The sequence below is a fragment of the Kogia breviceps genome, chromosome 8, assembly GCF_026419965.1.
Source record: "Kogia breviceps isolate mKogBre1 chromosome 8, mKogBre1 haplotype 1, whole genome shotgun sequence".
In the NCBI taxonomy this organism is placed as follows: Eukaryota; Metazoa; Chordata; class Mammalia; order Artiodactyla; family Physeteridae; genus Kogia; species Kogia breviceps.
The window spans coordinates 42,909,119-42,970,066 of NC_081317.1; the positions used below are offsets into that span (position 1 = coordinate 42,909,119).

The following is a 60,948-nucleotide window of genomic DNA, read 5'->3' on the forward strand; positions in this document are numbered from 1 at the left end:
GGCATGATCATATCCTTTGCTCACTTTTTTTCTATTGCATTTTTAGTCTTTATATCTGTTGACCAATAGGAGCTCTTTTATACTAGGGAATTGACTCTTCCACTGTGATAGGAGTTGCGAACAATTTTTTCCAGTTTGTTGGCTTTGTTCATGTTGGGTTTTGTCACGTAGAACCTTTAAATTTGGGGGAGGGGTCAAATTTATCATTTTTTTCTTTTATGTCTTCTAATTTTTTATATAGTTAGGTCTTTCTTACTCTAAGATTATGAAACAATTCCTCCATGATTTCTTCCAGTGTTTTTATGATTTCAGTTGTTGCACTTAAATCTTTTGTCTGTTAAGAACACTTGGAATATATTCCAGCATCAGGTGTTAAGTATGGAGCCAACCTTCTTTTTGTCTCCATGACTAGTCAGTATCCCAACTCTCTATATTGCATGACTCACCTTTTCCCCACTGATCTCAGGTGCCCGTACATATTGGGTCCATTTCTGGACTTTGTATTCTATTCCATTGATCTGTTGATGTCATGTGATAGTATTATGCAGTTTTAATTATTATAGCTTTAAAATATGTTTTGACATCTGATGATGACCACCCCACACTTTCTTTGTCTCAACATTATTTTTGCTTTTCCATCTAGAATTATCTTGACTAGTTAAAAAAAATTCAGTATTTTTATTTGTATTTCATTAAATAACTTTGGGAGAACCAACATACTTTTTAAAGTCTTAGGTCTATATTCTTAGGAAGGAAAGGCTTTGATAGAGCAGGGGAAGAGAATAGACTCTCCCTTGTGCTGAATATATTCCATAGGAGAAATAAAAAGAAACACAATGGGAACTTTGTTTCAGGACAGCCTTTCCAAAAGTGTGTATCAAAGACCCTTCAGATGTTAATAGTAGAAACTTTTTTAAAAAAAGGGATTCTGTGTTCAAAATATTGATCAGCACTGTCCACTGGATTGCCCCTTGGAGATTTACTATGAGCGATAGCTGTTAAAGACTATTAAAGTCCTGCAGTGTGGAAGTCTGAGAGACTGGAGAAATCCTGCAGTAAAGATGCCTGTTGACTTCTGTCTACCATGTTACTTCCCAAACTCGTTCCAATATGGAATCATTTCTCCAAACAACACCTCTTAATATTCCACAGTATGCTCAGAAAAACTCAGTTTGGAGATCTTCGGGCCAACTGAAGATATTTAAAAGAGAATTTCTGCATGTAAAATCCAGTTCTTTGATTCTCAGCGTCAGTGAGGTGAGGATCTAGGATATTTCTTTAGAAAATTATCTTTGAACCCTCAAGTATATCCCCATAGGGACAACAGGTGATCAAAATTGTTTCTTCTTCTTCCACTATTGGATTCCTTTGTAAATTCTCTGAAATGGAACAAAATTGCACATTTTATGCCACCCTTCTGGTCCTTCATTCTTTTCTTTGGCACTTATTAAGTACCTACTATGTGCTGGGCCCTGCCTAGTCCCCTTTCACAGTGAGGAAGGACTTTTAACCAGGGCAAGGAGACCCTGCAGCTGAGCCTTCAGGCCTCTCTCTTGCCTCATCGTCACCTCCTCAGGTTCACTCTGGGGTATAGATTTCTAAGAACAATTGCCCTGAAAACCATCTTTTTCTGTAAGGGAAAATCATAATCCTGGGCCTCTGGCAGCACCATCTGCATTCCTGAAAATGACTGTGGCATAACAGAATCTGACTCCAGTCAGGATGAGGCAGCAGGCAAAAAAGAGAGAGGAATTCCTGCAAGTGGTAGGGACTCAATTTAAAACACAAAAGTTTCGGTGATATAATTTGCAAATACAAAAGGCACAAAGGTAACTTAAGAAAAGCATGGAAAAAGAGCAGGGGTTCCTATTTAAATACCATCTAAAAATCATCTTCTTTGGTGGTAATCTTTCTCTATTATGAAATGTCTTTGAAATAAGTACAGGAAAATGAGTAGAGGCAGCATCACTCAGAGGCAAAACATCTAACTTGACTAGCTGGTGACTCAGCACCAAGACTGCTCTGGGCCCTGAGATGCTGGGATAACATCCTCTGCTAAAGACATCAGATCTCACAGTGGTCAGCACTGACTGGGATGAGAGATTTGTCTGGTTTTGGTGTGGTTCCATGTTCTTGATATAAATCTACAAGTGGCCCCCTGTAGTGTACGAAAAGTGAAAAGAGGCATTCCAGGAGGCATAACAGAAGTGCCAAAGTGCATCAGGGTTTACTTTCAACCCCTAAAGCATGCCTAGGCGTGTGTGTGAGATGTCACTGCCCCCACCCCCGTGAACCGGGCTTTGCAAAGGACCGTGGCAGAAGGCAGCAAGCTAGCCCATCAGATTTGGTTGGTCAGTGTCTTTTTTTTTATTCTTCTGCCCAAATGGGTATTTGACTATATGCCTTGCTCCCACCCCATTCCACAATCAACAATAGTTTGAAGGTCCATTGATGTGGTTCCTCCTACAGAAGACACACGGCTTTTTAATATAGAATTTATGTATGATTAAAAGCTTCCATATCTAGTAAGCTCAATTCTAGAAACAGAGAGTCCAAGATGCCTTGGAACAAACGTCAAGTATGATCATAAGTGAGCCTTGCCTGTATCTGTAGGCATTTTCCTGGTGTCCTCTTCACCACCAGATATTCTGCAATTTCAGAGAAACCAATGCATTTTCCATGCTACGGTGCTATAGCAACAAAAGATGAGAAGCTGAAAGATCTACAGCTTCAGAGGTTCATGTTATGGAAAGGGGCCTTAGAGATCATTTACTGTAGTGGTTTTCACAGTGTGTTTCACAGAACCTGCAGTTCTATTTGCCACGATTCTTTCACTCTACAGTGACATAAAAACAGTTCAAACTGTCTGGAAAAATCCAGGGTTTATATCAGCATCAGGCATGCTTGGAACCAGTTGCTTAAATTATGTGTTCTTAAGTCACTCCCTCTCCGTTCCCCTTACCCTTGTCTCTTACTTCATCTTCCCTCTGTTTTAGAGCTTAATTCTCAGTCAGATGTTCTCCTATAAAGCAGCAAAGATGGTCAGCAGCAGCTCCAGAACAAAGAGCACCCTCCTTCCTGATATTTTCAGTAAAAAAAAACCTTAGAATTAAGTTTCATTGACCCTGAATAGATCATATGCTCACTTCCAAGGCAATCATACTGACTCTGCTTGGCCACATGTGGGTCCCATTCCCATCTCTAGAGCTGGGGCCTGGGATCAGCCCTGTGTGAGTCAAATAGATTGGGAGAGAGAGAGAGATCTGAGTAGTTCCCTAGAAAGGGGGTAGATTCTTTTTACAGAAGAGATTCTAGAAGATTAAAAGTAGCAGATGGCCACCAGCTCCATAATACCGTCTCAGGGTCAGCCAAAGCAGTGACGGGGAGGGGAGGGAAGTAGGTAGCTCTCTAGTCCTCTTACACCTGCTTCAAAAAGAGCATCTCTGTTTTCTTCCTCTAGCTTTATTGAAATATAATTGACATATAACATTGTGTAAATTTAAGGTGATTTGATACACTTATATTGCAAAATGATTACCACCATAGTGTTAGCTAACACCCCATCACCTCACAGAATTACCATTTCTTTTTGTGATGAGAACACTTAAGATGTGCTCTCTTAGCAACTTTCCAGTATACAATACAGTATTATTGACTATAATTAGCATGCTGTACATTAGATCCCCAGAACTTATTTATCTTATAACTGGAAGTTTGCATTCTTTAATCAACATCTCCCCCAGCTCCCTCACCCCTCAAGCCCCTGGTAACCACCATTCTAGTCTCTGTTTCTTTGAGTTCAGTTTTTTAGATCCCACCATTTATTATATGTAAATGATATCATACAGTGTTTATCTTTCTCTGACTTATTTTACTTAGCATAATGCCTTCAGGGCCCATCCATGTTGTTGCAAATAGCAGAATGTCCTTCTTTCTCACAGCTGAATAATATTCCATTGTGTGTGTGTATATATATATATATATATATACACCACTTCTTCATCCATTCATTCATTGATGGACATTTAGATTGTTTCCATATCTTGGCTTTGTGAACACTGCTGCAGTGAACAGGGGAGTGCATATGTCTCTTTAAGATCCTGTTTTCATTTCCTTTGCATAGATACCCAGAAGTGGGAATGCTGGATCATATAGTAATTTTATTTTTAATTTTTTGAGGAATCTCCATACTGTTTTCTATAGTGACTGCACCAATTTACATTCCTATCAACAGTACACGAGAGTTCCCTTTTCTCCATATCTGTTTTTTAAAAAATCTTTTTTACGCACTAGGATTCTGTGTTAGATGTAATTTGAAGAAAATGACTTGTAATTTGCTGCTAAACCAGACTGTTTAGATACCGCAATTTAATTTAAACTCCCTCAGTTTGTAAGCTGAGTCTCAGAGATATTATGTCATTTTTCTCACAGTTACACAGCTAGTTGGTGGAAAAATTGTGATGCCAATATGTCAGATTCATAGCCTACTAACATATCTGAAGACCTATTGTATAGAAGGCCTTGTTCAAGGCACTGCATAGAAATACAAAGATGAATATCTCACAGAGCTCACAATAATTTAGGGAATATATGACAAACACATATAAAGAGAATTCATAGGAAAAAATGTGTGGCAGTCTTTATTTTTCAAAAATGTTACAGCAGTATGTGTGGTCCCACATTCTCTTCCAGAATTTCTCCCCCCTCAAGGAGTGGAGTCTATTTCCCATCCTCTTGAACCTGGGCAGGCTTGTGAAGCTCCAACAAATTGAATGCGGCAGAACTTTTGAAGCTAGGTTGGAAAGGCAATACAGTTCCCACCTGGCTGTCTCTCTCTTAGGATGTTCAGCTGTGGAAATCAGCTACCTCGCTGTGAGAAAGCCCCAACCAACTCCCACAGAGAGCCCACGTGGAGAAGCCACGTGGAGAGAACTGAGCTCCCCTGCTGATGGCCAGAATCAACTGCCAGACATGAGAGTGAGTAAATCTGGCCCCTGGGTTAGTCTTTGATCTCAGGCACCAGACTCTATGGAGCAGAGAAAAGCCATCCCCCCTGTGTCCCATCCAAATTCCTGCCGCACAGAATCTGAGAGCATGATAAATGGCTGTTTTATGCCAGAGAAACTGGAGCAGAGTAATTCTGTCTGGATCTCCATAAATGGTGTAATGAACAGTAGAAGCTATTGCTGTGTATTGCCCAGATGTTTTTCTCCCACCCACTTCCTTAGGTTACAAACCAGACTCTGGTCTGGGCTGATCATAGTACTTCATTCCCTTGGACACCTTGATTAAGGCAAGGATAAGCACACGACCCAAGTAGGGCCAATCAAGGCCTTTCTGGATTGATAAATGTTCAACAAGAGAGAGAGAGGTGTCTCAGACTGCTGAGGTATTGGGCTGAGAGGGGGGTGTAAGATAAAAGATTGAGGTAGAGAGAGAATTCTAGCTGCATTAAGTCCCGATTAGGTCCTAGTTTCTGCGGCAATCCCTTCAAACTTGTGCCACCCTAGTGTTCTTCCCAACCACTCAAACCAATAATTTTCCTTTTTTGTGTATTGGATTTCCATCCCTTTCCTCCAAGAGTTCTGCCTAATTTAAAAGGCTTTGTGAAGGATAAAGCATTGGAACTGGGTCTTGGAAGGTGATAGGGTACTGAAATTCTGAAATGGAGAAGGGGCTTTAGAAGGAGGAAAATGTCCACGGAGGAGGGAAGCAGAGCAACTGAAAGTACTGACTCAGTCACCTGGTCCTGGGTCCAAATGCAGCTCCACCCCTGACCCATATAGAGAACTTGGACTTTACCTCATTCAGCTGCAGTTTCCTCCTCTGTGAAATAAAGAAAATAGCGCCTACGACATGGAGTTATTGTGAGGATTAAGTGACACTTATAACCCATATTATCCCAGTGCCTGGTGCATGTTAAGGTTTATTTGGTGGCAGCTGTGAAAGGAGAGCATGGATTGTGGATGAAGCAGCACGTGGCAGGAGTGTGGCTGAGATCAAGCTGGAGCAAGAGGCCAGAGCCGGATTGTGGAGGGGATTGCCTCACTGTGTTAGCTGGGCAAGGAGGAGCCATGGCCGTTTTCCCAGCGGAAATGGTCGGAGATGTGATTACCATATATAAGTCACATTTTGATAACAGGAATTCCATTTCATTATGGCATCATGAAGCAGTATCACTTCATGTGTACACATAATATATTTGGATTTAATTTTGAGATTGGTTCTAAAAGCATATGGACCCAGATGTCAGGTATTCCCCACCTTCTGCACCCACAAGCACAGTCACTGCTTTTACTCCTTGCAGATCTGGCCTGGATGGCTACTGGATGTTCTTCGTTTATCACCATGAAGAACTGACTCAAGCACAAGCACTGGTGAGCAAATGTAGGGTTTATTAAAGATTTTTGTAGTGAACAATATCAATGCTCTATCAGATCTCCTCAGATTCCCCTTTTACCATTTTGTGCTCTCCCCCGATCCCCACCTGCCCCTTCGGCTTCTAACAGTCAGCACTTGTGCAACTCTTTTTCCGAGAACACTGTGGGTTCTCAGATAGACCGACCTTGGGATACTGGAGCCACTTTCCCTCCACAGTGAGCCTGGAGCGCTTGGGGATTTATTCCCTTCCTCCATCCCATGCCTGACCAGTGACTGACAAGTGCAGGGGTGTGAAAACCCAGCTCCCTGCCTCTGGTGGGGACCACCCTGAGCTGAACTTACACTCTGGAGTTCCCGTGTAGGATCAGGCTGACGGACTTTGCTTGGCTCACAATGTTAGCTTGACTTTTCCCTCTTCCCTGTCTCATTTCCTTGCTTCCTTACCGGTCTCCCTTAATAAACCCCCTGCACACCATCCTAGCCTCAGGGTCTGCTTCTGGGAAGTAGTTTTCTAGGTCACGTGGAAGGAATTTACCGTGTACCTCCTCCAGCAAATAACTTCAGAATCCCCCTTAGACATTGCAGCTCTCCCACTCTGCTAAGAAATAAATTTTTCCTTCTTTCCTTTCTTGCATACAAAGCCTCGTGTTATTGGTTCATTCCTCTCTCCCTGAATCCTGCATCCTCAGTTGCAAATTCTCACCTCTATTTTGCAGAACAGGTCTACCTCAGCAACCACCCAAACTTATGTACCAAACCATCAGGGTGCAACAATATTAAAACCCTGAAATCAGCAAGACCCTCTCTCCTTAGAAAGCAATTTAGTAAACATCTTTTATCGTAAGAGCCTGCCTCTTGGGACCTCACCCTTACTCCAAGTGACTTACCAACATATCAAATACTATGCTCCCTCTGAGAGGACCCATCTTACTAGCTGGGCTAATATCAGGTTTTTTCCCATTCATTTTCTACATCTATCTGTATTGCATGTGTGTATGTACGTATGTATCTACCTATCTGAATAGAACTGTATAAAACTTTCCTTACTCGTTTGGGACAAGTATTTACAAACATTTGATTTCTTCACACTCAAAAAAATGGCAGTGGGATGATTTGAAAATTGAAAAGCCCTTTTTGGGGTGGAAGAAGAGCTTTATGAGTAGGAAAGTGTGGGCTGGGCAGAAGGGGCTGGCATGGAGCTTCCAAAGTTCCTTGGTCTCCAGACATCAAAGCTCAGATCCACCTGGCTTCCCTCACCATCCAGGCATGTTTGTTTTTACTGCCCTGTAAGTTTGCTGTAAGAAACTTGATCTACACCTCCTGCAGCATGTCTCTAAGCCCTTTCATGGGAAGCCGCTGGCTGATGGTGCAAACTAATGAGAGTTTTCCGACACAAAGCCTCCAATTGAGATTATGAAGTAATTTATTAGGCTTCTACTGCAGTTAGCACACACAGTTCCTGCTCAGAACAGACTAATTAAAAACTTCCCTACCATGTACAATTTCAGTTGTGTTGGAAAAAAAAAAAAAAAGAACAATACCTCTGTGGTAATTTTTCATAGAAGGGAAATAATGATTTCTAAAAAAAATTGTGGAAGCTTTGTGTTGCTTAAATAGACAAAATCAGCATCTGTGGGTTTTGGTGTGTAACTAACATGATTGCCTTTATGTAGAATAGATCTAATTTCCCACTTCTAACTCTGATATGATGTTTTCCCTGCGTTCAGTTGAAAAGGAAGGTAAGAGTCAATATTACCAATTGTAGGGAAGAACTGGATTTAAAACTATTTTTATTTTTTTGGGGGGGTGGTAACATATATAAACCTGATGGCCCTATTTGTTCCAAGTTCAGGAGTCTTTCTCCTTTAATAGCCAAATATCCATCTAAGCCCCTAATATTCTTTTTTTTTTTTTTTTTTTTTGGCGGTATCCGGGCCTCTCACTGTTGTGGCCTCTCCCGTTGCGGAGCACAGGCTCCGGACGCGCAGGCCCAGCGGCCATGGCTCACGGGCCTAGCTGCTCCGCGGCATGTGGGATCTTCCCGGACCAGGGCACGAACCCGTGTCTCCTGCATCGGCAGGCGGATTCTCAACCACTGCGCCACCAGGGAAGCCCCTAAGCCCCTAATATTCTATTAGGCGAGCCTCTCCAGGGTGCCCTGGAATCTATCAGGAACACTTACACATTTCAAAATTTACCCTGGTTGTTGCTTTTCACCTTGGCCTGACATCTGGCCTCGAACCATGGCTACTTTCTGTGTCAAAACTCAGACTGTTATAAGCTACTTGTTTACTGTTATTTCAAGAAAAATATTAAAGAAACATTTAACCAAGCCTTGAGCATGCCAATTCAAGTGACACTGAGTGACACTGAAACCTCTAGAGCCTTATATAGCCTCTTCTGGACCTGTTTGAGAACTGCACCTGTGCCTTAAGGGAGACTTTACAATCCACTTTTGAACCAATCAGAAATTTGGAAAAACTTCTTGTCCATATTATATCTTTCCCTTCACTTTCAGCTTTGGGGACACTCACTGACTTTTCTTAAGGAACGTGAATCTCCTTTGCCTGATAGGTAATAAACTCTTGCCTTCATTTTAGATTATTTTGGTGGTCTTTGTGTTGATTGTGTGACAGTGGACCCTGGCAGCTGTATTAATTCCCCAAATTTCAACTAAGATGGAGCTGTGAAATTTCATAAAGCTTTACTGAAGAGTAGGGTCAAAGAACACAGGGAGTTGGGGGCGCCTTAAAACCGGACACCACAAGTGTCTTGTTTTAGGTCCTTTGGCCATTCTCTTCCACAGGGATCCCCTCCCCATTATCCCTCCTCTTACCCCCAGCCCTGGGCCTTGTTGCTGGCCAGTTTGCATCCCTACAAAATGAGTGCTCTTGCCAAGTTCCTGCCTGCCCACTGCAGACCCGTACTCCACTAGCACCACTCCCAGGCCCTCCTCACCCATAGTCCATGCCAGTCTCTCAACAGCATAATCATCTCAGATGACTGTCATCAATAAAGACTACCTTTTACATTTTCATGTGGAGCAGTTTAGCTCCTCATTTTCTAAAAGCTCTTCATTGCAACTAAGGATCATAGCTTCACTTTTGCACAAAGGATCATTAAAGTTTTACAAAAACAAAGGAATGGTGCCCTTAGAGGTGAATGCAAACCTCCATCTTTAAAGGACTAGAAAAATTATTGATGGTTAAAAAAAATCTGTCTCCCTCCCTCCCTTCCCTCCCCTTGGGGGTCTAGCTGAGAGCATCTTCCTTACACTTTATAAGTCATTTGCTTCTACGGTGTGCGAGGAACAGTACCCAGAACTGAGGAGGCAGACAGACTAAGACACAATCCCTGCTCTTAAGAAGCTCATGGTGTCCTAGAGGATCTCCAGTGACAACAGTGAGATAAGAATAGCAGATGTGGTGTAAGATGCAGACATAACACAGAGCAAGAGAGTCAGGAAAGGCTTCCAGGAAGAGGCTGCACACCAGTGGGTTTTGAAGCACCAACAAGAATTTACAAGATGGATGAAATGGGAAATGCTTTCAGGCAGAGGAAACAAGGGCAATGATATGGTGGCCAGAACTATGCTGGCCATATGGGGCTTATTAAAGATGGGTAGACCTAAAGCACAGAGTAAGTGCAGGGGGAGTGGGAGAAAACACAGGGATCAGATCTCTCCTGGATTTTACTGCACAGGTGATGAGGAACGTTGGAAGCATTTTGAGCTGAGGACAGTGGGATCTGGGGTGGGGACAGGTGGAGGGTGACATGATGAGATTGGTGTTTTAGGAAGATCACTGAGGTTTTTAGCTAAAGAGCAAGATACCAGTCAGAGAAGTAGTCCAGGTGAGAGGCACTGAGACCTCACGTGAGGCTGTGGGAATGAAAGGGAAAAAGAGTTGTGAAGGCTCTCTGGTAGGTTCAATCAGTAGGATTTGTTGCTTGATTTAATGTGGAGGGTGAAGGAAAAAGGGTCCAGTGGGACAGCAATGTTTTTGATGGGTGGATGGCAGCACCGCCAGCTAAAACCTGGAGTACAAAGAGGGAAACTGGTTGTTGGTAGGGGAAGGGATGGAGGATGGGGTGACGCTGAGAAGGAGGGGGTGGTGGTTGTCAAGTGATGAATTCTGGTTTGGGAACATCATGAATCTGGTTTCTTGCCAGACTTCTGAAGATGACTGGTTAGTTAGTTGGACACACGGATCTGAAATTCAGCACTGATATACGGACAGATGATGTAGACTTTAGGTGGTAATTATAACCATGAAAGGACATTTTATACTCCAGGGAGAAGTGTAGAGTGAGAAGGGAAAGGAAAAAGGGTTGACTATGGAATCCTGGGATATGTCGCTTCCATTTTTATAATTTTTAGGGAGCCTCTGCCTCTATATTTATTTGGAACATTTGGCAAATATTATAATAGGTAATCCATCTGTAAGCAAGATATTTTTCAGATAAGTGAAATCAACTTGAGATACCAAGTAAGCACATATTAGTGCACAATAAGTATTTCTTGAATGCATGAGCATGAATATTCATTTTGCTCAGTTTTGCAGTAAGCACTGTGAATATCACAAATATGTATGCTGCAGCAGGTTAAAAAGAGAAGGGCAGCACATACTCTAACCATAGCAACAAGGTTGGGGATAGCATCATCCAGAAGGTTATAGTTCTGTTAAGAATGTTTGCTCCCATGAGCCCTCCAACTAAGCAGCAATGATACCACTTCATTGTGATAGTGGGAAAAAAATGACCTTGATGATGTGATGCAAGGGTTAATGGGGGCAGCACGGTATGCATTTCTTAATTTCTTGATAACGAAAAGAGTAATAAGCTACAGCCTCCTCTGGGTCTCTTGACAAAGACCAAGTCCTACTTTTCCACATTTCTGTACATTGACCCCAACAATCTCTAATGCACCTGATGTCCCACGGAAACTTGCATTTTTGCATTTAACCAAAACAAAGACCTAGAATTCATGCCAAATCCTAGAGGATGAAATAGAACAACATTTCCACTTGCTGTCATGAAAATATGCAATGGCCAGCTAGTTTGGCTCCAGTGGCTTTGAAGATCAAAGTTTGGAGAGGTCCTTGTGAAGGCATTTCCAGGCGAGATGGGAGTTTTCCAGTCTCTCTAATACCTGACCTATGGTCCCACAATCTCACAGCATTTCTGATTTAAAATGGCTTTGTTGCTAGAGGGAAATGTCTTTCCATCTCAGAGTTCAGCCAACAGACAGAGATGACCCTTTGCAAAGAAAGTCGTCTAAACCTGTACTTCTTCAGAAAAGGGAGTGACATAGTGAGGTCACAATTGCTTTGTAAAACTTACCACTATTTCCCCAGGCAGTTCTAGTGTGATATGTAAAGTCCACTTCATTTTATCCTTTGGACATCTGTGAGGCTCTGACTGCCCATGAGATAGTAGCACAACAGTACATGCCATACTCGCCAGAATTCTTGTGGGTAGATTACTAAACAGCCTCCAGACACTGGAGCCCATGGAGTTTTAGGTTTGGACTCATCCTTGGTTGGACAAACCTTAAAAGATCATTTAGTGCAACCCCTTAGGCCAGCAGTTCTTTATGAAGCGATTACTTGTAAATTACTTGTTTTCACAGAAGTATTGCATTATCAATAAAGTATGAAAGTTTTTTTAAAGACTTCCTTTTTTTTTCTTCGTAAATTAGAACAGATTCAAGATTATCCTACAATAATGTCTGTCACACTATGTTCTGATAGGCTTTTTGGGCAGGGGAGGAAGGGGTCCTATCCTGCAGTTATTCTAATAGAAACTGAGCATAGCTTACAACCCACTCTTTCTACATCATCTCTCTTAGTAGTGTACGGGGCGCTAAAACTTCATCCAGTTTGTGTTGCTTCAGAAAGTTTGAGAGGCTAAGCTTCAAACCCACGTCAGCACCTCAGGGTGTGCTTGGATACCTCCAGCAGCGGGGAACTTACTACCTTCCCAGACAGCTCACTCTACTAGCAGACATCTGTCATTGTTCCAGTGTTCTCTGTGCCTCCATCAACCATGGTTCTGCCCACCTGAGCTATAAAGAGTAATTCCAAGTCTACTCCTGGGTGGTTGTCTTCAATATCTTAGGAGGCCACTTTCCTGTCTCATTTTCAGTATTTTCTTGGGTACAACTTTGCCTGTTCTTTAGATGCTCTTTGATGAGCTGGTTTCAAATTCCCACCTCTCCTGTGTGCCTCCATCCAAGTGCAGATCAGTTTGGCTATGTCTCTCTTAGTGAGTAGTGTCCAGAATTGAACACTCTGCCTCTCACAAGCCCATAATTTCTTATCTCACTCAAGTAAGAGAGGATAATACTGTCTTCCCTAAGAAACAGCTTGAGTCCTGACCATAAAATGTGTTAATTCTGTGGTTTTGTCCTTTGATAAGGAGGAGCATTAATAGGAAACTGAGACCTACCCCCTCCAGCCCTCCACACTCACTTCCAGAGGTACCTTCCCACCCATCCTCTTCCCTTTGACCACCACTCATCCTTCTCCTTCAGGCCAGAACTGCTGGTCCAAGGGGTTGGACTAGATGATCTCTAGGTGTCCAACCAAGGGTTCAGACTACTTCTGAAGCCTAATGTGAGAGCTTATATTTAGGAGCTCTGAGAAGTATGAAACTCCTGATAGTAAGGTTCACTTGGGTAATATTCCATTTCTTTCAAATGAGGGAGGTACTGCCCCCACCAAGTGGACCTTTAAAATGTGTGTGAGCCCTTCTAGTTGTCACAGTATTGGGAGGCAAGTGTCACTCGTATTAGAGCCATGGATGTGAAATGTTTTGTAATGCTTGGGACAGTCTCACACAAGGAAGAATTGTCCCTTCACAAATTCCCAGAGTGCCCCCGATACATGAAAATGGAGGGAGCGTAGGACTAAATGAGAAGACCAGGTTCCAGTCCTGTTCTTGCTCTTACTTGTCTCATTTTTCTCATTTGTAAAATGGGTGGAAACACAAAGCTGTTATGAAGACTAAGTCTCAAGCATTTTGTCAGAGTGTCCTTTATGACACTTGACTATTTAAAATTCATCCTCCTCTCAGCCCGCGTGGTTTGGGTGGGCCTGACCCCATACCAGCTGGGAGTGGTGGGATGATGTGACCTAGGGTTACCAGTCAGCTAATTCTGTTCTCATGGCTCAGTGATTGGTTCATGGGGGGGTACCCAATCATCACTCAGGCCACTGGTAATCAGGCCCTGATTTTCATTAAAACTTGTGGGAGAAGAGAAGCTGTGTTCTCTGGTCAAATTGGCCCTTGGAGGATGTGAGCCTGAAACTGTGAGTGGTTACATGGATGGAACCTGAATGCGATGCCAGCCCAGCATAAGGAAAGCCAAGAGATTGAGTGAAATGACTCGTGTGCATTATTCAAGCCCCTGGATAAAGCTAAACCTGGGGGTTTTTTGTATGTTTTTTTAACATCTTTATTGGAGTATAACTGCTTTACAATGGTGTGTTACTTTCTGCTTTATAACAAAGTGAATCAGCTATACATATACATATATCCCCATATCTCCTCCCTCTTGCATCTCCCTCCCACCCTCCCTAACCTACCCCTCTAGGTGGTCACAAAGCACTAAGCTGATCTCCCTGTGCTATGTGGTAGCTTTCCACTAGCTATTTTACATTTGGTAGTTAAACGTGGGTTTTAAAGATAACCGTAGCCACTTTAATTATGTGAGAAATACATTCCCTTTGTTAGTTAAGCCAGATCGAGACACTTACAACAAAAACAATCCTGACTTACTCAGCACTCACTTCTATCTGCCTTGAATTACGGTTACTAGTATCTCCTCCACTTGACTCCAAGCTCCTTGAAGGTAGTTATCTTTGAACCCTCCAAACTATCCCAACACTAGATGTTAGTGTAGCATAAAGAAGCAACCCCCCCCAAATATTTGATGTATGAGTAAAATGAAATAAAAATGGTATATATGAAAGAGTTTTGTTAACTCTCAAGTGTCTTACAAATGAATAGCATATTATGTATATCAAATTTCTCATGAATGTTTCCTCCTAAAACCTTTGTCTAGTGAGATGTTCTAGAGCAATAAGATTAGTATGCAAGCAATGGTATTGCTCACCCAGTTTGTTTTCACATTTGTCTCCATTTCAACATTGTCCTGAACAATCTTTTCTCGCTATTGTGTCCCTAATAGTCTCCCTTGTTAGACCAGGTTTCTCCAGTGCAAAGATCTTTTCTGCTTTGTGTTTGTGTCCTCAGTGCCTGTGGGTGATGCTCAGTTGTTTGGATGTGCTCCTGCCTCTCCTTAGCTCTCTTACTACTGTGGGCTTTCGAGGTCCCAGAAAGTGCATCCCTGTGGCCTAATGGTATCCTGGAGGACTTGTGGCATGTCCTTAACTTTCATTCATTCAGAAGACGTTCATGTGCTGGGCATGGTCTCTGGGGATTCATGCTCCTGTGGCACTCCCAGACAAGTACATAGGCAATTACAATGCAGTCTGGTAAGCGCTAAGATTGGGGAAGCGTGGAGGGTTATGGGAGTAAACAGGAAGTTCCTAGGCTGATGGCAATCAGGGAAACATTCCTGGAAGAAGTGGCATCAAAGCTGAGTCCTAAAGGGTGAGTAGGAATTAGCCAGACAATGAGTCTCCCAGTCAAAGGGAATGGCAAGGACCACAGGGTCAGTGGGCAGGGGAGCCATATGTGTTGGAGAGCTGGACATGGTGCAGACTGGCTGCAGTGCACTTCTAGATGTGGTGCCACTTCAAGGGCTTTGCTCCTGTTTCTTCTGGGTCAGGGTCCCCTTTCCACACAGCCCAACCAGGCCACGCCCTTCTTTGCCTTATTTGGTGGTCTTGGCTATACGTGTTAACTTCAAATGATGTCAGGATGCCAGGTGATGGTATGCCCAGTTCAACTGGGCAGAGGGCCCGGCTGGAGTTCTTCCTTTCATTTTCATTGATTAACTTTGCCGGAGGAATTCAAGCCTCATCAGAGTGTATGCTGGCCTGCCTAGCTTAGAATTAGGTGCCTGATGATTGCAACCACCTCAAAGATGATTCTGGGTGTTTTTATGAAAAAGAGACCTAGGGCTTAAGGAAAGTAAAGTCTGGGGTGGGAGGGGTAGAGACGAGAAGTGATGTGTGTTGGTGGAGGATGGGCCTGCCACTGACGCATTCAGTGATAAGAGTCTTATTCCCACACTGGACAGCTTCGGAAATCTGCTGAGAGCATCAGTCAGGTGGGAAGGCCCTTGGTAGCCCGTGAACTTGTATGATTTATATTTCTCCAGAGATGGATGTTGAAATTGAGGCTCACAGCAAAATGCAATCACTACTCTTTGCTGTTTGATGGCAAGCCATTTCCCCACCTTCTACGTGGGGGCACCCTTTCCGAGTTCTGCTGGGACTTAAGGCTCTGTTTTTAAATCTTTCCACCGGAATACTCCTCATGACAGAGGAAAATGGTGAGGGGCCCCAAGGGTCTGGGGGACAAAGCCCAAGTAGCTTGCCACAAGTGTAAATTTCTTAAAGATTTTTTCTTTAAATTTTATGCCAATTCATATTCCTCCTCCATAACAAATGCATGTTTTCTTTAATATAAACAGTCTCAAAGTATTTACCATTGAGTAAAATTGGCACTTCAGAGAATGTGCTGTGTTTAAGTGGCTTCTTGTGACACTGGGCAAGCTGCCTGTACACAATCCCCACTTTGAGAAACAGGCTCTTAGGTTATAACAGATATGGGTTATTAGATGTGTAACCTTGGGCAAATCACTTTGCCTCTCCAAGCCTCAGTGTTTTTTTTTTTCCATCTAAAATATGAAAACAATGAAACCTACATGTCAGGGTTAGTGTGAGGATTAAATAAAATAAAATACATGAGTTGGCTGGCCCATAGTAGATACTCAAGAAATGTTAACAGTTCTCCTGTTATTAGGAAGATCTGTCAGCTTTATATTTCCAGAATTCTGTGATCCTGACTCAGCTGACTGAGAAGGTGACCTCATGGGACATTTTCCACCAGAGGGGTTTTGAGGAGAAACAGTATATGTCACTGCTGGATGACACAGCTGATGACATTAGCAACTGAACATAAACTGTATGAAGAGAAGAGATGTGATGTGGTTTTAGGGCTTATCATAGTCTGTTTATCCATTTCTAGGTCTTTCTGAAATGGGAACATTGGCAACTGGGTGACATTTACAGTCCCATCTACTTCCTGGGCCGGCCCTCACATGCAGCTGCAGGTGAGTCATTGGCCAAGAGAGAAAGTCAGAGCCTGACAGCTGTTCCCTCCCCCAGGCTCACTTTTCAGTCCTGTTGCTGAACAAGATTTAGGCCATGGTCACTGCCTAGACTAATGAGTCTATCTCAGGGTAAATAACAGCAATCTTAGGACGTCTGCTCCTAAATTCTGAAATGACAATGGAATGCTCGGATCCCAATTAAAAAGAAAATATCCCCTATGATTCCAATCGTTAGTGTAAAAACTTAACTTTAATTTTGAATATCCAGCCACTTCCTGGAAGAAGCCTTCTGGTAGTATAATAGGTATTTCTCAGACTCACCAGGCAGGGACCAGTGGGAGATGGAGGGCAGGTGGACACACAGGTAAGGAGGGTAAAAGCCAGCATGGAAGTAGGTACGGGCATGCAGGGGAGGGAGCTATGTTGTCTGGAGGCTTCAGGAAATCTTGGCAGCAGAGGTGACATCTGAGCTTGAGATTCAGATTCAGAAGACCAGGTGGGGCTTAGGCATGACTTTTAAAATAATGTCTCTAGAGATTCTGAGGCACAAGTCAGGGTGAATCTCCTGGTAGGTGTCTGTACTTCGATTTTAAAACATTTCCCCTCCTGGGTTGTGAGCCCCTTAATGGTAGGGCCCTGCGCTCTCTCTGCTCAGCATCATCACTGCAGACATCTGGAGGCTGACCCCGAGTCCGGGGCTGCATCTTCCCCGAGGTGCCTCCCGTGCTGTGATGAGGAGCCCAACACGTCAGAATTCAGAAGAGCTCTGTGCCATGTATTCTAAAAGTTAAAAACTCACCGAATACAAATACCTATTTTACTGCCTCAATGCCATACCACTATGCTTCTTCTGAAAAAACGCTATGACTCCTTTTCTTTCCAAATGTATTCCCTTGCCCCAGACTTGGGTCTAGTGGGCATTTCCTCCTTCTCTTCTCTTCCTGAAGCTCAAGGATCTGGAAGAGGCTGGGAACCTGAACTTCTAGGTGGTGGAAACACTGTGGCCTCCCAGTGTGATCTCTTGGAATTAATGCATGGTTAAAAACATGATTTGTGTTTAGCATCTTTTGCAAATTAGGCCATGGTCCTAAATGGGAATCCTCTGGATTGTGAGCAAGTGGGCGGGAGTTATTCTGGTAGGTGCTGATGTGACTTTATTCTTCTAGAAATTTTGGGTTTTTTCCCCAAATAAACAGTTTTACAGTGTTGATATGAAAAAAAAAAAAAACTGAATCTCTTTTCAGATTTATATTTCATCTGTGTTTATTGTTGTTTCCCTGGTTTTCAAAAAAACCTAAACCTTGAGTCACTTTTCAAATGCAGCACATAAGTTTGTTTACTTGTGAATACAAGGGACTCTCTCCCCTGTAGATCCCCCAAATAACTTCTGGAAAGATGAAACGGGGTGGGGGAATTCCCTGGTGGTCCAGTGGTTAAGACCTCACCTTCCAATGCAGGAGGTGTGAGTTCTATCCCTGGTCAGGGAGCTAAGATCCCACATGCCTCACTGCTAAAAAACTCAAACATAAAACAGAAGCAATATTGTAACAAATTCAATAAAGACTAAAAAAAAAAGGTCCACATCAAAAAATAATAATAATAATTTAAGTAAATAAATAAATTTTTTAAATTAAAAAAAAAGAGAAAGGGGTGGATTTGGGGTGATGCTCAGTATAAAAAGAGAACCCAGAATACTGGTGTGCTCAGAACTGAACTGAGGTGAAGCAGCCACCCAGCTTCAGGCTGGGGCATGCTTTACTCATTACTTCCAGCACACAGGTTAAGTAAGTGAAAATAAGTGTCCAAGATTTCTGAACCTGAAGTCTTATTTATACCGTGACTGCTCTGGTTCTAAGTACCAGACTTGCTCTGGTTCACAACACTTGATGAACTAATGAATGTGGGAATGAGTGAAGTGTAACATAACCTTGGCTATGTTCAGACCCCTATTGTCTGAGCCAGGGAAGACTTAAGCCCACCTGGGAATGGAAGAACCTGGTATGGGAAGCTGGTGTTGACATCAGATATCAGCAGAGGAGGCTTTTCCCTTGGCCCCAGAGGAAAGGTGCTGAGGGTAGAGGAGACACGGGGCATTCTAGGGAACACATGTCCTCTGAGGGTGTGCTCTATGCCCGCTGACCTTGGGGAAACAAGTGGACAAAACACCCCCAAGGAGGAGGGGGAGCCAAGCATTGTTCTTGGAAAGGATCCACCCTCGAGCAGTTGGCAGAGCTCCTGGCAGGCTGGAGAGCTGGGTGCCTGAGCCCCTCCCTGGCAAAGCCCAGGAAGGCACCCTCCCTCCTTGGGGGCCATGAGTGTGGCTGAAGCAGCCCAGCAGGACCCCGGTTTCTATATGCCATGTCCCATGTTTGCATGTCCATGTGTGCTGTGTAGTCTAAACCCCGTTTTTGGTTGTTTTTAAGCCTGTGCTGCAGTCTGGAAAAAAAGGAGAGCAGAAGAGCTGGGCCTCACTGCAGAAAGCTGGCTGCTCACCTCAGTACATACCCTCAGGGAGGCACGTGCTACCTGGGGGCATCCCTACTGGTCCCAGGGGCTGACCTTCGGCCAAGGATGGATGTTTTTCAGGGAGAAACTCGCTCTGCAGCTCACAGAGGCTGTACAAGAGCCCTGAACACCCACTGGTGAATTCATAGTTACAACTGTAGTATAGTAGAACTATATACTCCTGTAGAGAGCAGAGTTGCGTTCTTTTTGTAAGTCTTCCTGCACTGCCCAGAGTTGTGAGGTAGCCACTCTGGAATCACAGCATCACTGGGTGGATGCGTTGACTCCCAAGACTTACAAAGTATTGACTAGAGCTCATGGTGTATGTTCTGTGGACGTAGAGATGGTCTGGTGCCATCATGAGACAAATCTGCCAAGGCAGGGCCATGCAGCATTTCCTGGACAGGGAGGTTCCACAGGAAGATGAGTGGCTTCTACACAGCTTCTTCTCTGAGTGTAGGATTGGGCTACCTCATTCACCAAGTGGTTTCTATCAGAGAAAATGTGGGCGGCAACTGAATGGGTTTAGTCTATGGGGGTGACTCCATGGTTAATTGGGGGTTGCCATGCCAGTCATGTGTCCCCCTACCATAATCTGGGAATAATTTCTTATTTCAGAAATAAACAGTGGCTCCCTACTAGTGTCTTTACCTTGGCTTTCATGAAAACCTCCTTTGCACTTCCAAGAAGACCTCCCCAGAATATGTTGTCAAGGATGAAACTGTGACAGTGTCTCCTGGATGGCAACATGAGTCCCATCTGGTGACTAGGACCCGCCAGAGACACCTCTGACTCCTCAGAGTGTCTCTTCAAGCAGGAGTCCTCCGGCAGCCCAGGCTGTAGGAGCCAGCACCGCCCTGGCTGGAGCCTCGGGCGGCTATGTGGACCAGGTGTTTCCACAGCCAGTTGCTACGTGTGCAGAAATGGACGCCCCAATGCTCCTCTCTGTTCCGGTGACTGGAGGGCCTCATTAGCCTGTGCACACTAACGGCTTTCTTTAGGGACAATGAGGTCCTTGGGGATGTGGAGACTGGAGGGAAACTGGAAAAGCTGATGGAGTTTTCCAGGTTTCATGGAATGCCGCTTGACTTTATCCCGCCCTCCCAGTGCAATTCCAGCTGCCTTCCCTGCTACTTGGTCATCAGCTGGGCTTTTTTTCCCCTGACAACAGGACATTTTGACTTCATTATTAGGAACACAGACCCAGACAGAAGTGTCTTAAAGGGAGGAAAGTGAATACAATACAGACGGGGAGCTAAGAAAGGATAACTCAACGCCCACAAGGAGGCAGCCAACAGAATGTGCTAACTTAGATAGGGATAGTCAGCAGTTTCTGGCCCTGAAATACATCAAGCTGTCAAGAAGGCACACTGGCCTCCCACTGGGCAAGCCCCTGGGGCCCTCTCCATCTCCATCTCTGTCCCTACTGGGCACCACTTTTTCCTTTCCACCAGCCCAAGAAGTTTTTAAAGGGCCACCCTTTTAAAAAATGCTATCTCTTTTCCAAGGCTGTGTTTCTTTTATTATAGGGGTGGAGCTCATCATCTCTTCGTCGTCTGAAAAAAGAGCCCCCTTCAACCCCAGGCCTGAACACCACTTAAATCTCTTTCCTCTGACCTCAGGCATCAGGGCAGTTGGTTCTGCAAGTGTTCTTCCCAAGGGATCATGCCCAATGTCAACTTCCCCCTTGCCAATGGTGGCCCAGGGAGTGAAAGGGGAAGGGGTCACAGATTAGAATTACAATTGCTGTCTTTTAGGGTTGCTAAAAGATGGTAATTGTAATTCAAAATATTATCCTGTCCCAGTAACATAGTTTAAACATATGAGGCAGTAAGAGCAAGTACTTTTACACTGCATACTATGTGCTAGCACAAGGTGCCACTTATGTAACAACTCATTTATTTCTTATGCATCCTATTTATTCCTCAGATATGATATTATTATTATTCATTATTAATCTCCCTTTTACCGTTGAAGAAACTGAGGCAAAAAGAGATTAAACAATTTATTTGAAATCTGTGAGATCCAACAGGTAGTAACTGCTGGAGTTAGGAGTCAAATCTCGATATTCTGTGCTCTTCACCACTGTATGGCTTCACACATGAATAGTGGTTTAGTCTTCCTTCAGGCTGGGGCTGCTTCCACTTCTGCAGTGCCCTGGAGATTGGGGCAGGAGGAGAACGACATAGTTTCTGTTGAAAACTTATGCTGGCTAATTTCCCACTGTGCCTCCTGTTTTTACAAACAGGTTGGCCATGTCCTCAGTGGTGGAGTCTCTTTTCCACCCACATTGGGCTTATAATCATTTGTCCAATCTGCTAAAAAATGAAGAATGCCTTGGCATGAGCCAGTGAAGGGGTGTGTGTGTGTGTGTGTGTGTGTGTGTGTCTGTGTTGTCTGTGTGTGTGTCTGTGTGTGTGTCTGTGTGTGTATATGGTGGGGAGTTCTAGGCAGATAGGCCCCACTCTTGAGATCCACAGGAAGTATCTATTTCATGAGTATTGGATTCTATATAATACGTTGAACACATTTTGTTCAATGATGCAAACTGAAATTGGCAGTTTTGTTCTTTAAAAAAAAAAACATCATGAACAAAAACACTGTCAAAATCTTGCCTCTGCACCTATCAGAATTTGTAGGAGGAGAGCACACACAATGACTGTATGTGACACTTCTCTTGTACAAGTTTCTCTTCTGTTTTCTCTCCAGGCATCCAACAAAATTCTCTTTTCTCCATAGTATTTAAAATAGGGAAATTGGTGGTGACATTTTGCAATATGCTATGACAAATGGTGAATTGGGGAAATATGATGTAATGGAATTAGGTGAAACTGCTGAAATTCTTGTTTTTCCCCATGAAATTCAACCAATATTTTGTTTTCTGTGATTCTGCAGAAATAACATGAAACAAAATTGAACTTTCTCATCAATTGGAGAAATTGCAACTTATGTTTACCTAGTTGTTATGACATACAAAATATTTTCTCATGGCTTGGAATTAGAAAGGAATCAGAAGTTTTGACTACTTGTTGGAATTCTTAAAAAAGCCTTCGAATTGTAGGGAAATACAAGTAGTAAATAGCCACCAGGAAATCATATAGAGGGGAGTTCCCAGGGAGTGAAGGATGTGGGGAACTGGAGTGGGTATTAGTAACAAAGAGATTGGAGCCCACATGGCAATGGTGGTAATACACCAGTGAGAATAATGCGCCTCAGACATTCTTCCATGTTTTCAGGGAGGTGGAGTGATCTGAGCACAGAGAACATTTAAATGTGAGAAACATATTAACTTCAGTGCTAACCCCCTAGTGCAAGCTCAAGTTCTACACGTCCTGCTCAGCCCAACTGCCAGCGTCTCCAAAACTCCAAAAAGTTTGTCTTCACAGCCCCAGTTCTCCCCTTCTCTGGGCCCCCATCCCTGACTGAAACCAATGGCTAAGCCAGACCTATTTTTTCTTGTCTCTTCAGGAAAGGAGCAGCTGGAACCATCCTACCCTCCTCCATCCCACTTCTGTCCCACTTCAAAACCTGGAGTCACTTTAATAATTCCCTCAGTGTCCCTCTGGAGAGGAAAGTCCCTCCAGAGAGCTAGAATCTGGCCTGTCCTTCCTGTTGTGGCTGATCCCGCAGCCATGGGCATGGAAATAGGAGAAGGACCAAGTCCTGCAAAGGCTTTTGTCCAAGACACACTGGCTTAAGGAAGGAGCAGTCTTCTCATTGAGCTGAGAGCTGGACACCCCAGGGAAGTCCACAGCAAGATCCTTGGGAAATGGAAGAGGAACAGGTTTGAGAAGCTGGGTCATATTGTTGAGGGGTACTCAGTGGGAATCTTTTGTTTATCTGATTACTGAAAAAAAAGTTTCAGTCACATTCAAATTCATGCCTAGTGAGTGCTCAGATACAGACAGAAGGTCTTAAACTGGGATGCATGAAACCTCTGAAATTGTACAGAAAGTTGTGTGTATATATAAGCGTTTTCCAGAAAAGAGAATCAGTATCTTCCATTGTATTCTCAAAGGAGTCTGCAACACCTCTCCCATGCCCACTGTCACCAAAGTTAAAAACCGGTGACTTAAAGAGACAATATAATTTTTTTTTCTCAATTTTAATCTTACAGATTTTTTAACTTATTTTTTTTTATTGAGCTATAATTGACATAAAATATTAATAGAATTTTGGACTGAAAGGAATCTTGAGTGATATTTAGTTCATTTTTGCTCCTTTAAAATGTTTTCTGATACAGAAACTTGAGTCTGATTAACATGAAATGTTTCATAAATATTGAAGTCCTGTAGACCTTTCTCTTCTGAAACACCTTCCAGATGGGTCTTAGGGAAATGCTTCATGGTGATCTAGAGTAGAGCTGTGAAGGGTAGCATGATCATCCACCCATATGTGCCAGAAGGATGGATGAGGGGGTGGCAGGAGCACTCCTGTCCTCTGGTTTATCTTCACATCTCACCTGAAGCACAAAGATGGGACTTTGTGGTTTAGAACCCCAAGCTCCTCCATTTCAGAGGGAACCGATGAGATTCATTCTTATTAGAATTACCTGGCATAGTTCCACCAGATGACTTCACGATTTTCATGGCCCAATCTCCTCCAGAACATTTACACATTTATTTCTTTTACTTTTCTGGTTAAAGGAGCTCAAAGGTACATAATTCAAGATGCTCTAGTTTGAAAAAAATCCCATTTGTTCAACACAAATATTGAAAAGAGAAATCACCTTTCACTGCAGCTGGATTCATGTTTCTCACGTCCAGTGTTTTCATCCGGTGAATGGAAGTTCTTTATGAAGAGCACGGTAAGGAAACCACAGAATTCTAATTGCCACGTAAGATTTCTCTGAGGTGAGATGGGAAGCAGGAGAATAGTCAGTTGATTCTTTTAATAGGTAGGTCAGAAAGGAGGGCTTCCTATTAAGAAGTAGAGTAGAAAGAACTTAGCAACCGTTGGCTTACGTAAGGGCAGGGTTGGGGGAGAAGTTAAGGATGACTCCCAGGCTTCTGACTTGGCAACTGGGGCACACAGAAAGAAGGGTTTGGGAGAGAAATAAATGAGAGCCATTTTGGATATGTTGCATTTGGATCCAGTTGGAGAATTTGGTGTGCAGTTTGACATGAGGGTCTAAAGCTCCAAGGAGAGGGTTGGGCTAGAGATATGATTTGAAAGTCATTAGAATACCTGCAGCCTACACACCTACAGGAAGTTAGAAAAGAGGATTTCAAAAAGGAAAGCAGACAATGATGTCAAATATCTCTGAGAAGTCAAGTAGGAAAGAACCAACTGTCCACTGGCCATAACAGTGAGGAGGTCATTGGCGGCTTTAGGATAAGCATTTTCTGTGGATTTGTAGGGACAGAAGCTAAATCATATTTGTTGGGCAATAGGATGGACAGCAAAAAGTGGCAAAGCTGAATGCAGATGACCCCAGAAGTCTGGATAAAAAGAGAAAAAACATAGAGTGATAGATGGAGGAGGCATGCAGGATGGTGGGTGTTTTATTATTTCTTAGGTTTGAAGAGACTTGAACGTGATTAAGTGATAATGAGAAGAAACCAGAAGGAGGGAAAAGTTGAAGAAACAGAATAAATGAATCATTGATAGAAAAAATTTCTGGATGGAAATGGGGTAATTTCAAGAGTACTGTGGTGATACTGGCCTTGAAGCAGCCATCCTCCAAGACCTCAGGGAAAGAAGGATATGGGTACAGATAAACCTGTGAGTCAGGAGCAGGGAACTGAGGGACTTTATGCTGGGTCATCTCAATTTTATCATTTAAAGAGAGTGGGGATATTTGAGGTGAGCTAGGGAGCATGAGCAAAGTGGCAAAAACTTGAACCTACCATGGAAAAGAGGGGAGAAAGGAAACTGACTAGTGAAACAGACAAGGTTGGCTAAAAGGACTGGGGGTCCAGTTGAGACTGGACATCCTAAATGTATATCCTAATGTGTGAACCATTCTACGCATCTGTGTGTGTTTCTCTAATGCTTGGCTACCAGTGTGTAGAGCTGGAGAAGGTAGATCCATTTGGGTTAATTCAGTGTTGGGGATTTATAAGACAGGAGAAACAGCAGAACAAAAGGATGAGGAAGCTGGGTTTTCTAGGTAGAAAGTAGTTGAAGTGATGGATCATGGTGTCTGGGAAGGAGAGGGAAAAGATAAAGCAGGAAAGGACTGATGCGAAGTAAAAGACTGAGATAAAACGGAATACTCAAGTTGATGAAGATCTTGTGAAGACGACAGGTAGGGTCAGAGGAGGGCTGGAAAGAAGGTCTGGAAAGATAGGAAAGTGTGATCAGAGAATGCCTACACTAAAATGTGTTTTCCAAAACACTCTACCTCTATTTCCATGTTGTACTGTAAAATTTAAAAGTGCATTACAAATGAAAATATAAACGTCTGGTAAATTATTTGTTATTTTGTATTATCTGTGCCTTCGGCTCTCTTCCATGTGATAATTCAGTTCTCTTTTCATTGACATAGGCACATGTGGACCAAGTCTTAAGAGAATTATTTTTCTAACGCTTTGACCATTTTATATGTATATTATTACTATTATATTTTGTATTTTAAATGTATAATCTTGGGAAAGAAATCAGTGTTTTCTATTTCAGCCAGCAGCTGTTATAAGGATAAGCAAGCCTTCAATAGATCTGCTATCTCTGGCTTTGTCATTCCCCTAAATTTAAGTTGATTATAAGAAAATTTTAACCTATAAACCTCAAGAGGACAGATCACATCAATAAAGCCCACATGACAAGTGACTCATGGTAACAAAGTGGACCCATGGGATGATGGGGAATGCCAGGGAGGCTCTGCACACCGTTGTGACCTAGTTTGGAGCTGAGCTGGAAACATAGTTAGATATGCACAGGCTAGGTGGGAATTGCATGTAAATAAGGTATAGGTCGCCTCCATTCCCTCTAAGGTTGCTTGCATTGTGCTTTTGGAAGAGATGCTAAGAATTAAATGTGTACATAATTTGAACATAGTTCAGTAGGAACACAAATATATTTCATTTGTTGTGCCTCATTTTCCTAAAGTATATATTTAGCAAGTATGCAGATTAGGTTGAAAAAGCAAACAGAACTTCGGGTAATGGATTAGAATCCCATTTGCAGAATAAATTAACCTAAGAAATTTAATTAGTCAGTAGGACTAAGTGCGTCTCAAGAATCCTGTTTAATTGTTTTATAACTGGACAGAATAAAGATGGAGTTGACACATGTGTAATGGCCGCCACCAGGGTCTATGAAAAATAACAAAAGAAAAAAAAAAAAACGAGCAAGGATTTATCATTGGGTCTCCACACACAGGGTGCTCAGACCAGCTAGCAAGAAGGTTCTTGTTGCTTTGCCAAGTATATCCCTGCAAGATTAAAAATAGGGATGGTGTCCAGTCCATAGTAGGGGCTTAGTTAAATGGCAGGTCTGTTCTCATCTCTCTCCTTTTGGTGGAGGTTGTGTCACTGGTCCCCACATCTCAAGGCATTAACATCATCTAATTCCCATGCTCTTAGTCCATGCTCATCAAACCATCTGCTAATGGTAGTTTGCCTGCCTATGTAGACTTTTCTAAAAAAGAGCAACTCGCTGGCATGCTGACATGAATATTCCAGTTTGCTTAGCAGTTTTGTCTTTCCTTGTAATTAATGAAATAATATTCTAATTTATTTACCAGTCTCTTGTGAGATGGCTAATTAGAGTGAGTTGCTGCCCTTCATTCTGATGAATTTGGGAAGAAAAATGTAAAATTCTCCACCTTTAAGGATGATGAGAGCAGGCCTGGATTCTACAAAAGCACTGCCACTCAGAGAAGCCCCATGTGATCTACTGTGAACCTCTCTCTTTGACATTTTTTCTGTTTCAACAAAAGCCACGCATGTCTTCTCAAATCATACACTGTTAGGTTTCAGTGCCTAGAATTCCACTAAATCGCCTGTTACTCAATTAACCTTGACCATGGTGAGGAGCCTTGTGGTGAGGCAATGGGGCTCAAACTTCAGTCTCAGCTGAATGCTTGTGAAAATGCGTATTCCAGGCTTGCCCATAGAGATACTGCCTTCGTAGAGCTAGGTATGAACAGAGTCTGCATTTTTAGCACGATTGAGTCTGATATACGTAGTCAGCGGACTACACTTTGAAAAAAATGGTTTTAGTTCGGGGTACTAACTCATTTGTGGCTATGGGCCCTAGCAAGGGATATTTTCTGTTCTGAGAGCCATGGGTTTCTCCCCTAACCAGAGTGAAGTTTGATGCACCCAGAGGAAAGGAACTGGGGGGAAATGAAGCCAGTGTGGAGTAACAACAGAGAGAAAGAAATGGTGTTGACCTGGCAAAGGAGCTGGAAGGCTTTCTACTGGAATTCGAGCTGTGTGCCTGAGCCCAGTGCCGGTCATGGAGTCAGTTTGTCTGCCAGGCAGGTTGGACCTGTCACCACGCTTCCTTGCTCAGAAGCAGATTTCAGGTTTTAAGAGATGTCTCCTTTAATTTGGCAAAGGGCAGGTAATAATAGTGGCATCATGCTGTGTTGTAAATGTGTATGTGGCACTAAGCCTTCTTCCTCTTGTTCTAGAGGTCAAGAATATTGGAATCCTCCTCCAAATTTAGTGCTGGAAATCTTTATTTACTGGCATCTGGCAGTCTTATCCAGAGACCCATAGAATGCTAGAGGTAGGGCTAATTCACAGAGTATGGTTGAGCCCCTCCCCATTTTAAAGATGCAGAAACCAAGGCAGAGGGAAGACCAGTGATTCACCAAGTTCCACAGCCTCGTGGAGGAAGAGCTGGGACTAAAAGTAGGTCTCCTGGCCTCGGTGCAGAGCACCCTGCTACCTGCTCCAGAACCACCGCCAGGAAACAGTGCCGGCTGAATCAGCACAGATGAGTTAGACAGGTTGGCCTGATGGCCGTGGAAGCGTATTTTATCATATGGGTAGCAGACACTAATAGATGCTTTGCATTTCGATTTCATCCATCTAACTCTACATAATTCTTCGCTGCTTTAAGCAACCCACTTTTTTGGGAGATCTTTTTTTTTTTTTTTTTAAACCAGTAATCCTTCTAAGCATTCCTCCCAAACTAAGTGCAATCGCCATCTAGTGGCTTGAAGATCACAATAAAAGTTCCTTTAGAAGCTTTGTATGTAGGCCAAAGGAACAAGAGAATTTTTACCACCTGGAAGGGAACCTCCTGCATCTTCACGTCCGACACCCTCATGTTACAAAAGAGAAAAATGAGGCTCCAGAGAAGGAAGCAAGTTGCTGAAGGCTTCACAGGAGGTTAGTGGAACCACGTGGAGTAAGTGTATGGTGTGAGCATTGTCTGGTCCCACCCTCTTGCAGAAGGACAAGGGCTTCTGGGGGATGGGGAGGTGTTGCGCTCACCTGGGACTCCAGGGAGCCTGGCCCAGTGCCTGACACACATAGCATCCCATGCATGTGTCATGAGTGAGTGGTTCCTCCAGACTCGTGTCACCAGCCTTCACTGTTTTCTCCATGGTGCCATCAAGCCAAAGCAATTCTCCACACAAAGGAGGCTCAGTCAATGTGGTTGGTGGCTGGACAAACGCCTGCTTTAGTCAAATCGACTGAACAGTGTGCTGTGGCTCCCAGTTGGTGGGCTATGCTGTCTGCCTCACCTTCGGCTACACACTTCTGCATCCCTTCTGGTTGAGCAGCTCTTGCCCAGGATGCTTTTGTGTTCAGAGTGAGTTTCCTGACAGGCAGCAAATCTAAGCGTCTTCTGCCAGAAGTGAGGTGAGCACTCAGGGCCTCATCCCCTTCTATTTATAACAGGCGTCGGTGTCAGGCAGTCCCAAAGAGGGTGCTCGGGCAGAGCTCAGAATGCAGCAACCCTACAGGAAAAGGGCTGTGCACTACGGCTCCACGGGGGGTGGGAATGGGCAAGGGCTTTGAAGGCTGCAGATGGTGAGGGTGCCAGGGTAACAGACTGTGGGTGGCAGGTTTTTTTGTACTCCAAATAAGCTGAGGATTTTTTTTTTTTCACTGAAATCCCCTGGAAGAAAATGGGGACATGAAGAGTGGCAGACAGAGGCAGCCCCCATGGGGAAGGCTTCTTATCTTGGGGTCCACGGATGAGCTTCCAAAGGGGATGAGTTCTGAAGCCTCTGGAATTAAATACACACATTTTGTGTCTTTGTATGTTTTTTGGGACAAAGGGTCTCTCTCTTTTATCAGCTCCTCAAAGGAGTCCCTGACCCAAACATGTCAAGAACCACGGGTATAAAGATCAAATACATCTCCAAACTTCAGAATGAACCAATTTTTCATCTCATTCTGGAAGAGGAGATTCAGGCACAATTATTTTCTCTTACCACCCATCTCACTCATACCTCATGTCATTTTTAAAGGGATGTGTACACATAAAAAACAAGTATATAAGTAAAATCCTTCATTCTTTTATGGGTACATATCTAAGTCCCAAACTGAGGCATGCAGAAAATATACATTTCTTTGACTTTTCTAAAATGGAAATTAATTTCTATCTGAGCCCCCATTCCATTCTTGTGGCAGAGACTTAATTTCTATGTTTGAGATTTTCTATTTCTCTCTCTGCCCCAGGGGATTGTACCTCAATTCTGGGTGCTTCCCTAGGACGGGGTGCCCAACTAGGACCAAGGAGTATAATAAGAAGCATCTATCCTCAGTGGCATTTTTCCACAAGGTCATCTGCTGAGATCCACCCTTTGTCTCATTGAGCCGTTGGCCATGGGACATCAGTGTCACCCTTGAGCTGTCTATCCTCTGGTCCTGTGGCCCTGGCAGACCTCTCTGCTATCTTTACGATGAGTCCCTGGAGCTGCTCGTGGCTCTGCCTTACCCAAGCTAAGCCTCTGTGCTCTTGCTTCTTTCCAGGACTCATTGATCCAGGAAAGAGGGTGCTTTGGACCTATCTTTGAGGTGCAAAGTTGCCAAATTTTCCAATTTGTTTTTCGAGAAGAAGCTGGAAATTTTCACCTTATGTAAACCTTTCTGATTTTTAAATTTTGGAAATTAACTTATTTTTGGGGAAAAATCACTGCAGATCAAACATAAAAACATCTGTGACCCAGTTTTGCCCGAAGGGCTGCCACTTTGCAGCCTCTGCCCTAAAGGCTTAGACTTATGGAAACCAAAGCAGGGATGACACCCTTTTTTTCCTTTATTCGGATGTGTCACTTCTCTCCCCATGGCAATAAGCACAAAATTGTCTACTTACTGGAACAGGAAAGAAGGGTAAACGGGAGAAATCTGAGGGCAAGACATTAATATTTCTAAAGTATTATTCTGCTATACCTTGATATTGAGCTTATAAAGATAGGTTCTATATTTTTTAAAAGTAAACTTCTTTTATGTCCAGGAAAAAAGACTTGTGATTGCACAATATATTTTCAGTAAAGTAATCCTGCTCAGCAAAGGCTTTCAGTGGAATTATAGAGCTTTATATTGGGTCTCCTTAATGATTGTTTAATCCAGTTCCTGAGCCTGGATTAAATAAATGAGGCAGCTGAAACCTAGAGGTAAGTGACTTGGCCTTGGTCACCTAGCAAGTCCCTGCCAGCCAGACTCACAGTCCCTGACTCTCAGCTCTTTCTGTCTAGTGCCTCCTCCCAGACAAGCCAGGGCCTGGGCACTGCATTCAGGTCAGGGTGGGAGGAGGGTGTGGCATGGGAATGGGGGTGGTGCTGGAATGCAGTGCTTAACTCAAGGAGGGACAACCCAAGAGGCTCTGGCCCCAGGAAAAGTCAAGTCAGAGGGGATGAACAACCAGAGGAAGTAACCATTGAAAGGGACTCAGGAGAGAGGGAGAATCCATGGACAAGTGGCAGGTCAGAAACCAGGAAGTCGGGCTGTGTTTTCTGTAGGGGCCTGTGGCCTTGGGTAGGTGGATGGAAAGGACCATTGATGGCATCAAGGCAACTGGGACATTTTGTACCATAGTTGGGAAGTGCCTCAAAGGGACATTTTTACCTGAGAGATCGTTCTCAAAACATCACTTTAAATTAGATTACTCCACTTCCTAAAACTGTCCAAGGGCTTCCGATAAAGTTCTAACTCTTGATATACCAGCTTCTTTGTAATTGGGCCACCATATGCATTTCTAGTATTTTTCAACACCATTACCCAACCTTTTAATACTTTAGCCCAATGGTTTTCTAACAGTATCGTGACTTGAATGAAGCTGCATCAGATTTGTCTAGAAGGCTTGAAAAAACAGATTTCTGGGTCCCGATCCTCAGAGTTTCTAATTCAGTACATCTGAGGTAGGATCTGAAATTTTGTATTTCTTCCATGTTCCCAGGTGACGCTGCTGGTCTGGGCAGCATACTTTGGAAATTACTGATCCAGCCACATCCTCGATTGTTCTGTGGACCAGCAGCATCAACATCACCTGGAATCTAGTGAGAAATGCAGGTGCTCTGACCCATACCAGACCTACTGAATCAGAATCTGCATGAAAAAGAGCCTCAGGTGATTCCTGTGAATTAAAATTTGAGAAGTACCGTTCTAGTCTCATAGTCCTCTACCCTGGCTGCACCTTAGAATCACCTGGAGAGCTTTAAACTTTTAATTTTAAAATTTCATGGAGGTCCGTGCTCCACCCCTAAAATTCTGATTTAATCAAGCTGGTGGTAGGGTCAAGGAATCTGTAGTTTTAAAAGCTCTCTAGATGATCTTGATATGCAGAAAGGTGGAGAATGATTGCTTGCCCTGGTCACACAGAACCACCACCACTTGCCAGACATAATGCAGCCGTCCTCCCTGTTGTTACTGTGCACCTGCTGTACCCTCAGCCTGCAACAAAACTTCTCCTCATTCTTCAAAACCCATGCTACCAAACCTGCTCTGGGGAGAGGTCCCTGAAGTTTTCCCCAGCAGAGTTAACTGCTTCCCTCTTTGGAGTCTAGTCTTTATGCATCCTGTTGTAGGTAGATCATATCAAATTGTAATCATGTATTTTCATGTCTCTTTCTCTCACTAGGGTAAACTAAGCTGTGAATATCTTTGAGGCAGGGAATCTGGTTGATTTACTTTTTTAAACTGTAGAGCCTAGCTTCTGTACAGTTGGTTCTCTGTATCTGCTTCTCTATATCTCTGTTGATGGTTAAATGCACAAAAGAGTTGAGTCAGACTTTGAAAACCAAGTAAGCATCCTTCAGATATTCTCAGTCCGCCAATCGTCCCCACCTGAAAGTTACCCCCAACCCTGCCAACTCTTTACTGTCCACCCAAAGAAAACAAAAGAACGCAAACAAACAAAACAACAAACACCACAGAACAGATGTGTACATAACATACAAGTCTCAGAAGGAATATCTGGGAACAGATTGTAAGATCCATAAGGGCAGAAGTTTTTGTTGGTTTTGTTCCTTGCTATATGGAAAGGACTAGATTAAATGAGAATGGATGTTGAACAAGTGGTGATTATAAGGCAGCTTTCTTTTCTCCTTCTCCTTTCCCATTTATCATCATTCACACCAGTGACCCTAGGCTCTGTTTTTTTTTTTTTTTTTTGTTTTTTTTTTTTTTTTTTTTTTGTGGTACGCGGGCCTCTCACTGCTGTGGCCTCTCCCGTTGCGGAGCACAGGCTCTGGACGTGCAGACTTAGCGGCCATGGCTCACGGGCCCAGCCGCTCTGCAGCATGTGGGATCCTCCCGGACCGGGGCACGAACCCACGTCCCCTGCTTCGGCAGGCGGACTCTCAACCACTGCGCTACCAGGGAAGCCCCCTAGGCTCTGTTTTGAATGCTGTGCCTTATCCCAAGACAGGATCACCGGAGCTCCCTTTAAGGATGTTCTGGCTTTGGAAATTTGCTTACCCCAACCAGTATTTGCCAGCAAAGTGTGAATCAACCTCAATAATATCCAAGTGCTTCTTAGTGACATAGTAATCTTTCAGACTGAATATAATATAGTCATAAGACCCTAACTTCTTCATTATTCACCCTCACCCCAACACACACACACACACACACACACACACACACACACACACACACACACACACACACACACACCAGGGAAGAGCTTGAGTTACACTGAGCTATTATACATTGAACATCACTTGGCAAACCAGGACTCCACACTATGTTCTGCCCTTAAGAACTCAGTACTTCCTGCCCAGTGGACTGAATCAGCACTGAATTTGACCATCTCTTGATGACTACTTGTCTTGCTGAATCACTGACAGAGAATGACAGAATTCTAGAGCTGGAAGGGATCTTAAAGATCATTTGGTTTAACCTCAAGTGTTTGATGGATGAGGAGGCTGAGATCTAGAGACATGTCACTTGCCCAAAGTAACACAGCTCTTTAGCTGCTGAATAAGAGCATCAGCTGGTGCCCTAAATTCTGGTCACCTGCATTTTCTATTTACCTTATTATCAACTCTAGAATCTGCCTTCACGCTGGGTCTTAAATTACTTCATGTAGGAATGGCAAGTCATTCTCTGTTCCTTATGACAAAAAAAAAAGGACTTTAAAAGAGTTATGATCCTTAAAAATCAATCCTTTTAGGTTAAAAGTGAGGTTAGAATGTGTTGAAATGCATTGGCCTCAGCTTGAAAGAACAGATGGTGATTTTTTTTTTTGTTATTCAATTGAAAGCATTAGCCTCCATTAAAGTTTTTCTCAAAGCCAAATTCTTTTTTCCAGATTTAGAACTTCACAAAGAGACAAAACCAAAACAATATCTCAACCAAGCTTATTTATTCACTATCCCACAGAAACACTTCTTATTTGTAGAATATCCTCTCCTCTCTGTTCCACATTTTTGGTCCTGACATGTTTTTCCAAATCTAGTTAAATTCCTCTCCTCTCTAAATGTCGTCTTGACCACACACCTTGCCTGAAATAGTTTCTTCTTTCTCCTAACTTCTTTAATATTTGTTAGGGAATTTAATAATTATGTATTCATTTTATTGTGTCTTAGGAAAATGTATTACTAGCATATCAGACTCATGATTTCACAGTTTTTTTAAAGGCAATTTAATTGAAAGCTGTATCGTTTCATTATTGCTGTAAAACAAACTAATCCAACACAATGGCTGAAAAGAAGGACACTTTACTGAGCTCATGATTCTATGGGTCGGTAGTTTGGGCTGGATTCAGTTGGAGTGAAGTCAGCTGGGTTCCTTCCTGTGTCTGTGGTCAGTCAGCTGCACGTTTGCTAAATGGTTGGGCCTCTGGGGGTTGCTGACTGTCAGCTGGAGTCCCTTCCTTCTCCTCCATGTGGCACATCATCCCCCATTAGTGTTGTCAGGCTTTTCCTATGGCAGAGCCAGGGGTCCAGCTGATGCAGCAGAATCATGAAAATCCTCTTGAGACCACGGGGAACTGGCATGCCATCACTTCTGCTGCATTCTATTGGTTGGAGCAACTCCCAAGGCCATTCCCTCCCTGTAAGTGGGAGAAGCTACAAAGTCACATTGCAAGGGGCATGGATGCCAAGAGGGGAGAAGAGCTATGGACATGTTGCAGTTGATCTACTTCAAAAGTTGATTTAAAGAAAAGTACAGGTCATAGGGGACTCTGGTAAAGACTGTGAAGTTGTTACCCAAATGGCTGAATACAGATCATTACAATCCTCCCAACATTTAATCACTTACTGCCTTGTAACTATTTTGGTGTGACCACCCAGTAGCACTAACCTGGAGTGCAGTTGGAGTATGGCATTTCCTATGTCTTGATATTTTCTAGTTGGATTTCCAGAATTCTAGCCCCATCTAAGGCCTCCCTTCAGATCTAGGGATTGGAGTGTGTCTGGGGTGGGGGAGAGAGTGTGTTGGGGTAGAGGAAGATCCCTAAGGCATCTCACAAAATGTTGTTTTTCTCCCAACCTTCAGGCAGCAGACATAGTAGAGGTGGAAGGTGGATCACTTCCAGTGTCTCTGGACACCAGTGTTGCTATCTTGCTGTTACACTGCTAGTTTGGGGCAGGTGTTTGACATAGTGATCAAGTTATTCTGACTTAGCCATTGTGATATATCCAGGAACATTTTGCTTGGGCACAATTAAAACAATTAAAATTGCAATTTAACAAAAAATTGGTAAGAATGGACATTTTCACCCTATTCCTGAGCCCTGCCCCAGAGTTGAGATGAGAGGATGGGGTGAACCAAAAGCCATGTTAAGTGGTTGACAATGAGCCAGGAGGCTAACCAGGCTTCGGGCTGAAATGCTAAAATTAAGTTAGAAGGCACTGAAAATGTGGTCCCTATTAATTCAGATTTCCATAAGCAACTCCTTACATAACTAGAAAAATGCAAATTGATCCACTCTTGCTGAGGGAGAGTGCGTAATCAAGTTGAACCTAAAAAAGAAGGAAGGAAGAAAGAAAAGAAGGAAAGAAGGAAGGGAGGAAGGGAGGGAGGAAGGGACAAGGGAGGGGAAAAGGAAAGAAGGAAGAAAGAAAAAAGAAGAGACAAGAAAAAGCTCCTTACAGAGAAGACACTGACCTGCCAAGTACTTTCACAGTGAGTGACTGCAAATTACTTGGTACACTGAGAGACCACAGCAATCCTAGGAACATCCAGCCCATAGTTCCCTCATGACAGTCACCGTAGTCGACCAAAATGCTAAGACTGTTTAATACATGATTTACTTATTTCCGAGGGTTGCCATAAAAAAGTACCACAAACTGGGTGGTTTAGAATACAAGAATTTATTGTCTCACAGTTCTGGACGCTACAAGTCTGAACTTAAGGTGTCAGCAGGGCCCTACTCCCTCTAACATCTGTAGGGTAAGAATTCTCTTTCACCTCTCCCAGCTTCTGGTAGCCCCAGATGTACCTTGGTGTCTGGCTGCAGAACTCCAATCCTCTGTCATTCTCCATGTCTGTTCACAGTCTTCCCTCAGTGCAAATCTTTCTCTGTGTCCAAATTTGCCTTTTTAATAAGGACACCAGTCATATTGGATTAGGGCCTAGTCTAATGACCTATTTTAACTCAATTGCTTCTGAAAAGACCCTCTTTCCAAATAAGGCCATATTCTGAGGCCTTGGAGGTTAGGACTTCAACATATCTTTTGGGGGAACACAATTCAACCCATGACACATGGCATGGTGCTATTTATTTGGAATAGGTCATTTATTTCATTACCTAAAAATTGTAAGCTTGCCTTGAAAATATATAAATTTAAAATATGACTCTCAAGAAGTTGTCTGGTTTTGAAAAGTCACAAAGGAAATCTACAGAGAAAAAAAGAATTACCAAAAAATTAGGAAATATTTTACTATTAGAAAACTGAAAAAACAAACAAGTTTTTAAATATATTTTGAACTGTATCTTTATTTACATAAGTTATCATTTATTGCTCTTATTAGTGAAAATCAAGTGGCAAATGGCTGTCTAATCATAAGAAATGGAAAAACAGTGAGATGAGGGCAATTCCAAAGACATTAAGTTGTTTTTTATGGTTAGCATATCTAGTAAGCGCCTTGTCTTTGTAACCTCACATATCTGGAGCTCCACCTAGACTTATCACCCTGTGGTGTTATTGAGTGAAAAAATACATTCCAGGGTTAGGACAATATAATCGGAAGCACTTCATCTTTTTACAGTATCTTTTGACAAAATGCTAAGGTGGGAGAATATCCTTAATAAATAGTAAAATTCCAAGAGAGAACATTCTTCTGTCTCCTTGTCTCCTTCATGTAGACACAGGCGCACACACACCACACACACACCCTGTCAGTGGCTTCTGAAGTGAATGATTCCTCTTTATTTTCTCCCTCAGACTCTTTTTAATACCAACCATGTGATTTGGTCTTCCTCTCTCTCCTCTGTCTTCTTGAGCCCTTTATTATAGAGAATAACCAACTCTCTCTGGTTCCTTTACGTTTTTTTCCCCTCCACTGTGCCTGTTTCTCAGGTGCTGCAGAGCAAAGGAGAGCCTGGCCGCCAATCCAGCAAGTCAAATCCACCCTCCTTAGAAGAGGAAGTAGGAGAGGCTGTGAATACTCAGACATTAATATTTTGTCAGCTGCTACACCTCAGTATTTTTGATGGTGTTACATTTTAATATAAATTGAGTGGTATATTAATATAAAGCAAGTGGTTTTATTAATAGAAGCCACTTTCTCCCTGCAGCCATTAAATAAACTTTGAACTAATATTTTAGAATATCTCTTTGAGCACCCAATCATTAGCCCCCCGAGTGCACCCACATATGAAGATCCTGGGAAGAAGTGCATTTGTGATCACAGGCAATAGGGTGTTGATGAAGGAGAACAAAGTTGAAAAGCTTGGGATTCAATGTGAAAAGATGATGGCTGAGAGAAAATTTTTTTTTTTTTTTTTTTTTTTTTTTGCGGTACGCGGGCCTCTCACTGTTGTGGCCTCTCCCGCCGCGGAGCACAGGCTCCGGACGCGCAGGCCTAGCGGCCATGGCTCACGGGCTTAGTTGCTCCGCGGCATGTGGGATCTTCCCGGACCAGGGCACGAACCCGTGTCTCCTGCATCGGCAGGCGGATTCTCAACCACTGCGCCACCAGGGAAGCCCGAGAAAATGTTTTTTAAAAATCAATAAAATCACTAAAGGCATGGAGAGTACATGGATGTTAACATAATTCTCCAATTCTAGGATATTAGAGCTAAGCTGAAGCTTAGAACCAAAAGGGAGGTATAATTCCAAACTGAAATTTTATTTTATTTTTTTATAGTTATTTATTTATATGGCTGCATTGGGTCTTCGTTGCTGCTCGGGCTTTCTCTAGTTGCGGGGGCTACTCTTCGTTGTGGTGTGCAGGGTTCTCATTGCGGTGGCTTCTCTTGTTGCAGAGCACGGGCTCTAGGATGTGCGGGCTTCAGTAGTTGTGGCCCATGGGCTCAGTAGTTGTGGCACATGGGCTTAGTTGCTCCGTGGCATGTGGGATCTTCCCAGACCAGGGATCGAAACTGTGTCCCCTGTATTGGCAGGTGGATTGTTAACCACTGCGCCACCAGGAAATTCTCCTAAACCACAATTTTAAAGTTAGTTTGTGTCTTTTAAAGTTTTAGCCCCATGAAAAAAGGGTTTGAAATGAAGTCATGAGTTTCCATGATTCCATGTTAGTAGTACTTGATATGCCCTCACAAAGCTTTCCAATAAAATGCCTAAGAAAAGGCACAAAAAAGACACCACCAGAAAATAAAGAAAAGACCATATGCTGTGGTCTAGTGGGAATTTCTGCTAGAGAGAATTTCCATGAACAGAAACACTGATGCATGTGCCCCCCGGGGTAAAGTTACAAAATGGCTTTGATTGCCCCTTATTCTCTTTCCCCATAAATCTGAGATGTCTTTACTAGGGAAACAGGTGGCTACCCCTCTCTGCAAGGGGGCTGTTTTCTGTGATAGGTAGAGTTGTGTAAACTGTCCCACACCTGCCCCATCATTTCTCCTTTTATATCCTTTGGAAACTAAAACTCCAAGTGTGCAACACAGCCAGAAGAGAGGATGTGATTGGATTCACATTGCAGGTATTCATTGTCTCCATCCGAAGGTCCTAACTGAGTAGGGTGGAGTGTAGGTACACACACATTTGTATTCATATTGTCTGAACGTTCCCCTACTTTATTTCTATGGACCTAATCTGACAAAGAAATGTGTGGAAAATACAATAATTATGTCATGATTATTGCTATCAAACTGATTCTCCAAGTATTTATAATTACCTTACAATGTGAGTTCCTGGGCTACAATCTTCAGACCCTCTTTGAGTAATGTTGATGTTAGGATATGGCACATGTTGGGGGGAGGAACTCTAACATAATGCCAAAGTGTCGGAATTACTAATGCATATTTTATAATTCTAGGAGTTACGAGGTCACATTTGTTGCCTTTAATCCCTTGGGAGCAATTTGAAGAAGAAAAATGGAATCTAACCAAGGGCAATGTAGAAACATTGAAGTAAATGGAGGATTTGCAATTGCAATGGGAAAGGATTCTTTTAAAATCCAAACCCAAATTTTAGGCCACTACATTAACATATATAGTGTTTAAAGTTGATTATTTTTGTATAGTAAAGGGGAAGAAGGAAAGGAAACTTTGCCCTAAAACTTATTGTTTAATTTTTTAAAGTAACATTTATTTTTTCTTTCAATTTAAGAATTAACATCTGCTTACTGTAGAGGACTTTTAATATGATAACACTGTATTACTATAAAATATTTAAAAATACGGTATAATACTATAATACAACTAATATTATATAGTACTTACAATACCCAGACATTATTCTAAATGCTTTATATACATTAGCCGTTTTGATTTTCACAAGTCCTCAGATAGATATTATTAGTTCCATTTATAGATGAGGGAATGAGTCATAGAGAAATTAGTTAACATGTACATATTTATGGTCTTTTGTCATTTATAATTTCCTTTTATTATCTTCTGTTTTTGAAGATCACTAATAGCTCTCTTTTAATTTTTTCATAAAGAGTGTTAACCTGTATGTTTTCTAATTACCTAAGTAAGAAATGAAACGGTATTTTCAGATTTTCTTCTATATATGAATGAAGAATTAACACTTACTTCCTTTTCTCATCTCCATTTCTAGTCTTTGTTCATGTAATCTGGAATTTAACGAAATTGTTTTTATATTATGTATTCTTTTTTCTTCCACGATTACAATTTAACAAGCATATTCCATTTTGTAGTGAAGTTTACAATTCTTTAGATTTATCTCAAAATGTTTTCAATGCTGTTGCTAATTCTTTTACATCTTTTATGTTTCCCTATAATCTTGACTCACCTCTTAATCTTAAAGGTTATTGTTTGCTTGCTTGTTTTCAGGATGATAGGTAAGTAAAATCTTTTAGTCTCTCATAGACATGAATTGTCTTTTGATTGCCTTCACAGCTATTTGAGTGAATTTTTAAAATCTGGGTTGGAGCATTTCTCTCCTAAAAACTCTGAAGATGTTATTCCATTGTGTTCTGGCCCTAGGTGTTGCAAAAGAGACGGGGGACGCCAGCCTGGTTTTGGTTCCAATATGTACAACATGTTTGTTTTATTAAATTCCTGTAAGGTTTTTTCTATATCCATATAATTCTAAACTTTTTTCAGAATATGTCTATGCATGCATCATTTTTAAAAAAAAGGAGGCAAGAAGCATACTGATTAAGGACTCAAGCTTGGAAATCAAATAGCATAGATTGAATCTCAGCTCTGCTCTTGAATTGAGGCCTTTGTCAATTGACTCTCTCTAGCCTCAGTTTCCTCAACGTAAAGTGGGATAATGATAGCACTTTACTGCTTAGGTTTGTTGTTAGGATTCAATGAAATCGTGGATGTGAAATGCATAGCACAATGCCTGACCCATAGTAAGTGATATTATTATTGTTATTAGGCTTGTCTGGAACATGGTTTACCCTTTCAATCTTTGTACTAACACAAAAGTCAAAGCAGACTCACATGAATCATAGATCTTATTCCTCATCAAATTTTCCTAATAATTCCAAGGATAGAGGCAATCACCAGGTTGAAACAAAGCATTATTTCGTGGAGGAGACTGAAATCATCAGAAGCTTGCAGAAGTTGGCCAAAATGTCTCCTTTTTTACACTTTGGGTTTTGGTTTTGGTTTTGAATTAACCAATGCATTTTGAACAATGTGTGTGGAAATCTTACTCACAAAAGGGGCCATTAACCTCTTCCATTCCCCACTTCTTCATGTTTACACTGTTCATGGGAGTTATAGTTGCTGACAATGTAGAAAAAGTAGAATAAACAGGTGATAGAGGATAATATTCTGGATATATATATATATATATATATATATATAATTCCTACAATAGATGGGTGTATTCTCAGTATTCTAGTTGGTAAAGACCTTGGCTTTCCTAACAGGGAAAGAAAAGTGGTAAGAATCTAAACAAAACCTCTTACTTTCTGCAAAAGTGTAGGACGTGTGTTCTGAGGCAGGAAATAAAACATGTGACATCTTTTGCCTTGCTGTCTTTTTTTTTTTTAACATCTTTACTGGAGTATAATTGCTTTACAAGGTTTTGTTAGTTTCTGCTGTATACACTTTTTCTGGGGAAAGCCAGCTGCTGAGTTGTGAGTATACTCATGCAGCCTTGTGAAAAAAAATCCACATTGAGAGGAACTTAGGCCTCCCACCAACCAGCACCAATCTGATAGCCAAGTGAGTGAACTACTTTTTTTTTTTTTTTTTTTTCCCCAGTACGTGGGCCTCTCACTGTTGTGGCCTCTCCCATTGCGGAGCACAGGCTCCGGACGCGCAGACTCAGCGGCCATGGCTCACGGGCCCAGCCGCTCCGCGGCATGTGGGATCTTCCCGGACCGGAGCACGAACCTGTGTCCCCTGCATCGGCAGGCGGACTCTCAACCACTGCGCCACCAGGGAAGCCCGAGTGAACTACTTTTGAAGAAAATTCTCTAGCTCTAGTCCAGTTGAGTCTAGGTTTCTTCAGATGACTGTAGCCCCAGGCTGACATACCACTTATGAGAGACCCCAACTCAGAATCTCACAGCCAATCCACTCTCAAATTCTTTTTCTTTTTTTTTAAATGGATAGACATATATTTTTTATTGTTTGTCACATCTCTTCATGACCTGGTGTTTATACTACAAAGACTTTCTCTTCCTTACGATTAATTTTTGTATGTTATTCTTCTTTTCTTTCACTCTCAAATTCTTGACCCACAGATTCTTTGAGAAACAATAAATTTTCTTATTGGGATAAAATTAATATTATATACAATTTACATTTTCACCATTTTAAAGTGTATAATTCAGTGGTTTTTAATAGTATATTCATGAAGTGCACCCATCACCACTACCTAATTCCAGAATACTTTCATCACCCCCAAAATAACTCCTGTACCTCCTAATTCTTCCCCCCCGTCATTCCCTGAAAATCACTAATTTACTTTCTGTCTTTATGGATTTGTCTATTCTGGACATTTCATATAAATGGAATCATACAATATGTGTGGTGATTTATTATGCAGGAATAGATAACAATTACTGTTTTTTAGTGCATAGAACAATTGACATAGAACAGATTCTTTTCAACCTAATTTCATTGGCTTTGTAGTTAGAGATAGTCTCTTCAAGATTCTGAATAAATTGACATTCAGTCGTTGTATATTTTTCTTCCAGTTTCTTGTTTGTCGTTTCATAATAATTTTTGTGGAATTTTGGGAAAGGCCATGAGTGAGGCTGTGTATTAGTTATCCATTGCTGCATGTCAAATTACCACAACGGTGGCAGATTAAAACTATATACATCTATTTTCTCACTGCTTCTGTGAGTCAGAGCTTGACTTAGTTGTGTCTTCTGCTCAGGCTACAATCAAGGCATCATCTGGGCTGCATTCTCATCTGGGGACTTGCTTAGGGAAGAATCTGCCCAAGCTCACTCAGATTTGGGGCAGAATTAATTTCCTTGTAGTTGTAGGACTGAGGGCTCCAGTTTCTTGTTGGCTATTCCAAGTGGTCACCCTCAGTTTCCCCATGGGTTTCCCCACCATGGCCACTTACTTCACGAAGCCAGCAGATAGAATCTCTAGAAAAAGTGTGCTAGCAATATGGGGTCTTACAAAATGTAATCTAGTCATGGAACTGACATCCCATCATGTTTGCTATATTCCATTGGTTAGAAGCAGGTCACAGGTCCTGCCCACACTCAATGGGAGAGAATTATCCAAGGTGTGAACACCAAGAGGTGGGGATCATGGGGCAGGGAGTGTGGGCAGACATCTCCAGAGTCTGCCATAGACAGCAAACCAAATACCATTTTAAACAAGATGTGGGGGAAAATCTTGCAGATAATCAAACTCTTTTCCATTTTACTTTAATTTGTTTCTAAAAGGCTAGAATTCATTTGATGTTACTTTTACAGTCTATATTTACTCTCACATTTTATCATTTTTTTAACATCTTTATTGGAGTATAACTGTTTTACAATGGTGTGTTAGTTTCTGCTTTATAACAAAGTGAATCAGTTATACACATACATATGTTCCCATATCTCTTCCCTCTTCCATCTCCCCCCATCCCACCCTCCCTATCCCACCCCTCTAGGTGGTCACAAAGCACTGAGCTGATCTCCCTGTGCTATGCGGCAGCTTCCCACTAGCTATCTATTTTACATTTGGTAGTGTATATATGTCCATGCCATTCTCTCACTTCGTCACAGCTTACCCTTCCCCCTCCCCATATCCTCAGGTCCATGCTCTAGTAGGTCTGTGTTTAATTCCCGTCCAACCACTAATCTCTTCATGACATTTTTTTTCTCAGATTCCATATATATGTGTTAGCATACGGTATTTGTTTTTCTCCTTCTGACTTACTTCACTCTGTATGACAGACTCCAGGTCTATCCACCTCATTACAAATAACTCAGTTTCATTTCTTTTTATGTCTGAGTAATATTCCATTGTATATATGTGCCACATCTTCTTTATCCATTCATCTGTTGATAGACACTTAGGTTGCTTCCATGTCCTGGCTATTGTAAACAGAGCTGCAATGAACATTTTGGTACATGACTCTTTTTGAATTATGGTTTTCTCAGGGTATATGCCCAGTAGTGGGATTGCTGGGTCGTATGGTAGTTCTATTTGTAGTTTTTTAAGGAACCTCCATACTGTTCTCCATAGTGGCTGTATCAGTTTACATTCCCACCAGCAGTGCAAGAGTGTTCCCTTTTCTCCACACCCTCTCCAGCATTTATTGTTTGTAGATTTTTTGATCATGGCCATTCTGACCAGTGTGAGATGATATCTCATTGTAGTTTTGATTTGCATTTCTCTAATGATTAATGATGTTGAGCATTCTTTCATGAACATTTTATCATTTTTGATACAGGATTATCTAGTTTTATTTCCACAAAAAAAGAGATTTTATTTTCTGAACATTGCTCCAGCTCAAAAATGGAAAAACTAATTGCAATCTAGAGCTAGCTTTAATGGCACTGAGGTCTCCAAATTTACTCTCTTGAAAACCTTATGAGGCAATGTACCATGATGCTTATGAACATGGGTTCTGGAATTAGGAAAACCTGGGTTCAAAATCAGGCTCTGTCATTTACTAGCTGTGTCACCTAAGACAAGTGACTCAATTTCTTCATCTTAACATAAGAATAATAATAACATCTACCCCATCGGCTTATGAGTATTCAAGGACAGAATGCATGTAAAGTGTTTAACACACCACCTTATATATTGTAAGCACTCTACTGATGCAAACTTATAATAACAATAATGACAATAATAATTATTGACCTAAAGAAGAGAGTTTTTTTTAAATATAAATTTATTTATGTTTGGCTGTATTGTGTCTTAGTTGCTGCACGTGGGCTTTCTCTAGTTGTGGTGAGTGGGGGTTACTCTTCCTTGCAGTGTGCAGGCTTCTCATTGCGGTGGCTTCTCTTGTTGTGGAGCACGGGCTCTAGGTGCGTGGGCTCAGTAGTTGTGGCTCACAGGCTCCAGAGTGCTGGCTCAGTAGTTGTGGCGCATCGGCTTAGTTGCTCCTCGGCATGTGGGATCTTCCCAGAGCAGGGCTCGAACCTGTGTCCCCTGCATTGGCAGGCAGATTCTTAACCACTGAGCCACCAGGGAAGCCCAAGAAGAGAGTTTTAAGAAGGAGGAAACGATAGACAGTATGGCCTAAAATTCAATTATGATAAGGACTGAAGGATGTCCAATAGATTCAGCAGCTGGAAGGTAATGAAATCATTGACAATAAATGAATTTGCTAACTAAAATGTGGTACAGTCCTATAAAGAAGATAATTTGTTTTATTATCATTTAGATGTATTAAAAGAAGGTCATTATCATTCAGTTCCTGAATTGTATTGCATGAATATTTGTTGATTTAGCAAATAAATAGATGCTCGCATTCTATACAGGCCACCTATGCAATAGTGTCAAACAGGAGCATGGGCTATTTGGACGTTAGAGGATGGGAGGGTCTGTGTTCTGATCACTTGCCATACTGCTGTCCTAAAATACACCTTTGCCTGCAAAGATCCTGCGGGCTAATTTCAGCAGCTTGGAAACCACCCGGGCTGTCATGGGCTTTAAGGTATGCTGCTGCACACAGTCACCAGCAGGCATCTGTCTCTAGATCTAGGGGAGCTTGCAGTGATGTGACCTCAGCCCCAATATGGAGCCTAATGGAAAGTGATAAGTCATAGATACAGATCCAAATATTTTTGTCAGAATAAATGTGGGACTTGTTTAAAAGTTGTATACAGACACAGAAAAGAGTTACCTAGATCACACAAGGGTCAATGCTGATCTTATTCAGGACCAACTACTGACACAGACTAGCAGGGAAATTACAGAGGAGTCCTTATGCTTTGAGGTGCTTGGGACATCTGCCCTATCATGGGGTCCTCCTATATAGCCACCAAGCTCTGTAGTCAGCCAGACCCAGATTCAATTTCTACTGCTGCTTATTAGCTGTGCAGCTTTGGGCAGGTTTTCTTTTTTGTAATGTGAGGCTAAACATAGTACCTACCTCACACATGGTGAATGTGAGAATTAAATGAGATAATGTATGTTATATGCTTTGTAAAGGGCTTTTCACTTAGTAAACCCAGAAGTGTTATGATTATTTTGTTATTTTATTATAATAAAAATTGGGGGCTCAGAGAAAGTTACCCAAGGTCAGACAGCTAACAACTAACTGGTAGGGCCAGGCTGAGCACCCAGGTCTATCTGCCTATGATTATACCACCCTGCTGCAAAAGGGAGGTGAATGTGGTAACACCAACAGCAAAGGAAGAACAGGCTGACTAATTCTACTGTGGGACAGTCGATTCTGGGCAGAATCTTGTCCATTGGGAACAGAAGGAAGTGTCAATCTACAACAATCCTTCCCACAGGCTACAGACTCTAAACTTGGGCCTCAGGGGCACTCCTGAAACCAGTCAAACCTAAGCGGACCTACTTGTGAACTGGGGTTAAAATTTAACAAAATAAACACTGAGCAGTGCAACAAGTATAGCTCCTTTATTTTGTATAACTTCTCTTTGTCTTCCTCTGTGCTGCTGTCATACCCCCCGTCGACACGGTGTACTCTGTCAGGCAGTCTCCTTCCAAATCCCAAAATTCAGAGTGGGGCACAAATGCCTCTGGTTTTCCTTCTCCCAAACTTTCTGGAGTTTTCTTTGGCACAGCCTTTAAGGTCCCAATTTGAAGCAAAGGTGGGCAGGGGAAGCCAGGGCCCTAGCATCTGACCTCTCGCCTATCTTTTCTTCTTTTAGTTTAAGAAATTTATTTTCTATTCCTGTCTTATAGGAACTTTCCTTGGGTTACCTCTGAGTCCACTCTATCCACAGCTTAGAGAAAAACTATGTATTTTCAGACATATAAGCATTGTTTCTTATTTAAAAAGGAGATTTTAGAATTTATAAATTCTTTTTCTCTCTGCAACATTTGGCTTTCAAGTCTTTATTGCTATTAAATTTTTAAAAACACTTTTGTTGGTGTGGTACTGACCTCCTCCTTCCCTAGGACAATATGACCCTTGACCTATCTTTAAGGCAGATGGATGAATGGGAAAGAAAGAAAATAACACCTGGATTACTCAGAAGTTACTGAGGAAATGATTGAAGATACTTAAAATACATTATACCCATGACATTGGTGAAGATCCATGGTTATGCCATTAGGATGGATCTTTCCTTCATTTACTTGTGAATATTTACAGAGAGCCAACAGAGGCCAGGCCCTGAGGATGGCAATAAACAACTTTCCCACTTTTCACAGCCCAGACAATAGCACTGAGATCATCCTCAGATATAGCTGTCTGATTTTCATAGAGCCTTGGAGAAGCCTTGCAGAAAATGAGTTGGTGTTTTTCTGGACTGTCTGTAATGAGTATAAAGATACTTGCTTTTTGAGGGACCATTGCTTCAAGCCCTCTGTTCAGGGGTGCTATATCCCAACCCTGTCTACATTTTGTATTGGTTATTTATTTTTGCCATAATGGTGATGGCTTGCAAGGTCGGTAGAATGGACACTTCCTTCTAAGGTGCCTTCTTATAAGCACTTGCTCTCTGTTTGCTATTGAAAGAGCATCTTGGGATACAATTATACAATCTCAAATGAATAGTTAATGGGCTGAACTAGAAATACAGGAGGTTTTTATGATGATGATTCATGTCCTGCCAGTTTAGGAGTTGTTTTAACCACAAAAACACTTGAACTTATCACAGAATTAAAAATCAAGAAACCTGGATTTGAACTCTGACCCTGCATCTAGTTCTTGACATGGGGTAAGTTACCTTACCTCTCAGAGGTTTCGTTTCTTTATCTGGAAAATAAACACTTGGACTAAATGGTCTCTAAGGGTGCTTCCAGCTCTACCAGACTGTGCTTCTTCAGCATAGGTGTTTTTCTTCTTCAGGAACTTTGTGTAGAGCCAGGATGTGGTCTTGCTGCAATCTTCTCTGGTTGTATAATTTTTGGGGATTGGATAGATTGTTGTCATTTGTCAATTTTCAAGTTTCATTTTCTGGACACTGGCAAGACATACTCCCACCAGTCTTGTATGGGAAAACATTGAAATCTTACCATGTACCAGGCACTATGCTAAGCACTTTATAGGCATTCTTATAACAATCTATGAAGTAGATATCATTTATTCTGTAGTTTATAGAAGAAGGAACTGAGACTTAGAGAATAATTTATCAAGATCATAAGCCATGGAATTCCCTGGTGGTCCAGTGGTTAAGAATCTGCCTTCCAATGCAGGGAACGCAGGTTTGATCCCTGGTCGGGGAACTAGGATCCCACATACCGTAGGACAACTAAGCCTGCGTGCTCTAGAGCCCATGTGCTGCAACTACTGAGCCCGTGCACTGCAACTACTGAGCCCGTGCGCTCTGGAGCCTGTGCACCACAACTAGAGAGAAACCCGTGCGCTATCATGAAGAGCCCACGTGCTGCAGCTAAGACCCAACGTAGCCAAATAAATAAGTAAATATTTTAAAAAAGAATAATAATTTTTTAAAAAAAACGATTCCGTGCTCTCAATCCAGGGGGCACATGTTCAATCCCTGGTGGGGGAACTATTGATAAGATCCTGAATGCTGTACGGCACAGCCAAAAAGAAAAAAAAAATCACAAACTAATGACAACCAGGGCCAAAATTCTAATGGTGAGTCTGTCTGGCTCAAAGCCAGGCTCTTGACCTCTAAGTTATCTATTTTGTGCACCAGTTCCTTGGGTGCCACCTGATCAGTCAAGGATCCAGGATCCTGAGCAATGAAGCTTATCCAAGTGCTCTTAGCAATGCTAAGCACTGCATGGAAATGAGCAATACTGTTTTCAGAATAAGCTTATCATGTAAAGGTGTGACTTTGAGGAAGGTGGGTCCTATGAGCACATACCATTTTCTGACAAGACCTCTAAATCAGAGGTCCCCAAACCCTGGGCCACAGACTGGTACCAGGCCACGGCCTGTTAGGAACCGGGCTGCACAGCAGGAGGTGAGTGGCAGGCGAGCCAACGCTGGCATTACCGCCTGAACACCCCCACCCCATCCATGGAAAAATTGTCTTCCACGAAACAGGTCCCTGGTGCCAACAAGGTTGGGAACCGCTGATCTAAATGTGTGTTGCTGAGCAGAGATGGCCAATCAACCGTGTGCTTTTTTTTTTTTCTACTGTGATTTCTTATTCCTCATGAAGGTACATTTATTTGAAAACCTCTCCTCTATGTTTGGCTGGTAAGACAGTTACAAAATGGAAATGCCTCTCTTGGCCCCTTTGGCTCTCCTGGAGCCATACATTTCTTGTTGCCAGAAGCAAACAAGTCTTTCAAAGCAAGCAAGACTCTGAGGCTGTTTTTTTGTTTTGTTTTTTGTTGTTGTTTTTGTTTTGTTTTTGCTTTTGCTTTTTAGTCTTTTGCTCCTTTAGGCTTTTAGTCACACAACTAGAGCTTAGAATTGGATTTCACCCACAGCATACTGTAGAACAGTCTGCAAGAACTCCACCGGGAGCCCCCTGGCAGAGGACATGTCTGGGGCTTGGTTCTTCTTGGTTCACACTGATGTTGCTACACAAGCCAGTTCCTGCTATGGGCTGAGAAGGGAGGGCATCCATCATTTTTCAGCAGCTCTTGTTTCTAAGTGGCTGTTTTGGGAGGGAGCCCTTTGGAGTTGGAAGAAATACTATTTTCTATTGCCATTTGTTTGGCTGTGGCAATAAAGAAAATTTCCACTGACATGAAGAAGCCATTCTAAATATTTTAATAGATGGGAATGGCTGCACTAGAATGATCAAAACAGCAAAGCAGTGATAGCAAGTATAATCACTAACATTTATGGAGAATTTTGCAGGAGCTTTGCACATTATCTAAGTAAATTCTTTCACCAAGCTTGGGTGATAGATATTATTATCTCCATCATGCAGATGATGTGTGGAGAGTTTAAGAGACTTTTCCAAAGTTGCAATTCCTGTCACTAGGAGAGCTGAACTAGAACCGGGGTCTCTCAGAATCCAAAGCCAATGATTTAGGCTACTGTGCAGACTAGACTACCTGCTTCCAAGTTTGAAATTTTTACATTGATTACATGTTGAAATATTTTGGATGCAATGGGTTAAAGTATATTATTAAAATTGATTTTACCTGTTTCTGTTAATTTTTTAGGATGGCTACTAGAGACTTTAAAATGACATAAGCTACTCCCATTATGTTTCTGTTGGACAGTGCTAGACAAGGGATTAAATAACAATGGAGATGCAACTGGAGAAGTTGATTGGGTCCATAGCTTGGAAGGCCTTGAAGAACATTTACGAATCACCCTGAGTGTGCAAAATTTTGCCCACAGCTATAAAAATATACAGTGTCTTCACTCAAGGTTCACGGCTTTTATATTGCCTGGTAAGTATAACTTTTAACATGTCAACATCCGCAATTATTTGAGCCAGTCACCTTTTCCAGTTCTTTGCTTGTTGTGTTTTATGAAGTAAATAGTTGGAAAAAGCTACCAAGAATGAAGGTAAGGAAAGAAGAGGGCACAGTAGTGCAAGGGGATTAGGAGACAGTTGTGTCATTTCCATCTAAAAGTGATGAAAACAACGGCACCAAGCCATTAAAATCCAGGGTGTGCTCTCTGGCAGGCCTTTGGCAAGAGGCATAACTACTTACTTAAGTGGGTCACAGCCTGACTGTTAATTTCCATTCATGGAATTTGTTTCATTTTCCGGTGTCTCAGTTAGCTCCAAGGTGATGCTTTATAAATAGTTGTGAGGGCATCATGGAGGTAGTCAGAGTTTCCAGAGTGGTCATCATTAACTTCTTTTTGTCAGTGTTTCTCCACCTTCCGATGAGGCTTCAGCAGAATCCGAGCTATCCTCCTGGAATCCAACCAGCAAGCTGTTATCAGAATTCTCCAGCCACTCCTGGATACCATTGCCAACATGCTGGAAAGAATTGTGCAGGGGAAATGCCAAGCCTTGCTGAATCAAGCAACTTCTTCAACCCAAAGTTGACTGGTAATTATCGTGGTGGCATTCATGGGACTGCAGGAGGTTCCATGAGCCCAGACCCAGCTCCACCATATTTGCTCAGTCCAGGGTATTGAAATGTTTCAACTCCAGGCAGAGAAGAGCTGGCAGAGGCAGGCTATGCAGGCAGCAAGTGTGGTACTAGCCTTCTGAATTCTGGGGTTCTTCTGGTGTGATTGGATTGTGGATAAAAGAATAAGAGCTTGGGCTTCCCTGGTGGCGCAGTGGTTGAGAATCCGCCTGCCGATGCAGGGGTCACGGGTTCGTGCCCTGGTCCGGGAAGATCCCACATGCCGCGGAGCACCTAAGCCCGTGAGCCATGGCCGCTGGGCCTGCGCGTCCGGAGCCTGTGCTCCGCAACGGGAGAGGCCACAGCAGTGAGAGGCCCGCATACAGCAAAAAAAAAAAAAAAAAAAAAAAAAAAAAAAAGAATAAGAGCTGACGGTTGATAAAGGCTGTGCTACCCACAAGCTCACGCTTTTGATTCAGATCTAGTCTGGATGAGGATGAGTGGTCCAGTTTGGATAGTCCCCAAAGTAACTCTAATATGGAAGTTTGGTTGAAGCAGGGCTTTGTAGTCAAATGAAGTTTAGCCATGATTCTTCGAGTTAACAGCTGCATGATCTTGGCCAAATCATGTCACCCCTCTGAGCTTCAATTTCCTCATCTGTAAAATGGGCATATACAAACTCCCTTCTGGGGTTGTTGTCAGGCTTAACTGAGATGTGCATGTAATAACACCTGACCTCCAGTACAAGGAATGCAATGAATCATTCCGACTTTTCCCCTTTAGTGTGTTTTATTATTAAAGCCTTAATATAAATAAATACCTTCCTTGTGAAACCAAATTCCAACCTTTGGTGATGATCATGCTTACTCTAGATTTTTTTTTTTTTGACTACTTGACTTTGGAAATTGTTCACTTTTAATGATGGTGGTGGTGATAATGATGACGATGATGAGTACTTATCTTTTATTCAGTACCTACCCTGTGTTAAGTGCTTTTCCTATATTATCTCATAAAATCATCATAATAACCCCATGAGGCAGGTATTATTATCCTCCTTTGCAGATGAGGAATGAGGTTAAGAAAGATTAAGTGGCTTGCTCAAGGTTATAAAATTAGGTAGCAGAAGACCTGGGACTTAAACCCAGGTGTGAGTCCAACACTATCATTCTTAACCACTGTGTTATATTGTATCCATGCTACTAGTTCACCTTATTTTTCCTCAAAACAAGAGATTTTCTGTATCCACAAAAGGTATAAAGGGTGCGTGAAAAAGGAACTCTTCCCAGTTTTAAATATCTTTTATAGTTTAAACTTACTTGATATCTTATTGAAACAAAAATTTTAATGGAAAGACAATCAAGAAGTCATTTTGATGAAAGAAAATTGAATTTCTTATTCTCCATAGACATTTAGAGAATAAATGTAATTCTGTGGAGAAAAGAAAATAAATTATGTTTAAACCAGAGTTTGAAAGAACTAATTATAGAGATAGACACAATTTAGAAATAATTGTAGTACTTAGGGTTTATGAAAATGCTCGAGAATTTGTAGACATGAAAACTTGTTTGTGTTCTTTTAAGATTCCAAATATTACTTTTGTATAAGAGCTCAAAAGTCATGTAATACTCACCTGCTCTCATATCACAAGGTATGAGAATATTAGATAAATATGAGAAATTTGAGAATATGAAAAAAATTCAGAAATTAAAGTAGACAAAACTATTTCTGGGGCCAAAGAAATAGTACTTCGAATAATATAAAGAGACAAACCATGGAGCATTTTTCATGGTGTGGGTGGGGAGGCACTCCTGTCTGTTGAGCTGACACCATTCAAGTCTGTTATTTATTGCTGCCAAGAAGCTTTTATTAGAATTCTTTTTCTTGGGTTTTGCTCAAAGGAACAAATGCCATTCTAATGCTAATATTGTCAAATGCCATTTATTGCTTGGATTTACTTTTCTAAAATTTGCCCTCTCTTTCTTAAATAAAGGTATGTCTCTCTCTAGGATACTAAAAGCCCTAATTTTTTTTTAATTGAAGTATAGTTGATTTGCTGTGTTGTGTTAGTGTCTGGTATATAGCAAGTGATTCAGTATATATATATATTCTTTTTCATATTCTTTTCCATTATGGTTGAAAAAATTAATAAATTATAGATATTAATAATAAATTACAGAATATTAAATATAGTTCCCTGTGCTATACAGTAGGACCTTGTTGTTTATTTTATATATAGTAGTCTGTATCTGCTAATCCCAAACTCCTGGTTTATCCCTCCCCTACTCCCTTTCCCATTTGGTAACCATAAGTTTGTTTTCTATATCTGTGAGTTGGTTTCTGTTTCATAAATAAGTTCATTTATGTCATATTTTAGATTCCACACATAAGTGATATCATATGGTATTTTTCTTTCTCTGACTTACTTTGCTTAGTATGATAATCTCTAGGTCCATCCATGTTGCTGCAAATGACATTATTTCATTATTTTTTGTGCTAAAAACCCTAATTTAACTGATGATGAGATTATTCCAAATAAGTAAAGCATGTTTGAGCAACTGGCTTATCAAGCAATTCACATTAACTGCCTTGGAGGAAAATTAGTAAATCTCATGTTGGTATAATAAATAGCACCTTTTCTGTTAAGCTTGATAAAGGTTATTCTTTTTAAAAAAAGAAGAACCATTTTCACTTTATTAATCTCATTATTCTACTGAAATAGCCCAATGACCTGAATGTTGCTCACTTCATGGCTTTACTTGTACCTCTAAGAACTGATGACCATGCTTCCTTCTTGAAACACTTTCTTGTTTGGCTTGAGACATCAATTTCTCTTGGTTCTCCTTCTATTCCACTGGCTGGTCAATTTCCCTTTATCTTCTGACTGCTAAATGTTAAAAATTTCAGGGTGTAGCCCTAAAACCTTTTCATTTCTTACTCTTTATTTATTCCCTCTGTAATACCATCCCCAGTCTCTTAGCTTTGAAAGCATCTATACACCAATGATTCCCAAATTTACATTTCTAGCCCTCTTTCCTAAATTGAGGTCTAGAGTAGATGGTCAACCATCTACTCAAATCTTGACTTAAACATCTAGTAGGAATCTCAAACTTAACCTGTCCAAAATCAAACTCCTGATTCTCTACCGACATCCTGCATCTCAGGAAATGCTAGCTCTGTCTTTCTAGCTGCCAAAACCTTATTTTCTGTCTTCCTCTGACACTCCACCTCCATCAGTAAATCCTATTGGCTTTACCTTGAAAATACTATTTATCAAAAATCTGAGCACTTTTCACCACTTCCATTTCTATTTTCCTGGTCTAGGCTTCCACTGTATTTCACTCCCTCACCTGAATTATTTCAAAAACTCCCCAACTGGAATCCCCCCACTACAGTCTGTTCTCCACATAGAAGCAACAATGATCTACTTAAATTGCAGGTAAAATCAAGTTACTCTTTTCCTCAAAACTTTTAATGTCTCCTCATCTCATTCAGAGTAAAATCCAAAGGCAATATGACCTGCAAGGCCCTACATGACCTCGTACTTTTACTTTTATCTCTTACCTCATACTTTTATCTCTTGTTGCCTGCCTCCTTGTACATATTCTGTTCCAGACACACCCCAGATTTCCTAGAACAAATACCTGTCTCACTTTTCAAGGTTATTTGCTCATCTGTTATCATTTTGGAAATATCTTTCTTGAGTACTCTTTCCCTTCTCCCTGGTCTTCCTGTATCCTTTATTCTGCCTTATTTTTCCCTATAGCACTTTTTACCACCTGACCCAATATATATTTATTTGTTTATTTTCCCTATTAGAATATTAGCCTATATTCCAGATTCCAGGACTGGCATACTAGATGATTCCAACCAAGCCTCCCAGTTGAAGGCAATTTAAAAAGCTGAAACACACACACACACACACACACACAAACACACACACACACACACACACACACACACACACACACATACATTCTTACAAGCATCAGAGACCTACCGAGATATTAAGAGATTAGAACAAGGAAACAATTAGCATTAAAGAGGTGAGTCAAAGCCTTTTTGGACAGGATGATTTACTGATGATGAGAAGAAAATTGAAAAACAGAGCTTCACTGAGACCTTGGGAAATGACACTTTGTAACCCAAAGGCCAAGGGCTGAAATTTGGCTCTGAGGCTCTTTGGCAACTCACTGGAAGCAGTTGAGACACAAACCTAAGCTTTTGAGGACTCAGATGCGTGAAGATTTGGAGACTGGCATTCATCTCCTTCAAAAACAGAGAGGCCGTAGTGTAATATCCCTTTTTCTGACTTGAAACACTCAAAGGCTACATCCTGGAGGCATGGTATCTGGATTTTAGCCCAACCTGCACAAAAACTCAAATCTCAGTCCTGAACTGCTAGTCTACTCAGGTGTTTTGCAGGGGGAAAATACACTGTGGAGGAAAATAACATCATTCTAGGTCTTAAATTATCGCCAAATGTAATTTTAATTTGTCCAGCAAAGTATCAAAGGTTATAAAGCAAATGAAGACTCAAGACAAATGGCAACGAATGTAGTTCCAAACCACCTATGCACTCAGCATACGAAAAGGTGCTCAACATCATTAGTCATCAGAGAGATGCAAATTAAAACCACAACAACATACCACTACCCATTAAATAAAAAATAAAGAAGCTGCTGATAACACTGAGTGCTGGTGAGGATACTGAGCAATCGGAACTCACATGCATCACTGGTACTAGTGTGAAACAGTACAGACATTTTGGAAAAAAGCTTGGCAGTTATTAAAAAGTTCAATGTACACTTAAACCACATGACCCAGAAATCCCACTTCCAGATACTTACCCAAGAAAAAGTAAAATATATATCCACACAAAAACCTGTTCACAAATGTTTACAGTGGCTTTATTCATACTTGTCAGAAAATGGAAATGTTTATCAATTGGTAAATGGATAAACAAACTGCTATAAACATACAGTGGAATAGTACTCTAGTATTTGCCGAGTATATTATTTAATAAGTATTATTAAATAAGTATAATATTTAACAGGTATTAATATTATATCTTATTTTAAAAGGAGAATTCCTTTTTAAAAAGCCACATTGACCCTTTTAGCACTGGTCTGACATTTCAGTCACCTCTGTGGACAGCTGACAGAACATATGGAAGTTTCTGAGAGCCAGAGAATGATGAACCTTTAATTCAGGGAGGGCAGAAGGCTTATCACTTCACATTTCTCCCTTCCATTTGGCTCTCTTACTTCCTCATCTGATTCAGTGCTCCTTTGGTCCTTCCTGCTGTCGCCTGTGTTTGGGCTCATAGTCCCCTCTGATATGGCCAGACAGCCAAGGATGTTTTCACATGAAGGGCATTTGCCGTGGGCTCAGCTGCCTCACTAATTTGGCTGATGTTTTACATCCCCTGGAGCAGGAGGGAGAAGTAGACTTGTAACTTGAGGACAGGACCTTGTCTTGCGCCTCTGTAGTGACCCACCATGGCCAAGCACAGAGCCTTAGATATGGTAGGTGCCCAATACATGTTTGCTTTGTGTACAGATTTGGTTTTTTAAAAGATACTAAATGTAGTTCCTAGCATCCTCAAGTGTAGTGAATGCAAGTTAAAATTACTCTGGCAGGAGTCATACTTAATTCATTGGAAGAGAAATAATAACCTTGATGTCCTCAATTTAAGAATATCGCCTATGTAATATATTTTCATTCATTCGTGTATTCAGCAAATATTTATTGAACATCTACTATGTCCTAGATTCTATGCCAAATTATTTAGGTTAAAGGGATACATATCCAAGAACAAAAATCAATTGTTAATTACAAGTTTCAAAGATATATATTGGTCTTTGCATATTTTGCTTCCTGGTGAATTTATTTTTCCTTTTCCTTTTTTTTTTTTTTTCTATAAGGAAAGAAGAGGTGTTGTTATACACAGATACCCTGGAACAGTGATTGGTGGCTGTCTCTTCTGTCCCAGTATGCTTAGAGGAGTCAGTTCATTTCTGTGAGTAACAGTAGCTTTCCATCATGGGGTATCTAAATAGGGGCAGATTGTTGGGGATGGGAGTGAAGTATCAGAACTCAGGAGAGTTAGGGGAGCCTGTGTAGTTCCAAATTACTTATCCAGCACCCCCAACCCTTCCTGTTGCATCCTCCTCACCACTGCCACGCTGTGACAATCAGCTTTTTTTAGTATCTGTTTTGTCCTGAGGGAAGAAGTTTCCCACATTTACTTTCTTTTTCTCAGTGGGAAAGATTCTATTGTTTGACTCTCATGTTTTTGCTACTTCATGTTTTCATTTAAACAGTAACTGAATTCAGGAGATTAAAGATACACAGTTAAATTGTCTGTTACTAACTGTAGTTTGTTTCCATCCTCCCTCTCTCCCTCTCCCCAGAATGCAAGTACTTCTTTCTTCTTGTGTTTTGATGGTTTTGATTTGATTTTGGTTTGTTTAGTTTGGGGTATTGGCATTGATTTTTAATAAAATTATGGTTGGCATTCCACAGAAATGAAACATCTAACAATGTTTAAAGACTTGCATGTGGACGATAGAATCACGTTCATTTTTATTGATGCTAAGTGGTGACTGAATCACTTTGGAGAATGATAAATTTTGTAGTTGATAAATTTTGTTTTCACTTGAAAAAAGAGTAGACAATGTAACATGACAGAAAACAAAAATTTGTACGTTTCCATTATAAATCTCCCCCAAATTTTCTAGTTTCCACTAGCATACGTGCTTTAATATATCACAGCTATGATCTTGGTGGTTGTGGAGAGCACAGTAGGAAAAAAGAGGAATGGAGGGAACATTCTAGATTGAGCCCAAGTGGTGTTCATTGCTGGGATTCAGGTACTTCTGGTATTTCCATCTGGAGGATTGTTAACACGGTGCACTAGGGGCCTCCTGAAGAAAAAAGTCCTAAGGGAAGAGCAAAGCCAGCGACGAGTTTGGCCAGTAAAAAAGGCTGCAGCGGTCAGAGGTGAGGTGGGTCTTCTGAGGATCGCTGAATGGGGAATCGCCAATTAGTGAAGCAGTAGGCTTTCGGTCATTGGAATCCAGCCTTCTAACGGCCATCCACTGCTACTCAAGCATTCCCAGGAGGAGTCGAACCTCCAGACCTCACTCAAGGTGATTATGTTACCCAACCAAACTTGGGTCCCTTTTCCCACTTGCAGTAAAGCCAATCTATTGACACTGGGTTGTGATGAAGAAAAGTGTAGCATTTATTGCAGGGCACCAAGCAGAGTTCAGGCAGCTAATGTTTAAAAGGCCTGAACCTCTTGCTTGGCACCCTGCAAGAAACAGTACCCTTTCCTTTACCATAGCCTGTTGTCAATAGATTGGCTTTACTGCCTGTGGGCGAAGGGACCCAAGTTTGGCTAGGTGACAATTTTGGCACCCCAGGTGGGATGGCAGTCCCGAGTGGGCGCCTCACCCATTCCACATTGGCTCCTGGCCAGTGGCAGCTCTTGGATTCAGTCCAACAGCAACCTGAGCACCTTTGTCTCAGGGACAGCCCCGAGTGTTTGCCACTGACCAGATGTTGCTGGCCCATGGCACTGTGATGAAGGAAACAAGAGGAAGGCGATATTCACGGGGGACGGTTTGTCCTGGGAAGGCCCCATAGGGCTCAGTTACAATTATTATTCATTAAACAAAATATATCTGCTCATGTGGGTAGGGAGAAGATTCTCCTTCTGGGAAGGTAAGGTGATCTCTGTATTGTAATGTATACAACAGGCAGAATAGCACTACATTTCTGAGAAGAAAGCATGCCAGAAACACTCCTTTTCAGCTACATACTGAGCTTAGGCGCCCCTGACCTCTGAGTACACCACTGACACTGTGTGATTGGTTTGGGATCTGTGTGCTTGTTTGTTTTCACGGGAAATGGGTTCATAACTTCCATTAAATTCTCAAAGGTGTCTGAAACCCCACAAAAACCGACCACTGTTTTATATGTGGTCTCTGCTCAGTCTCATCAACACACATAGCTTCATTTGTTACCTACCTAATGATTCTCTCAAGTATATATTCCCAAACCATTTACTCTTCAGAAATAAAATTTGTAGATAATATAACCATTCTACAAACACAAAACTAAGCTTAGTGCCTTAACTGTAAAGTAAAGGCAATATCTTAAAATGATTTATGATAAAAATTTTATGCATTTCATGCTGGAGAGGGTGTGGAGAAAAGGGAACCCTCTTGCACTGTTGGGGAATGTAAATTGATACAGCCACTATGGAGAACAGTATGGAGGATCCTTAAAGAACTAAAAATAGAATTACTGTATGACCCAGTAATCCCACTACTGGGCATATACCCAGAGAAAACCAGAATTCAAAAAGACACATGCACCCCAATGTTCATTGCAGCACTATTTACAATAGCCAGGTCATGGAAGCAACCTAAATGCCCCTTGACAGACAAATGGATAAAGAAGATGTGGTACATATATACAATGGAATATTACTCAGCCATAAAAAGGAACAAAATTGGATCATTTGTTGAGATGTGGATGGATCTAGAGACTGTCATACAGAGTGAAGTAAATCAGAAAGAGAAAAACAAATACTGTATATTAACGCATATATGTGGAACCTAGAAAAATGGTGCAGATGAACTGGTTTGCAGGGCAGAAATTGAGACACAGATGTAGAGAACAAACATATGGACACCAAGGGAGGAAAGTGGCAGGGGGGTGGGGGGGTGTGATGAATTGGGAGATTGGGATTGACATGTATACACTGATGTGTATTAAATTGATGACTAATAAGAAAAATAAAATTGTATGCATTTCAATCACAAATACTTGCCCGCGACTACATGGGAGGACATAGTAAAGTGGTCAAGGGCTAATGCCAAAGTGCCATGGACGTGACAGCTACACATACAGCTGAGCATTTGTGTATTACTGGCAGCTCAAACACCACAAGAAGCATTGCCACTCGTGACAAGATTTTCCAAAATGGAGGCAAGTCTTGGTAAAGCTCTAGACAAAACAAAGTTCCCTGATTTATAAGGAAGTTTCATTCCTGAAAAATCTAGTGTACGAAATCCATACAAAACAAACAAAACCACAACCACCACCATCACCACGACAAATTTGGGGCTCTATACAAAAAGAGGAGTTAGGTTCTCAGCTCAGACCATTATAAACAGATGTACTGCCCATGTGAATCCTACTGAATCCTCCTGAATACGGAAGAGTTCTTCATTGTGTGCGTGTCCCTCTCATTTCAGGATGCCCAGCATCCTTGATTCTAGTCCACTAAATAAATACCAGTTGCACATCCCCTCCCATCATTTTGACAACCAACTCCCCCACACACACAAAGTCCAGAATGCCCCCAGGGAGGTGGTGTCACCTCCACTGAGAACCACTGACCTACCGGCTACAGTTGAGACTCTTGAACTTTGCACACAGGTCCTTCCTGATCTGGTTTCTGTCTCCCTCTCCATTCCCAACATTCATGCACCCTCCATCCTGCATTTCAGACTGCAAGAAGTTCTTTGCACACGTGGGGTTCCCTTTGCCTGGGAACGCCCTTTCCTAGTCAAACTTGTCATCCCCTCTTCTCCAAGGCCTCTCATCATGCGTTGGTACTCCCTCATGTCTCCCACTTTGCTTGCTTACCTCTCTACAACCCTCAGCTCATTTCTTCCCAGCTCCATGCCCAGACTGAGAGCAGGAGCCAGGCTTCCTGTGTCTTTATAGTCTGGAGTGGCCCGCCCTGGGGGTTCAGCTCATGTTGGTTGTTGGGTGACATCGATGTGTTGAGAGGACCCTGGCCTCTCAGTTCCAGGCTCTGTTCTGCTTCCAGGTCTCCCACATGGTGTTCCTTCTTCCTAGAATGTACTCCTTGTTCCTTCATCTCCTACCTCAGCCCAACTAAATCCTGCTCTTCTTCATGTCTCTTGTTAAATGCCGCTTATCCAGGGCCGCTTTCCTTGCCCCCTCAAATGGCTCACCAATTATATTATTTGCCCTCACAGTACTCTGCACTTCTCTTTCTTAACACTACACAGATGATCACCAGGTTCCTTCTCAAGGACCAAGCCAGAATCCTCCTTTTTACTGGATCCTGTAAGGCAGAGGTTCTTCCATCACCCCTAAATGACTAATAATGACTTCTTAGAGAATGAGGTTCTCAAGCTCAATTTATCTTGATTTGGAAAAGCAAAGAAATATGACCGTCTTTTTTTAAAAAAAAATATTTATTTATTTTATTTATTTTGGCTGCCCCGGGTCTTAGTTGCGGCACATGAGATCTTTATTGCGTCATGTGGGATTTT

At 41.8% G+C, this 60,948-nt stretch overlaps 3 long non-coding RNA genes across 3 annotated transcripts; all 3 read left to right on the forward strand.

Moving 5' to 3' along the window:
- The first annotated feature begins 4,865 nt into the window (after positions 1–4,865).
- Positions 4,866–22,795, forward strand: LOC136794759 (uncharacterized). Its single transcript, XR_010841955.1, has 3 exons — positions 4,866–4,977; positions 6,308–6,377; positions 22,601–22,795. It is a non-coding gene; the product is annotated as an uncharacterized lncRNA (long non-coding RNA).
- Positions 22,796–28,326: 5,531 nt separating this feature from the next.
- Positions 28,327–49,846, forward strand: LOC136794662 (uncharacterized). Its single transcript, XR_010841732.1, has 3 exons — positions 28,327–28,419; positions 31,442–31,611; positions 49,817–49,846. It is a non-coding gene; the product is annotated as an uncharacterized lncRNA (long non-coding RNA).
- Positions 49,847–49,923: 77 nt separating this feature from the next.
- LOC131761755 (uncharacterized) lies at positions 49,924–56,639 on the forward strand. Its single transcript, XR_010841733.1, has 3 exons — positions 49,924–49,990; positions 50,419–50,604; positions 56,551–56,639. It is a non-coding gene; the product is annotated as an uncharacterized lncRNA (long non-coding RNA).
- Positions 56,640–60,948: the final 4,309 nt, after the last annotated feature.